Source organism: Bubalus kerabau, chromosome 6 (genome assembly GCF_029407905.1).
Source record: "Bubalus kerabau isolate K-KA32 ecotype Philippines breed swamp buffalo chromosome 6, PCC_UOA_SB_1v2, whole genome shotgun sequence".
In the NCBI taxonomy this organism is placed as follows: domain Eukaryota; kingdom Metazoa; phylum Chordata; class Mammalia; order Artiodactyla; family Bovidae; genus Bubalus; species Bubalus kerabau.
Window position 1 is genome coordinate 105,413,216 of NC_073629.1, and position 71,316 is coordinate 105,484,531.

Consider the following 71,316-nt stretch of genomic DNA (forward strand, 5'->3'; position numbering starts at 1 on the left):
GCAGGAGGGCTTCTCAGCTGTCTCTTGGCTCCAGGCCCCCTTCCTACCTCTGGGGGCCAGCTGGCCCAGCTGGGCAGGGTGGAGGTCACCTGCCTGGAGGTGGCCAGAGCCTCTATCTGTTTCTCTCTCCCCCTCCCTGCTGCCTTTCATTCAGCAACAATGCCTGGGACCCCGCCCACCTTCTGTGCTATCTCCCCCCTCCCTTCCCACTCTCTGTCTCTCTGTCTCTGACTCCCTCTGTCTCTCCCTGGGTCCCTGGATCTTGTCTCTCTGGGCCTGGGTCTCCCCGCCCCGGTGCTGGGCTATGTAAATGTGGTATTTCCCGTGTCTCATCAGCAGGACTGCCTGCTTGGCTCACATTTAATTTGATCCGTGGCGGCGCCTCTGCGGAGCCACTCATCAAAGCGGGAAGACAATTAGGTGAATGTCAGGGTGGCCTAGGCCCCAGGGGGTGACCAGGGCCTGGGGCTGGGGCCATGAAGGGTGAGGGGCAGGGGCCTGGCTGCCACCCTCATCTCCCTCGGGGCCTGTCCAGACTTGGCCCAACGTCTGCGGGCTGGCCAGCCGCCTGGATGGCCCTTGTGAAGACCAAGCTCCTCTCTGCCCAGGACCTGCAGCACTGAGGAACTGAGGGGCATGGCTTGTGCTCCTGGACTTGGCAGAACCCCCTCCCCACCCCCAAGGGGAGGCAGCTGTGTGGCCACAGTCAGGTGGACTCCTGGGCTGGGCCCTCGTCAGGCCTGGTAGAGGGTCCGAGCTCTGAGCTAGCTCAGGGTCCCCTGAGAAGGGAATGCATTCTTTCCGCCGGCCCCACCCGGCGCGCCCTTGCTGGCGCCAAGCCAGCGGTCCTCTCCTGAGCCTCAGCCTGGCCTTTTCTCCTCCCTCCTCTGTGTTGCTTCCTCTCCTTCTGTCTTTCCTTCTCTGGCTGTTATTGTGTCTCTTCCCCCTCTCTACCTCTTTCCTCAGTCTCATTCCTTTATTCCCAACCTCTCCTTTTCTGTATCTTATACCACCCCCAACCACCCCCATCATGTCCTTGGCCTCCTGGGACCCTCTAGCCTCAGCTGCTCATCTGTAATTCCCCATCCCTATCCCTGGCTGATCCTGCCCCACCTGAGGCTGACCTGCTGGGTAAATCCGAACTCCCTGCCCCAGCCTGACTTCCTCCTCACTGCCCCCGACCCTCAGGAATCCCTGAATCTCTGACATCTCCCTCCCTACTGGCTTATTCATGTTAGCTGTCAACACATTCAAGTCTCTCCTGTTTTAAAAACGATAATAATAATAAAATGCCTTTTAAAGAGATACTCTCCTTGATGGCCCCACTGCTTCCTTCACAGCCCCTTTCTCTCCTCTCCCTCTAGGGAAGCTTCTGGGACAGCAATCTACTCTTGCTTCTGACCCCCTTCCAAGCTGGCTTCGGTATCACCCCTCAGGCCCTAGAAACAGTCCTCAGGAAGGTCACCAGCAACCTTCTCATCACTCAGCCCCCTTGATCACACCTCACTTGGATGCCCAGACAGCATCTGAACAATTGACTTCTCCTCTCTTCTTGACTCTCCCTTATTCACACGATGCCTCTGGGTTTTGCCTCCACCCCTTTGGCCTGCCCCTTCCTGGACCCCACCTCTGCCCTGGCCTCACAGTTGCCCTCCAGAGCCATCCCAGCTCCTCTTCTCCGTTCACCCTCTGTACAGCTCCTTAAGTAATTTAACCCATACCCTGCTCCCCCAACCCAGGCTTCAGTCACACTTGTGTCTACACCTTTGGCCTTCTGCTCTAACCCAGCTCTTTCTCCTGCGCTTAGGAGGCAACTATTCACTGCCTCCTGGCCCCTCCCTGCGTGTTCCATGGCCCTCCCAAACCCAGAGCAGCCCAAACCCTGACCTTTCAAGCCTGTTTCTCCTTTTGGGTTCCCCAGTTGGATGACTGGCACTTTAATCTCCCAGTTTCCCAAATCAGAAACCTAGAGGTGAAACCAGAGCCCCTTTCCTCCACCACTTCCACACAGTGGGTGATAACAGATGACAGAGTCTGCCTCCAAAATATTTCTCTTCTATAAAGCCTTGAAAGTCCACCCTCACTTTCCCCATCCTCCCTAGGCAGACCTGCTCAAGCCAAGATGTTCTCATTGTTCCCTTGGAGCCATCTTAATGCTTTTCCACCTGCAAGTGTTTACTACTCTTTATCCCCACATGGAATGCCCACTTTCTCTTCTTTGCCTAACCCATGTCAAATCCATCTTGCCCCTCTTCTTAAAAGCCTAGCTCCAGCCCCCTGCAAGGAACTTCTCTTCCCTCTGCCCTAGCTGGCAGAACCTTTTCCCACCCTAAGCTCATGGACCCTTCTTGTCTGGTGCCTGGACACACAGGATCATCTCCGCTCTTTCTCCTATATACATGGTCTCCTACATTTCCCAGGCTCCTTGGTAAGTGGGCCATGTGACTGCTTCTGGCCAATGAGCTACAGATAAAGGTGAAATGGTCACTTCCCGGCCAAAGCATACAAGAGCTAGTGTGCAATCTTCTAGCTGCCACAGCAACCAACCTCTTTGGAGATGGTAGAGCCTCAAGATCAAAGCAGCATGGAAAGCTGAGTCCCCTCACGAAGGACAAGAGCCCTCAGATGCCTGGTCCTGCAACAGACTTTGTATAAGCAAGAAATAAACTTTTGTTGTGTTCGTCCACTGTGATTGAGGGGTTGTTGGTTACCGCAGCATAGCCTTTCCTATCCTGACTAATACAGCCCTTTTGGAGTGTTATTTTCCCATCTCTCTTCTGAGGATAACATTCTGCTCTCACTGTGGTAGTGAGAATTAAAGTATTAAAACATCCACATTCAGCTTCTGAGTGCCTGCTGCATGTCAGACTCAGTATAAGTACCTGACTATGAGATCTCCTAGCTGGAAAAGTATTATGAACTGAATGCTTGTGTCCTGACCGCCCCCCTCCTCAAGTTCATATGTTGAGACCCACTACTATGGTGTTTGAAGGTGGTGGGCCTTTGGGAGATAATTAGGCTTATATGAGGTCATAAGCGTGGAACCCTCCGTGATGGTATTAGTGTCCTCGTGAGAAAAGGAAACCTTAAGGAAGCCATTGCAAGCCAGGAAGTGTTCGCACCAAAAATCAAATTTGTCAGCACCTTGATCTTGGACTTCCCAGCCTCCAGATGTGGGAGAAATAAATGTTTGTTGTTTGAGACACCCAGTCTATGGTACTTTGTTACAGCAGCCCAAGCAGACTAAGACAGCAGGGCTCCATTTATCAGAGAGAAGAGAAGATAGCTACATTCAGCTGCTCAGGTTGGGTACTGAACAATCCCAGCGGGGAGGGGCACTGGCAGAGATTATAATGTGGAAGTCACTCCCTGGAGCTGTGAACTGTAGAAACCCTGTTGTCCTCCTAGTTACAGTGTTGCTTTAAATCACTGATAAACATTGACACTAGTTTTGTAGTTATAAAGAGGAAGAGTTGGGGTGGGGAGGGGCTTGAAAAAGGCACGGGAGAAACAGGAACAATGTTTGTAATTTCATAGTATTAATAAAAAATAATGATGTCAGGAAAATTTCACATCGTGCTGCTATGTGCCAGGTACTACTCCAAGGCTTTCATTTACATTTATTCATCCATTTCTCACAGCAGCCCTATGAGATAAACATCATCATCCCCCATCTTACAGATGAGGAAACTGAGTCAGAGATAAATTACCCAACATCACGTGGCTTATAAATAGCAAAGCTAGGATTTGAACTGGGGCTTCCGAGGTAAAGAACACGCCTGCCAGTGCATGAGACATAAGAGACGTGGATTCAATCCCTGGGTTGGGAAGATCCCCTGGAGGAGGGCATGGCAACCCACTCCAGTATTCTTGCCTGGAGAATCCCATGGACAGAGGAGCTTGGTGGGCTGCAGTCCACTGGGTCACAGAGTTGGACACGACTGCTAAGTGACTTAGCACACATCCACAGGATTTGAATCCGGGCGTTTTGGTTTCAGAATTGCTCTCAAACCCTCTCCTGTTCGGGTTCCTAAAATGAGGATAATGTGCAATTCCTCCCCCACCTAGGACCTGGCCTGGATTTGAGCTTCCACGGTTAGGATGAGGGCAAATGCTAAAGAAACTGATTTTATGAGGGTGTCTGAGAGGACATGTGCACAGCTCTCTGGGGCCCAGGGCACAAGGCACAGAGCCGAGCAGGAACTCAGCCCCCTTCACCACTTCCATTCCTGTAACCCCCACCTCCTGCTACCTTGGCCTCTGTACAGACCCCAGAAGCACCGTGGCATCCAAAGGGCAGGGCATTTGAAATATTCAGGGGCCACCCCTTTGGCCTGGCATTGATGGGAGGGACAGAAGGGAAGATTCTCCACACATGTTGAAGGGTGGCAGATGGGCATAAACAGGAGTTTGGGCAGGACAAATTCCAAGCCTGAATCCTTTGAGCATAATAATAAATGCAAATGTGACCTCTCACATTCTCAAAGGTTCTTCAGCTTGTGACATATCATGCTACAGACAGGAACTCATTCAGTTCTTATATCAACCCATTTCACAGATGAAGAAACCAAGCATCAGAGAACTTGAATGCCCAGAGTCATTCAGCCATTAGGTAGCAGAGTCTGGCAGATCCAGGGTTCACACAATGTCCACATCTCCAGCTACCCCCAGAAGTGCCAGTCCTCTTGAGAGAATTCCCCATGTCCCCAAGGGTACCTCCTAGTGGGAACCAGGGTATCCAGGTCTCCTGCAACCTGGCAGGGGTCTATCTACTAGGGTGAGCCTCTGCTTCACCCGCCCACCCGTGTGCTAGGGACAGAAGGGGGACTTTATGTGCAATCTGCCTGACTCTCCAGAAAGCACTTAGGTTTACGATGTGCATGAAATTGATCGCCAGTTGGCGCGGCCCCCGCGCGCTCAGTGCCAGCCCAGCGCTGGCAGGAGGCTGCCCCCCCACCCCCCGCTTTCAAGGAGCATCAAAGCCGCCTGCCAAGGCCCCTCGTGAGGGTCCTTCTCCACTAACAAGTGCTGAGTGGCGGGGGGAGCTGTGCCCAAAGACCTTTCCACAGCACACATACCCCCGCCCCACAGTAGTTAAATAGCTCCATGTTTTATGCCAATTCCTGCCTCTTCTGCTTCCTCTCTAACAAGTTGATGCTTTCAAAGGCCCCACTAATTGGTGTTTGCACCTCACACACCACGACACTTTGATAGTCACTTAGGACATGGGTCCATCCATCACACCCTTGGTACAGAGGGTGGCTCACCTCCCTGCAGCAAGGTGCCCAGCCTGGGTGCTCCTGCTCCTGTGCGCACACGGGAGAGGGCCCGCGTGCCTTATGTTATATGTGGAGGACACGTCTGCACATATATGTGCGCGTGGGTATAAAAACTCCTTCGGAATATTTCTTGTGTATCTTCTTGCTTGTATATGTCAATGCATGTGCATGGGTGAACACTACCATCTGTGCATGTGGGAGTATGCACTGTGTGCCTGTACATTTCCCTGGGCGTGTTTGTGTACCCACGTGATAGAGCTTGTATGTGTTTATGCATGCACTCGTATGCTTTGCATGTTTGTGTGTGGATATCTGCTTGCAGGCAGGCCAGTACGTGTGAATTTTTGCAAGTTGACTAACAAGGTACATGTTCATGTATCCATGGGTGCATGGGTTTGCATGCCTAAGTACAGGGGAGGGTAGACACGTCCATCTGTGTGCATGGAGGTAGGGTGCAGGGATGAGGGAATCTCTGGTTGGGCGATCTACATGGCATGCATGTACTTGGGCATATGCTGTGTGACTGAAAGGTGTAATACAATAGTCAAGGGCCCACAGGCTTTAGGTTCGAGACCCGGCTCTGCCACTTTCTAACTGTGTGACTTTGCGATGACCACTGAACCTTTCTAATCACATCTGCTCATCTGTAAAATGGGGATGATAAAAGCATCTGTCTCATATTGCTGTTCTGAGAATCAAATGAGATAATACACGTAGAGGGCTAGTCCGATCTTCTCTCATTGCTGGGAACACCCACAGTGAATAGACATACACACAACCCCATCTGGCCTCAACACGGAGTTGACTGCCCAGGAGAGACCCTGGGCACTTGGGGAGAGAAATGGCCAGCCCCAGACCACACGGTAACAGCTACAACCTCTGAGATCTTCAACACATCCAAAGTGATTTCACACTTTTATTACCTACCTTTGAATAGGTGGGAAACTGAGGTGCAGAAGTAGGTGGGAGTTGGTGGCAGAGCAGGAACTTGCTGTCAGAAGACAGCCTACAGCTGAGCTGCAGGAAGCTGGGACATCCCTCATTTCCAAGGGAGAGGGGGCGGCTTCAGAAGGATGGAGTAACGCACACATCCGTGCACCCTATGCACCAACACACGACTCAGAACAAAGGGGTTTCCTTACCTGTCCCAGCCTGGGGTGCCTGCCTCGGGGGAGCATCCCTGCTGGGGACTCAGGCTGAGTACTGCCACCCCAAGGGTACTCAGCCATGTCCCTTCTGTAAACCCAGCTTTAGTTGCGTCTCATCTGTGTTATCTTCTCACCCAAGACACTGAGGCACAGAGAGGGGAAGAAGCTTGTTCAAGGACATGCGAAGAAAAGAGCAGAAGCCCCCAGCAGGCAGGCCAGGATTCTCATCTCTTGCTCTCCTCCTTCACTACACGGCCTTCACTGCACCAACCAGGCTGGCGAATCAGGGGTCGGGGCAAAGTCCTCCCCATGGGCAGGTCATAGGGCCTTCAAACCCACCCAGAGGTCATATTTTGCAGGGTGATTTTTTTATGCTACTTTTTAATAAAATTTTAAAAACATGAAAACTTAAAATCACAACCAGTAGCAGCAGCAGCCCTGCTCCCTTGCCAGTCAACATTGCCTCTGTCATTAACACTGCCTTCCCCCACAGCCATCACCGTCTCCAGCATCAGTCTGACTGTGCCCCCACCTCCAACTCCCACCCCTTAAACTGTGGTTACCCCCAGCCCTTCATTAGTGTCTCGGACGTGGCCCCAAAACCAAGCAGAAATGGTCTTCTGCCACCCTTTGCATTTCATTTCTCCTCCCACCCTCGGGGCTTATTCCAGGATCATCTGACCTGAAGCCCTTCCCAGATCTGTAACCCTCCCTGCTCCCCTGAGCCCCTGGCCTCGCCTGTCCTGCAGAAACTGCGGGCTGGGCTTTGGCCCTGAAGGCCTCACTGGGGGCTGGCAGCCAACAAGGGAGCCAGGAGGGGCAGGAGGGCCAAGCGGCCCCCTCCCCAGGCCTGGCGCCCCACCCACCCAGCCGGCGGCCTGTCTGCCTTCCTGAGCTCATTAACTGCAGGTCACCGTTCAGCAGGAAAGACAAGGCGTGGGTTCTGCGGGCGTTCATTAGCCGTGAGAGGAACAGTGTGTGTGAAATTAGCAGTCACCTGAGGACCTCGATAATTTCATAATTAGGAGGCCTAATGGCTCCAGCTCTGGATGCCAAATGACTTAACCCCTTGCCTGCTGGGCTCCTAACCCCCAGTCCAAGGCTGCAGTCCCCTCCCCCTGTGCCTCAATCCTGTTCATTTCCACCACCACGGTGCCCAGCACCAAAGGGGCTGTGAGAGCAAAGTTGATGGAGCAAATGAATGAATGAATGAATGAATGAATGAAGAAGTATCTGAATGGGAAAAGAGCTTCAGCCCCCACTGCAGGTGATCAGGGGAGGAATGACTCTCCATCTGTAGGCATAGATGTGTGGTTGTGTATGTGACTGTGTGTTTGTGTGCACGCACACATGCATGTGTGGGCATAAGGGCATACACACATGTGGATCTGTGCTGTCTGCTTCTAAGAGCCTTGTGTGTGTCTGGGTGCACACTCACATCTATGATACTCATTCTGCTGCCTCCTGTGCTCTGCAGGTGCTCTGCGATGAGGCCCCACGTGCCTCCTTGAAGTCAGCCTCCCTTGGCACCGCCTAAATACTGGTGACTCCATAATTTCTATATGGGGCATTTGGTAGGAAAAGCAGGCCTCGGGAGCTTAACCCGAACCTGCATTTGCATAGCCAATACACCATTTTTATTTAGACTAAATGTTCATTTGGGGGGCTGGTGTTAATAAAGACAGGGGGCTAAAGCCATATCGTTTAGTATGGGGAGCTATCCTGACAGCCTCCAAACCCCCCCAGCCTCTCTCAGCCTGCTCTTCTTCCTCCCAACCTTTCCGTGGCCCTGAAGAGGTGGGGGCTGAGGTGGAAGGCAGGTCACACGGGGGTCCAAAGGCTGGATCAGGCTCTGCCTAATCTGGGAACCACCGATTCTGAGGCTCTGGTGACCCTGCCTCCCTCCACAAATGGTGGAGTGGTGGTTGGAGAAGAGGTGAGTGTGGTGAAAGAGGAGGGGAATGAGAAGAGGGACAGGAAGAGGTTGGGGGAGAACAAGAAAGGGATGGAAGAACAGAAGGGGAAGAGGGCAGAAAGGATGGGAAGTCCCAAGGAGGTGAGAGGGAAAAAGAGAGGAGAGAAGAGAGGAGGGGAGGGGTGAGGAGGAGAGGCAAGGAGGCTGAGAGCATTATCAGCACTTAAAAAGCGAGCAGCTCAGTTCTTCTTTGGCACAAATAATGGCTTTTTATGAATAAATCATGTGTCAGACGCCTCCCAGGGAGTGGGCATGGAGGGGGGCGCGTCTGCTGGGCTCCGAGGCTGGCGGGGAAGGGCCGGTTGCAGACCCCCGGCTACAGGGGTACTGCCCGCTTTCTCCTCATGCGGCCCAGCAGGACAGTGCTGTCTCTGGAATTACCACTGGCCTGAGCCAGGAGATCAGCCCTTCCTCTGAGGTGGTCCCGCTGCTCCCTGCACAGGAGTCCAGCCCATCCCAGGGCTGGGAGTGTCCCTCCGCTCTGCTCCCCTCCCATCGTAGAGCCGCCCAGAAGACGCTCCTGGCAGGGGGACACCAGCTCTCATCCACCCGGAGAGAGGGGGTGCGCCAAGACAGGAAGACACACCCAGAGAGGGAGGCGGGCAGCGCACACAACTCACACAGGCATGGTCTCTACCACCCGGGGCGCACATGTGGGCACACTCGGAGATGGAAACACTGTCATTCCTACCACACACACACACATGCATGTGCACACACATACAAATGCTCAGACGTGTGCACACTCAGGGAGACCCCAACCAACACTCAGCCCACCCCCTCTCCCAGCACACTTATACACACACACACACACACACACAGGCCCACACAGACAGATGCATATGGTGCTTCATGGACACACACAGACCTGCACACGCACAGCAGCTGCCCACACTCCATCAGCCTAGGGTGGGGGCAGTTTTGCAACCCATCTGGAGCCCAGACCCAGCTGGGCTGTCCCTGAGTCTGGGTGTGGGGTGGGGCTGGGGCATCAGTCCCTGGAGAGAGCTCATCTCTGTGGTCCTCACCCAGCAAGGATGACACCTGCCACACCCCACAGGGAGGTCCTGCCATCCTGAACCAAGACCAGAACCAGTACAGGCTCTGCTGGCTCCGATCTCCTTGACTGTCTGCTCAGCCACCTCCACAGTCAGTGGGTGCCACAGGACAGCCTGGGCAGCTCTGCCCCTTACCAGGAGTTTGACCTCGGGGAATAATTCCAATTTCATATGCCCCTGAAAACAAATCTAAGATAGGTGCTACTGCCCCATCTTCCAGACCTAGAAACTGAGGCTCCAAGAGTAAAAGCATTGGGCATTTCTTTCAAAGACCACGCCCTTTCACAAACTCTAGGAGCCCACAGTGTCCTGGTCTTCCTTCTCTCCCTGTGCCAAGGTGTTCTGAGGTGTTCACCTGAGCAGACCTGGGTGGCCTGCTCCTCCCACTCTGCACCGTCCCCCAGGCCACTCCCAGCACCTCCATGACAACCTCCACACTTGCTTCTCTGACCTCCCTGTCCAGCCCACACCTTCCTGGGCTTCTGACCTTATTATCCAGCTGGACATCACTGGGTCACCACGTTGCCCAATGCCAGGGAATGCCATTCACACAATACATACGTTCCCAAACATTCCCCCCAAATCTCAAGGGGTCCCATAAGACACACTGAAAAGTCAGCCCATGAGGCTGAGCGCACTGTCTTCCCCAGGACTCTCCCTGCATCAGAGTTCTCAGGGGAAGAGCCCTGTCTGCCCAAGTGCCCAACCAGAATCAGACATCATTTGATCCTCATTCCTTATGTCCAACCTACAACCAAGTCTCAATGACTCTAGAGCCAAAATATATGTGTGAAATTATCCTTTCCCCTCCAGCCCCACTGCCCTCCCTTGTCCCTTCTCGTGTGAGTCACCACCAGCACCTCTGGCCTGGCCACTGGCCCTCTCCCATTGTTGTCCCTTCTGGTCTACTTGTCTCCCTATCACTGGTCATCCTTCTATCTCTGAGCTCTGGCCATGCTAAATTGCTTTTTGTTTTGGAACCCAAATGATCTCTTGACTCTGGATCTCTGATCAAGCCATTCCCTCTGTCTGAATTCTTTCCTTTCCCAGTGACAACTCACCCTTTAATGCTTGGCTGAGACAGCACCCCCACTCCCACCCCAGGCACCTTCCCTGAGTCCTCAAGCCCAAGATGTGTGCAGCTGTGTCATTCGATTCTCCTCCATTCATTATATCTCTGATCTAAAATTGCCCATTAACTCATCTCTGTCCCCCTCAAACCTCTAAGTTTCTTCAGAGCAGAGACTGTGCCTGTGCTGCTCTCCGGCAGCCCCAGTGATTGGTATGAGACCTGGCACATAGCAGGTGCTCACGAAATCTTCCATGGATGAACGGATGGATGAGTGGGCACAGGACCTGTGCTGCCGCTTTGCATATCTCTTCTCATTTACTGCTCACGAGGTGTGCCAGCCAGGAAAGCAAGGTTACAGAGGTTGAAAACTTGCCCAAGGTCACACGACTGGAAAATAGTGGAAGATAAATTCAAACAGAAGTCTGTGTGCCTTCCAGGGCCTCCTTTCCACCATCCCAGCCTGCCTTGCCAGGCCATTTTCCCGCTCCGACTCTATTTTCTCATCTGTACAATGGGAACAAAAATTACACCTAATCCAGGATCTGACACAGACATGCTCTCAGTTAATATCTGTGCCTTCTCTTCCAACCCTAGCTTTTTGCGGACAGAATATCCCCAGACGAGAAACTTCCCGCAAGGCACATGTTCACAGAAACAGGTGGAGAGTCCACCCAGGCACATCTCCAGCATCCAGAACTCAGTAGGCGCTTAACCAATGTGTGTTGAGCAGATAGGCGTCCGTGAATGCTGACACAGATGCAGACACAAAGTCACAATGGGCTCAGGCACAGGGACCCCCGCCTCCGCGATCCTTGCCAATTATCTGCCTCCGCCGCCGCTCTCCTGCTAGCCCAAGGCGCGGGAAATATTTAAAACAAGTTTATTCATGAAAATATGCTGTACAATGCACTCTACACGGCCTCGACACGGCACACACGCACACGCTGACGGCACGGCCACGGTACACTGCCTACGATATGCGCCGGGGACACCGCGCCCACAGCCCGCCCCGACCGGACACTTATAAATATGGGAGAGAGGAGCCAGGACTGGCACGGAGAAAGGGGTGGTGGGTTGGGGGGTAGATCCAGAGCTGAGGCTAGCTGGAGAGGCTGAAACCAGTACTGGGGGACGGGCAGGGGTGGAAGGGGAGAGGGACTTCGACTGGGAGGGGAGAAACAAGGGCAGGCAAGGATGGGTGGGAAGGGCTGAACCGTGGGGGTGGAGGTCGGAGCGTGGTTCAGGACTTGAAGGACAGCTCAAGGTGAACAGCCAATAGGTGGGTGTGGGTGTGTTTTCAGGAGAGGGGTTCCTGGCTTGGGGTGGGTGACGCAAAGACCGGTGGGAAAGTGTCAATAGGGAATCAGCCCCGACTCTGGGTGGGCGATTAGTCACGCGAGAGCCCTACCAATGATACTGAGGATTCGGAGACGACCCCCTGTCGCATCTCCCAGTCTGCTTCCCAGACCAGCGCGTCCCACCTCATTCCTCCCCATTCCCACCCAGCCGGGAACCCAGCATCCACCCCGCAGGCTTCCCGTCTTTGGGAGGAGGCAGAGCGGGCCTCTGGGGTTTGGGCAGGAACAGCAGGGTGCTCCAGCGCCTGCCTACCACTTCCCTCAGCGGTCAGCTTCTGCGGGCTGTCTCTAGCTGGGTTGGGGCTGCCTCCTGGATCCCCCCGTGGAACGGAAATGGGAATGGGGACCCGGGGATCAGGATGGGAAGACAGAGGCCCCTGGGGTGGGGGGTGCGGGGCAGGGCACCTGGGGCGCGGCAGGCGGCCCTCAGCCTGGCACCCAGCTCTGGTTGGGGGGCGGGGCTCCGGCCAGGCCGGGCGGCGGCGGCGGCAGGGCCGAGTCGAAGTTGAAGTCCATTTCGTCGCTGTCCATGAAGTCGTTGAGGATGATGGACTCGACGTCGCACTCGAGGCTCCCGCTGAACATGTCGAGGTCCAGGTCGGCCGGGAAGCGGTCGGGCGCGGCACCCAGCGGCCCGGCGGCGGCGGCCGCGTACGGCCCGGGCAGCGCGTCTAGCAGGAGGCCGCCGGGGGGTCCCCCGAAGACGGCCGCGTGTCCCGGCGGCGCCAGACCCGTCGCGCCCGCCTCGCCGGGCAGCGTCATAAGGCTGATGGGGTGGGCTAAGGCACTGCGCGAGGGCGCCGGCGGCGCGTACGGGGCCACCCCTTTGCCAGGGTAGGTGCCGGCAGCGCCCGCCAGCGCCAGCTCCCCGGGTGCACCAAGCACGGGGCCGGGCCTGGGCGCGGGTGGCGGCGGCGGCAACAGCGCGGGCAGCGCCCCGGGGCGGTAGGGCGCGGCGGCCGGCGGGAAGCTGGCCTGCTTGTTCTCCTGGATGGTCTGCATGGGCAGGCGGCGCAGAGCGCCCAGCGCCGGCGGCCCGAAGCCCCCGCCCCCGCCGTAGGCACCGCCCTTGCAGCCGCCGAAGTAGGCGGGCGTCCCGGCGCGGGCCCGCGGCCCGTACGCGTCCTGTGAGCCGTCCAGCAGCCCCTCGGGCAGCCCTGCGCTGCCGCCGCCGCCGCCGTGCAGGCCCAGCGGGCCCCCCAACTCAGCCAGGCGGGGCAGCTCCCCCGGGCAGCGCGCACCCAGCGCGGGCGATAGCGCGCTCGCCGGGCTCGGGTACATAAGCGGCGACGACGGCGCTAGGGCCTCCAGGGCCTCGTCGTCTTCCAGTTCAGCTGCCTCCCCGAGCAGGGGTCTCCCACCGCCGCGGAAGTCGGCCCACGCCTCGTAGTCGTCGCTGGCGTGCGAGGCTGGGCTCGTGGCCCACTTGGCCGCGGCAGGCATGGGCCCTGGGGCTGGCGCGCCCGGGGGGCTGTCGTCTGGGCTTCGCTCTGGTGCCTGCAGCTGCTTCTTCTTGCTCGCTTTGCCCTTGATGCGCAGGAATTTGGCCCCGTTGTCCATGGACACGGCCCTGCGCCGCGGGGTCTTGCCCGTCTTTCCGCCCTCGGGGTTCAGCATCCACCAGGAGCTCTTGCCTGTGCCCTCGTTCTGCACGCGGATAAACCGGGTGTGCAGAGACAGGTTGTGCCGGATGGAGTTCTGTGGCCAGAGACAAGGACAGGGGTGGGGGAGTGGGCAGTGAGGGGATAAATGATGGGAAGAGGAGTGGGAGAAAATCGAGGAGAGGAGGAGAGAAGGCGAAAAGAAACGCCAAAAAGCAGAAGGGGAGGAAAGAGGGAAGATGAAAGGGTAGAGCGGGGAAGAAGGGGGAACAGGTGTAAGTATCAGGTAGGACAAACTCAGAATATCCATTCCCCACTCCAGAACCACCCCACCCTCCCTGTTCCCAGCCCGCACAGGCACTTTCTGTAGGATGGGGCCGGAGCTTTGGGTCTGGTCTTGCCAGGGAGGCTACTCTTGAGGAGCCGCCTGCAGCAGGGGAGCAAGACCCCCTTCCCCAACTCAGCCAAGCTCTGCCCGGGGCTAGCCAGGCTGCTAGGGCCCCCCAACAGATTATGTAAGGGCTCATGCCGCTGCGGCTCATTTGTCCGCCCCCCCACCCCACCCCAGCCTGGCGTGGCGCCAGGAGCCCGAAAACCCAGGGCTCCAGAAATCAATCTCGCGGTGACTGATTAAGCCCTGTTTAGAACTAATTGCTCTTTCGTGTGTGGGGAGAATAAATTACCTGCTTTAATTTCGTGTCTTTAAAATGCAACTGCAGGTAGAGAAGACTGTTAACCCTTTGCTGGGAGGGCCTGGCCAGGATAAGCAGAATCGGCTGGGTGTCCCCAAGGTGGGCAGAGGCCCACATTTTCTCCCCAATTCTCGGAGCTTCTGCGAACTCCATTCCGATCCCAGTAAATCCCTCAAAGCACATCCATCAGCGGTGGAGACCTCAAACCCCACAGCTGCTCAGTACCCACCTTCAGGTCAGCCCAGTTCCTTTCCCTCTCCACCCACCTGATGCAAAGTAGCTTTGCCCTCAAGCCCCTTCCTGCACAAAATCCCCACAAAGCAGGTGACGTCATGCCCATTTACAGACAAGAAGACTGAGGCTCAGAGAGATGAAGTGGCTTGCCTGAGGCCACAAAGCTCTCCTGCTGTCTCTGGTCCTTCCTCGGGCTTCACCTTAGCCACACCGACACATATCCTCTTGTAAATTTCTGTTGGGCTCCATATCACTGCCTGCTTTTGCCAGGCCTGGCCTGGGGACAGAGGGAGGCAGGGGAGTCCACAGCTCCACTGACTTGGCTCCTCGCAGAGAACATGGAGGACTAGAACTACTGCAGAGCCTACCACGCCGCACCTCTGGGGCCTCCCTGCTGGAGGCCTGGACTTCCTGGCCCTGGCACTGTTGTGGAAATAGCAGGGGTTTGGGTATCTGAAGGGCTGGGCAGGATGCCTGGCTCTTTTCAGCCACCTAGCTATGTGACCATGGCTGTTGACTCAATCTCTAGGAGCGCATGCCTCGGTGAGCTGCTCTGAAAAAAATGGGCAACATACAGTAACCACCTCGGAAAGCTGTTAGATCATTACCTGAGATAATGTGCATGCTAAGTGTTTGGTGTTCATAAATGTTGGTCAAATCCCTCACTCTGGCCAGAAGACCTCACTTCTTAGATCACTCCACAGACTTACTCCTTCTCTACAATCCTTAATATCAGGCCCTGAGTGTACCTGCGCTGGGCACAAACAACTCTGGGGAGCTGGCATTACTCCATCTCCTGTACCAGGGAATGGAGGCCCAGAGGCATGATGTAACTTGCCCACGGTCCCACAGGCACCACTCCAGGTCTGCCCAGCATACGGACCTGCTCTCATCCCCCCAGCCCCAGAACCTCTGATCCGTCCGGGCTCTCCCTGCTGCCTCCTTCCCACCTGACTGCAGAAGGAGGGGTCCTCTCTGCTGCCCAAGGCGCCCACTCGCCCCTCACCCCCAGCACCAGGCACGCGCCTGACTTCTTCAGGGCCCCAGGCTCCTTATCTCTGGCACTTTCTGGTCTTGGGAGACAACAGCTGGGGCCCCAAGGCCCCTCCCAGCATTACCCTGCCTGGCTCCTCCTGAAGCCCTGAGAGGAGGGGAGCCGGACCCCCAGGGAGTGGTGCTCCCTGGAGTAGAAACCCCCCTTTCCCGTTCCCGCCCCTGCACCTGGCTCCCCAGCCCCTCCCCAACACCTGTGTTCAGGGGCCTCTGAGGCCTCAGTTCTCAACCCCTGTGGGACTAACTGCCTAGCCAGAGGCTCTACCTCGCAGCCCCTCCAGCTGGAGGTCAGTCAGGCCACACCTCTTTATCCATGTCACTATGTGCCAGCCCGGTTCTGAGTGCTGGAGGGTCGGAGGAGAAGGAAGGATGTCACCAAGTAGGGCACCTCCTGAGTACCTGCCGGGTCAGCCCTGGTATTGGGAGTATTTTATCCCATTCTCAGTACTTTATGATCATTCTGTCAGTGTTCATACAGCTCAGGGACTGTGACCCCTATCTCAAGATGTTCTAGGGACATGGCAACCCACTCCAGTATTCCTGCCTGGAGAATCCCACACACAGAGGAGCCTGGCAGGCTACAGTCCATGGGGTCGCAAAGAGTCGGACATGACTTGACGACTAAACCACCAACCATCTCAAGGTGAGGTGACTGAGAGAGGTTACGTAAGTTGTCAAGATCATACAGTTTTAAGTGGCAGAGCCAGGCACTGATTTCAGGTTAGACTCACTCTGAGTCTAAAGGACCTCACATTCCACCATGGGAGAGAGAACAAGTCAGAGAATTTCCAAAGAATCTTAGGAAACCAGTCCTCCATTTCTTCTCAAACTTTCCATGACGTAATCAACCCTAGAAGCTGGTAGCATGGGAAGCTGGGGGCATGTTAAAAGGTCAAAATTCTCTAAGAGTCTTGCATTTCCTTTTTAGAATTTAAGGGAATCTTGGCTTGTACTCCACGAGACTTCCAAATTTTCTGAATATCAATACAAATGTTTTAGATCACCGTCAAGAACACACGTTCCAGGCCTATGAAGGTCTCTATCCTTCCCCACTCTGTTCCTTGCCCAGCCAGGTACCCCTAAGCCCCAGCCTGAAACCACAGCTGGTTGGACCCAGAGAGAAAAAAGGACTTGCCCTGCATCACCCAGGACCTGGTGGCAGAGCTGGGATTCGAGCCCAGGCCTCCTGACCTGCAGCTTGGTGCTCCTCCCTGTCCTCCAGCAAGCCTGATCTGGGGCCACTCCCTCTTCCTCTCTGGGCCTGTTTCCCTCCCCAGAAATTGATGAGATGGGCCACTGCACTCTAGGCACCTTTGCGGTTGACAACGAAAAGTTCTTGGAATTGTTCAGTCCAGGGGTTTTCAAACTTTTTAAGTAGTGGAACTCTTGTAGTAAATGGAATCTAACACAAAACATGAGTGTTCCGCACTCAAGCCACTGGGGCTGGGGTGGGGGTAACCTGGAACCTTTTCTGCTCAGCACCCTCCCTTGGCACTCTCACAGAAAATGGCCCTTGGCGAGGAATTCTGCAGGCCACCTGGATGGGGTTGACGCCTAGTAAGGTGCCATTCTTTGCCCAAGGTCACCCAGGGAGGTGGCCCAGAGCTAGGTGAGGACTTAGGCCTTGGTCTGCTGAGCAGAGCTCTTCACCAGGTGTGCACCAGGGCTGTGCCCCAGGAGGCCAGGCCAGGCCCTGCAGCTCATTCTGGCTCCTCAGGGCCCAGCTACCTGGTACCCATCAGAGCTCCCGGCCAAGATCCTGTGGCAAGCACTGATCACATCTCACCCACAAGGCCTCCTGGGAGGCCAGAGGCCACGGAGGAGGTGAGGGAGGGAGGGCAGAGAGACGCCTCTGCCAGGTAGCAGTAACCAGGGTTCCCTCTCAGAGTTGCCTAGCAACCCGCCACCACAGCCAAGGCCCCGGCATGCCCAGGCTCCCCTGGTGCCCAAGCTGGTCTTCTTGGGCCTCACACCTCCCACACCTCCATGCAGGCCTGGTGCAGTTTCCAGGATGGGACCTCCCCGACTTGGTGCCTCAGCGAGACTATCGGGGGTGGGGGCAGAGGGAAGGGACAGGGGGTTACATCCCAGCCCCTCCTACTGTCCCGCAGAACCTGGGTGAGAGGCCAGCCTGCTGGGGCCTCAGTCACCAGGGCGAGGAGGCTGGTGCAGGACAAAGAGCAGGGCTCTGGTGTTGGATCCAGATTCCAGTCTTGGCTCTGACACCCACAAGCAGTTGAGCTGCACACTTTGAACCTCCACTTCCTCAAACAGGCTACCTGCCTCCACCCTTGTTTCCCTTGAGCCTTCCACCAGGCAGCAGCCGGAGGGATCCTATAAATAACCCGGATCACGGTCCAGTCCTGCCCAGAACACTCAGATGCCCCCATCTCACTCAGAGTAAAGAACAAAGGCCTTACCACAGCCCACCAGCCCCTCTGTGACCTCCTAGGCTCCTCTCCTGACACTGTCCTGCTTGATTCCTCCCATTCTTCAAACCTTCCAGGAACCTGCCAGGTACCATCCCACCTTGCCCAGATACCCATGTCCATCTCTCAGCTCCACAAAGTCTCCGTTCAGATGCCACCTACGCAATGAGACCTATCCTGTCCGCTCTTAACAGACGTTCCTCTGCCTTGCCGTTTCTTGGCTCCCTAACCCTGCTCTGAGTTTTTCTAAAACAATTAGCACTTTCTAAAGTACTGTATAATTTCTTTATATTATGTTCATTAATTTGTTATCTGGGCTCCCTTATATTAGAATCCAAGTTCCATGAAGCATTTCTGTCCCTTTCTTTTTCTTACCAGACCCCACGTGTGTGGTATATGCCAGGCATTTCATAAATGTTTGTTGACTGAATGAATGAGAGACAGCAAAGGAGGGTAACATAGTCTTACAGGGAGAATTAATGAGATTGGCAGAGTGGCTTGCACAGAATAGGAGCTGCTCCAAACTGAGAGAACACAGGGCAGAATGGGAGGCAAGCAGGGGTAGAGAAAGGCAGGAGCATCCTGGGCCACAGATGGAAGCACAGAGAGGAGGAAGGGCTTCAGTGAGAGGGAAAGTAGTGGTCCCAGGGTGAACAAGGCAATTGCCCACCCTGGCCCCCTACCTGCTCGCTCCTGCTGCCTGAACAGATTGGGGTAACCCAGCGCTTGCTGCGGCGAAGGTCTCTCGCAGCCTGGACCATCTGAGCCAGAAGATGCTCCAGGAGCCCCCAAGGAGAACAGAATAACCTCGTCCTTGCTGATGGTGCCTCCCCCGTGAACAGGGTCTGAGCTGTTCGGTGGCGGCAGCTCATCCATCCAACGGGACACCCTCATCTATTCCCAGGACACCCTTCGCCCACGAGCAGTAATGCATTCATCTGACAACACAACCCCATTTATCCAGCACACCAGTCCCATTTATCCAGCAAGTACAACCTCATTTGCTAACAGCACTCCATTCACCTGACGGGCCCCCTCATTTATCCAGCAGGACACCCTCATTTATCCTCCAAGTCGGAGGCTCTCCTTCCTCCTGTGGTGTGGCTGTGTTCTCTGATGGTGCAACCCGCCTGATCCAGCAGGACGTCACCTCTCCTACAAGTACACTTCATCCCCTGATAGTACAACCTCATTTATCTAATAATGCAGCCTCACCTTGCCTCCAAGTACCACCTCATTCCTTGACAGTACAACCTCGTTTATCTTCCAGCTCAACCTCATTTCTCCTCCCAGCACAGCTTCATTCCCTGATAGCTCAACCTCATCCAATATTACTTGTCCAGCCAGAGCCCAGCAGATCTCAGGGCTGGGGAGTGGAGGGAAAAGAGGAGAGATTTGGAGCAAGAAGAAGGGTCCCACCATTTGCTGTCCCTGGCCTATGGAGGGCTGCCTGGCACTATGACTGTATCCAATCTTCCCAGGCCCCTGGACTTTGAGTTCTAGGTTGCATGGTCCAGCCAGTGCTCCACCATTGCCCCCACCTCCTATTTGGTCCCCTTGATGGCTGAAGAGAACCCACAGGGTGGATTTTTTTTTTTCCAGCTCTCCAGCAAGGAAAAAACTCCACCTGATTCGATTTGTAGCATTTGCTGGTTTCTGTGGCATGGATATTCCCATCGTAGCCAATTTTAAGCTGGCAGCATGATGTCACTGAGCGCAGAACTGGGAAGAAGTTCTCCCGGATCAGCTCTCACGAGCCCGTGCAGCCCACTCTCGCACACCACTGGCACACTCACAGACCAAGGCGGGAGAAGGGCACCACCTACCACGTGCCAGACCTAAGCTAGGTTCTTTAGATACATTTCTTCTGTGAATTCTAAAAACCATCCAAACTGTGGATTCAGTTCAGTTCACTCAGTCGTGTCCGACTCTTTGCGACCCCATGAATTGCAGCACGCCAGGCCTCCCTGTCCATCACCAACTCCCGGAATTCACTCATACTCACATCCATCGAGTCGGTGATGCCATCCAGCCATCCCATCTTCTGTCATTCCCTTCTCCTCCTGCCCCCAATCCCTCCCAGCATCAGAGTCCTTTCCAATGAGTCAACTCTTCACATGAAGTGGCCAAAGTATTGGAGTTTCAGCTTTAGCATCATTCCTTCCAAATAACATCCAGGACTGATCTCCTTTAGAATGGACTGGTTGGATCTCCTTGCAGTCCAAGGGACTCTCAAGAGTCTTTCTCCAACACCACTGTGGGTAGGTAATGCTATTTTATGAAGTGGGGGTGGAGAGGGGAACTAAGGCTCAAGTAGGTTAAATGACTCCTGAGACCACAAAGCTGGGAAGTGATGGAGCTAGGTCTGGGTCTCAGGGCTTTTGTATTCCAAAGCCAAGGTTCTTCTCACTCACATCCCTAATGAGGTGGGGAACGCTGCCCTGCTGCCCACCTCAGTGGCCATCCTTGCCTTGATTCTCAAGCCCAAGCTTCCTGGCTTTCATCAGAGACAGGAGACCCAAGTGTTATGCTGCCTACCCATAACAAGCCCTGTGCTACCCCCTGGCCTCTAGTACCGAGGGGATCCCAGGACTCTCCCAGTTCAGTCCTGGATCTTGTGTCCATCCATCCAACCTAAAACCAGGTATGGTTGCCTCTCCAGGTTCCATTGCTGTCCAAGATTCTGCCTGGCCCTGCCCTCAGGAAGCTGGCCCCACCTACCCAATGCGGATGTGACCCAGCTTCTCCCTTTGGTGCCTCCCAGAGCAGAGATGGGGCTGCATGAGTGCTCTGATTCCCTCTGTGACTCCTGTTTCCTCTCTCCTTCCTTCCCTCCCTTCCTGCATGAAGAAGTACTGAGGGCTAGAATTGGAATCCCAGCGTCATCCATGTGACCTTGAGCATCTCCTGTAAAAGACAGTAACTATCCCAACATCCATGGGAAAGGGAGTGGGGCCGGGAAGGGCATGACATCCCACATCTTATGGAGTCCCTGTCTCAGGCCCAGGAGCAACCCTTGTACCACCCTAAATCCCCCACCCACCTCTGACCCAGGAACACACCTGACTCAGAGAGAGCCACAAAACTGGGGGTGGGGGGGTGGGGAATCTAGGTAAGGAGGAGGGTCACTTGCTCTGCTGCCTGGAGTACTCAGTCCAGACAGACTTCCTGGGAGAAGGAGTGACCTAGATGACCTCAGGGCCCTGAGACCACATGCAAACCCTTGGTATTAGGGTCTGCAAGGAAGGAGGGGTGGAAGGGCAGGCAGGAGCATCAGAGCCAAAGGTGTTGACAGGTGAATGGCTTGGAGTCATTAGTGGAACAGAAGTGGGCAGCCAGGGGCCAGGAGGAACCAAATAGCCAAAGCAAGGCAGGAGGTCAAGAGACAGGCCCTGGCATCCCCCACCCCTGCCACCCCAGAGACAACAGAGCCCACACACTCAGCCTGGACAGCAAATAAGCCAACAGCAGAAGTCCCAGCCCACCCCTACTCAAAGACCCAGGGCTCCTCATCCTCCAGACTGACAATCAAGGGCCTCTGATGCTCTCTAGCCTCGTCACCTCCATTGCTTACACCCACCTGGAACTCCAGCCACCTTGGATATCTCACATTTCCTGCCTTCGCACACTGTTCCCTGTGCCCTTCTCTCTTTCTCTGTGCAACTGGGTCCTGCTCTATTAAGGCGAGCTTTGTGATGTCTTTCCCCTCTGCGAGCCCCAAAGATAACTATTCCCTCCCCATTTCTACTGAAAAAATCTACCTGTGCACTAGAGTGTAATTGTGAATGAGTCTGCCTCCCAACTTGAACTTTGTGGGCAATCCTTGGCTCACGGTAAGTCAATACATAAGTTGGAACTTTCAGCAGCCATGAACCACTCAGGCCTGGCAACTTTGCCATTTCTGTTTGACCAAACCTCAGGCTGAAGTTCCAGGTATTGGCTCCTCCTCCTCCTGGTTTTTCCTCCAGTTCCTGGTGCCTCTGCCACCTCCCTACTCTCTGCTGACTCCTCCGGAGACTTCAACAAGTGGAGAAGGAAAGACACTACGATTTGCTGAGCATTCACGCACACGCTGGCACTCAACAGTTTAAGTCTTACTGAGTATCTGTAACAAAACTCTAAGTTAGTTTATTATTCTGATTTTACAGAGGAGAAACTGAGGCTTCAGGGAACAATTGACCTGCTCCAGGGGTAAGTGTTGCGGCAGGAATTCACACCAGGGTCTGTGCTCTTCCACCTACCCTGAGACACCTCTAGGCGAGCCTAGGCCAGACAGAAACTCTCCTGGCGAAAGGGTGCCAGGAACTGCCACGCTGGCTCAGCAACCCCTGCACAGATCTCCTCTCTCTTCCAGGATTAAAGGAGATCCCCAATTGCCAAGCCATTCAGGCCCCTCCGAGCCCCTCCTCATTCTGATCCCCTCCCTCGCTCTGCTGGCAGCACCTTCCACACCCCTGCCCCAGGCCCTGGGAGCAGCTGCAGTGACCTCAGCCAGCCCTGCCCTGGGCCCAGCTCTGGGGAGGGCTCAGCAGCTGTGCCCCAGCCCTGCAGGCTGGCTGGGGGGCAGGGGGTGGAAAGGAAGAGTGGGCATGGTGCCAAGAGAACCATCTGCTCTCCCAGGGGCATGGCCACCCGCACAGACACTGGCCTCACCCCCAGGGGCTGCCCTTGGCCCTCTGTCCCCATGCCAAGGGGCTCCAGGAGGCCCGAGCAGCCCACCCAGACTGGGGCACCAGCCCTCATCTGCCATCTGTCTTCTCCCGGAGCCTGAGAGGTCCTTGCAGGGCACATTGGAGCACGAATGTCCGCTGAAAAATGAACAAGTGCTTGGGGTAAGTTCTAGGGGGCAGAGGCCAGAGGCCAGGGCCGGGTGTGCTGAGCGCTGCCCGCCCAGCCCCAGTCTTGTCAAGCCAAGAGCAGGCAATCCTCTGGGGGATGAGGGCCTCCATCCCCTCACATCTGCTCAGCTGGCAGGTGCCGCTGGCAGAGGGCAAGCCCCTTCCCCCACAGCCCCAGCTCAGGTTACAAAAGGAGGCAAGGCCAGCTGAGGACAGGGGGAGGGGACAGGAGGGGTGGAGGAGGCCTCAAGCTTCCCAGAGTATTGGGGGAGGGGAGCTTGGATCCCTAGATGGGACTTAGAGCCAGAGAGGGAAGGACCATGCCCAAGGTCACACAGCCTGCCAGTGGGCAAAGAGGAGCCAGCATCTAGGGGCAGGCAGTGCTGAGTTCAAGGGTAACCTTGGGTAAATCACTGCCCTCATTTGTAAAAGCACAGGGCCTGAAACCTGCCTGCTTGCCCTCAAGGCCTCAGGGAAAGCTCTGTAGGCTAGAGAGCAGCATAGGAACCTCCTGATTCCCTCACACCCCAGGGACAGAAAGGGAGGGACTAGAAGAAGTCGTCTTGCCCTCACCCCCAACACATACACAAGTCAGTGTCTCTCAGGGATCAGGGCCCAGGACCCCCACCCTACCCAGGGCATGGACAGTTATCTCCTTTCCTTTGCCAGAGCGATGAACAACAATAACAGTATTTGCTCAGATTTCACTGGGGACTTTACATGTAACTCTCCTCAGATGTAATTCTCACAGCAAAGTTTGGACATGTCTTATTATCTCATTTTGCAGAAGGGGAAACTGAGGCTTGGATGCTCAAGGCTACACAGGGTGAGTGGCCAAACTAGGACTGCTCCTCCCTGCTTGCCTCGAGACTCTTACCCCCACTCTGTCTTACCTCTGAGATCCTCGAGGCACCAAAGGGTGCTGCCTGGCACTTCAGGCCTGGGATCTTGGGGCCTCTACTCTTTCTCAGATTCATCTTCTATCCTGGATCCCAGTATGAAGTCCACAGTGGCCCCTGAGCCAGTCTCTTCCCCTGCCCCTACCCTCCATACCATCCTTTCTGCCCATGTCATCCCTCATCCCCCACAGCTTGGAGTGCCAACTTCTTGGTGTGGCATTCAAGGCCACTCACCAGCCAGCACCTGCTTGCTTCTCCAGCCTCAAGTGCTGCTGGGCTCTGGCTAACATAGCCAGACCCTGTGAGGCTCCCAAAGAATCCTGACTGAGGGTTTTAACTTTTTTGCCTCATTCTCTTCCCTCACCTCCAAATACCCACAGCGAATTATCTGTCCCTCCATCATGACCCTGGGTCATTTTTATCCTCATCTTATTTCCCCAGCTGGACCTGCAGGCATTTTGAGGACAGAGAGCCAGTCCAGTTCCTCTGAGCAGCGCTGCACAGTGGGTGCCCAGTGGGTGTAGGCCTGGATTAAAGTGAGTGGAGGAAGCAGCCATCAGCCCCGGGGCCTGCAGATGGAGAGGGGGCCGATGTCAGCTCCCTCCCTCTGGGAGCTCTGGGTTGCAGAAAGGGAGTCAGGATCCCAGAGCCAACCCCCAGGCTGGAAGCCTCAGGGCCAAACTCCAAGGGAAATCAGAGAGACAAGGTTGCGGGTGGAAGCCAGCCTGCACTAGCCTGGACAGAGCACTGGGTTAGGGAGGAATGGCCCAGGGGAGTTTCATTTCTGTCACTGCCAGTGGGATACTATGAGAGCCTACTTTGTGTCTCTCAGCCTCACTTTCCTCATTTGCAAACTGGGGACAGTAGCGGTACCAGCTTCACAGTTTGCTGTGAAAATTAAATGGGAGCACACCTGTCATGGCCCATGGTGGCTGCATCTCCAGCTGGAAGAGTTGTGTGTGTGGCTGAAGCAAAGGTCAGAAGACAGGGCTGAGTGATGTGGCTGGAGAGGTTGACTGGAGCCAGGAGGCCAAGACCTGGAGTGGCTAAGACCCCAGGACTGGTCCCTGTAAGAACAGCACACGTGGTCTCACCTCCCCCACCAGACAGAGAGCTAGCAGAGAGCAGGGACTGCGACTTTCCGGTTCCTCACGGGCCAGCGCCAAAGAGGCCTGCTGAGGATTCACGCCATGACCGTTCCCCTCCCTCCTGCAGCCAAACGCTCTGTGGCAGAGCACAGGAGACATGGAGGGCAGAGGGCGGGTGAATGGATTCTGGGGGGTGGGGGTGTGGTGGGAGTGGTTTCAGTCCCTTGAAGCTGACTGCATGGGGCTCAACTCCCTGGAGGACCCAGAAAGAGTGAGGAAGAGAGGTGTGGGCTCAATCTGGGCAGCCTGCTTGGAGGAGAAGGTGGTCCACCCTGGGAACAGAAGACAGGAGGGACAAGCAGGAGTCAAGGAAGATACCATCTAAGGCATCAGTTCAGAATCTGACCTGTCACCAGACCGACCTGTTAAAATACAGATTTCAAAGCTCACCCACTGACAGTCTGATAAGAGGGTCTGAGACGGGGCTGCAGACTGTACTATAAAAGCTTGGAGGTGACTCAGATCACCAGCCAGCTCCGCCAACACCTAAGGTCTTAAGGCAGGATTCTCAGAAAGACACATTGGGTTTCAGAATCACCTAGTAGGTAGGTTTTTGTTCAAACTACCCAAGCACCTGCCTAGTTTCTGAAGAGTGTCCCAAGGGATCAGCCCCTGAGAGTCGACAGCAGTCTTGGCGAGCAGTTGGCAACGGCAGTGGTCTGGGTTGACAACTCCAGTGTCAGGTATAAAGTTGGCAGTTTGAGGGCAGTGTGGGATCGATCAGAGACGGGCAAACAGGAGAGAGGGCAGGGCCTGGACAAGGCCAGCAGAGGGCCCAGGGGCAGATCAGAGCAGTCTGGGCTTGGTTGGCTCCCTAGGGAACTGAGTAGCCCTGGAGGGTTCTGGAGGGAGCATGAGCGAGCCCTGGGGCAGGAGGACTCGCTGGGATGTGGGCTGACACTGCAGTGGCATTGGGAGAAGGTGACACATGGTAGAAACAGACAGGTCTGCATCTGAACCCAGGCTCAGCCTCGTTTCAGCTGTGCTGCCTTGGCAAGAGACTTGCCTTAGAAGAGACTTCGTCTTTTCCTCAATTTCCTCAGCTGCAAAATGGGGCTATTATCACATACCTGGCAGGACCCCAGGAGGATGAAATGGGAAGGTTTATGTGATGTGCCCAACTGACTGCCTAGCACCCGGGAGTTAATTCTCTTAATTCTTGTTCCCCTTCCCACAAGAGGCACCCCTCTTAGAGATCAGAAAGGTTTCTCTGCAAAGCCGGAGGCCCTGGGTGGGGGAGGGTGTGGGAGGCCCCTCCCCCACAAGCCACCTGGCCCCCTCCCACCTCCACATATGGGTTGGGGGGTGGGGAGAGGCAGCAAACAGCCAAGCCCTCCCAAACAGGAGTTGGTTTCCATGGTAACGAGGGTGCCAGGAGGAAGGGGAGCGCTCCAGATCCAGCTGTCCCCCCTGAGCGCCCTACCCGGGCCCCAGAGCCTCTGCTGATGCCCACCTAACACCCTGGACCCCCATCTGCCTGCTCTGGTGGGACAGCTGGGACCGCCACGAGCACTCCCTTCACTGTGCTCAGAGTACGTCTGCCACCTGGGTACCGCTAGGGCAGGGTAGGCAGCCCCAAGCAGGAGTCCCCAGTTCAAGTCCATCCATACTGCTACTCACCTGCTTCCACCCATGAGAAGCCCCATCAGTACTCTGCGCCCCCAGGCCCAACTAACCTATCACGGCTCTTAGAACGAGAGGGTTTATCCAGTTACAGCTCCCCAAAGGGCCAGAGACTGGGTGAGTTAAGGCCCTTTGGCTATGGATGAGAACACAGAGGACCAGAACAGGAGAGAGCTTTGCTCCAGTTCAACACACTCGAGATGAGGGTCCCCTACAGGGGCTGTCCCCACCCCTCACCCACTCCCAACTCCACAGCTCCAACAGACCCTGAAGGGCTGAGCTAGGGCACCTGGCACAATGCTCCAGAGAGATGGGCCATGGCCAGAGAGAAGGAAGAAAGGCCTAACCACCCAAAGGCCTGTCTAGCGACAGAATGGGCAGTGCTGGAGGCTGCAAGCTCCCAGCACCTCGGAGTGTGTGAGAAATGGAGTAATCTAGGAAGGAGCCTTGACAGCAGGTGATGGGCTCCATGACTCCCCAACTCTCCTGGAGACGGAAGTCAGACTTGGACGTGATAGGAGTAGGCACCAATGTGAACCTGTGTGAACCTGTTTCTTAGGGACACATCCACAAGATGGTAGGCAGGCCACAGGCTCAGATAGGGAAGGGGTGCTGAGGAGTCAGCTGCGAGGTAAGGGAGACAGTGGCCGGAGGGGGGTGGGGGGGTGGCTCTCCCTGCTACAGCCATACCCTAGAAGCCCTCACCCACACACGAAGCCCGCGACCACACCTGCACTCCTCACAAGACACAGAGGGGCTTCCAAAGCTCTTTGGACCCCATTTAGCGGCCACCGCCAGCCGCCACTCAAAGATAAGAGAAGGTGCGCTGCTAGAAACAAGCTTGCTCCCTTTCCAAATCCCTCCCCACCCCAGCCCTAATGGCACAGGAGGAAACACGTGAGTTTGGGGTGTATAAGGGGGTTCAGTTCTCAGGTCTGCCAGTTCTTAGGGAGGTGATCCTAAGACAAGTTTTCTCCACCTGGGAAAGTGGGATGCTAATATGGCCTGGACCGGTGGGCGCTTGCTCCCCAGCCCTCTGAGCCCTTCCCCTTCTCTGGCAGAGCCCCTCCACTCCACTCAGTTCTGAAGCTGGATCCTTAGGGCCTGCAGACAGGGGAGACCCAACCCGCAGAAAGTGGGGGCTGGGGGGGGGCGCTGAACTTTCGAACCTGCACACCCCCCTCCCCGCGCCGTTCATTACCTTAACAGGAGTTAAAAATAACCGTCTCATCTCTTTAAATTAGTCTGTCTGCAATTACCGCCTGGCACGGCGCTGCCCGCCATCGTCCCGCTGGAGCGGCGCCAGGTGGCAGGCGGGGGCCCTCACCCTGTCTGTCGGTCTGTCTGTCTGCCTCCGGGTCCGCCCCTCCTTCTCCCCGCAGAGGTGCAGCTACCCCAGGGGCCTCCTGGCGGCCCTGCCTCTCGAGCTCCCCAAGTTGCTGGGGAGGGGCGGCCCGGGGGGCCACGCACACGGCTGGCAGAAGTGAGGGGGCCTTCGTTGAGCAGAGGACTGGGAGGGGATGGTGGGGAGGGGGGGACGCGGTAGCGGGGGAGGGGCGCCGGGAGGCCCGGGAAGCCGGAAGGGCCCGCGCGCCAGCGCTCGTGGGTGGGTGTGAGCAGGTGGCCGTGGGAGTCTGCCGGGCGTGCCAGCAACTGTGCCAGGAGCGGCTGGCACGGGCTTGTGCCCAGGAGGCGGGCAGCTGCCAGCCCCCCGCTCGTGCAGCGCGGGGGGTGAGGACACCCCCCAACCCGGGCTCACACCGCCTCCTCCCACACCCCCACCAGCCCTCGGGGCTGGGGATCCCCGGAGGACAAAGGAGGAGGAGGGAGCCCTGCTGGAACGGGCTGCGGGGAGGAGAGAAGGGGGAGCCCTGCAAGCAAACCACTGCTCAGCCGGGCTGTCGCAGGACCCTCCTCCTGGCCTCAGGGAGCAGCCCCTCCCTTCTAGACCCCACCCCACCTAGGACCTACTGGCCAGCCTGGGCAGGATGGAGGGTGGGGCACCACCCCTCCTGATCCCACCCCACAACAGCCAAGCTGCTCCAGGCACTGAGGGAGAAGGGAAGTCCCCCTCCATGGGGCTCCTCCCTACCCATCCTGGGGACAGGAATGGGAGGCACCCAGGCCTGGCCTGAAAGCTCCCAGGGGAGCTGGCAGCCAGGAAACACAAAAGCAGGCAGAACAACTCCAGGGGTGCTAAGTGGAAGGAGCACCAGGATCCAGAGTAGCCTGGAAGGCTTCCTGGAGGAGTCCAGCACTAGGGAAGGAGGGGCTAGAGTGTCAGAGGAAGTGGGAGACCCTACTTAGTGGTAAGGGACAGGGAGGCCTGGCAGGCTACAGTCCATGGGGGTAGCAAAGAGTCGACATGACTTAGCGACTGAACAACAATAACAACCTGGATATGGGACAACCACACTTTCGGACCCTGTAGAGGGAGGGAGACTTCCTGTCCAAGCCCTCCTCCCGGGTCTGGAGATCCTATGCCCTGATGGCAACTCTTCCAGCCTCTCCGGCACCAAGCCCGGTCTCTCTTCGGGCTTCAGCCTGCTGGGTGCCTTGCGCCTGCTGATGATCTTGCCTCCTCCAATCCCTCTCTGCAACACCTCTGAACTGTCATCCCACATCCCTGGTTGGGCCACAGGGCAAAGGTCAAGCCCTTCCTGATCTGGCCCACTCGGCCTTTCCCATGACACAGCCCTGCACCTCCAAGAGCCCTTAGTTCCAGCCTGGCATGCCCAACAGTCTCCCAAACCCAGCGTATGAATTCCACCTCCCTGTCTTTGCATACGCAGTCAATATCCCTTGGAAGTCTTTCCCCCAATTCTACCCACCCTCCCCACCCAGTGAAGACAGACCAGACTGCCACCCAGTGAAGACAGATCAGATCGAGTGCCATCTTCTCTGGGAGGGCTCGCCTGGCTCCCCAGGGGATCTCCCTGCTTTGACCACATCCCTGTCCCCCAGCCCTGTCCCCCCCAGTCCCCACCCCTCAGCCCTTCCTGCCTGTAAAACACAGGGCTTGGGTAGCCCTGATGCATCCTGAAGGTAGGTCCAATGCCTCCCCCACTGGTCCCCCCACTCCATCTATCACAGGGTTCAGTACACCACAGGGGCTGAAGGGCAACACTTATGTGGGGGAGGGGAGGGAGGAAGGAACAATGGGTCCCTGGCCCCAACCCTGGCACCTGAGGTGTCCCATAGGCTCTGTAACCAGAGGGTGGCTGGGAGTTGGGAATGGCCCCTCCACCCAGCCCCTGGAAGGACTGACTGGGAATGGGGGAACAGGTGGTGGGAGGGGCGGGAATGAGAGGGGAAAGAGGCTCCCTGGGGAGCTGGATGCGGGTGGGATAGGAGGAGGACAGCCATTGAGGGGATGAGACGGGAAAGGCCAGAGGTCTCTCTGAACAGCCCTCCTCCGCTGCTGTGGGGGTCTCTGCCAGGGTCTAGGCGAGGAGCCCATGCCTGAGGACCCCTCACTGATGCCCCAGCCCAGGGCAAGCCTTCCTGAGCCCAGGCACAGGGAGAAGCAGTGTGCCCCCGGCAGTATGGTGCAGAGGAACCCGAATCCAACGGCAGGCAGGAGGCCTGGGCCATCGTCCAGGGCCTGCCGCCCACTGATGACCTAAGAAGAGTCCCATTCCCTGCCAGGGCCTCAGTCTCACAGTCTGCAAAATGAACTCATGGGACTTTATTATCTCCAAGTACCTTCCCAATCCCGTTCTCAGATTTAGATCCATCCCTGTTTGAAAGTTGCCAGGGTCCCCCTCCCACACCCAGGGCAAGCAGGACACTATTCCAGAGGCTCTGGGTCCCTGGAGGGAGACACACAGAGATTGGAATCCAGCTTTCCCATCCACTGACTGTGACCTTGGGCAGTTTGCTTCTCTGCTCTGTGCCTCAGGGCCCAGTTCTGTAAGTAGTGACAGTAAAACCCACCTCAGGCAGTGCAGAGGGCATTAAAGGTGACACCTGGCACAGATGCCTAAAGCTGCCTGGCAGAGGGCTTGGCCCTGAGACCCTCAGTGCACTGTAGTTTTTTCCCAGGTTCAAGCCTCATGTTCCCTCTTGCCATCTTCCCCATCATCCCTAACCCTTCAACTCCAATTGGAGCTCCGCCTCCTGCAGGAAGCCCTCCTGGCTTGCTCTGACTCACAGTATCCTCCCTGGTCTCAGCACCCTCTGCACCATCCACTCACTCCTTTACTCTTTTACCAGACATGCACTGGTAGCTCCTGGTGCCAGGCTCTATGCTTGGTGCCATGGGCACAGAGATTGATCTAACCACTGCCACTGTTTTCCAAAGAGGGTGGGGAAGGGAAATGAGACAGGACACAAAAGACTAAGACTTATGACAGGTAGGGAGAGGACCTGAGCTAGCGAAAAGGGGTTAGGAAAGGCTTCCTGGAAGAGGTGTCTGAACTCTGCCCTTGATGACAGGAACTATCCACAAGGAGAAGCGAAGGGTGGGACAGTGCAGAGGAGGGAGGTGGGAGCAAAGCACAGGACCCACTTAGGAGGAACAAGCGTTCTGCTGGGGGCTGAGCCCAGGGGGACCAGCTAGAGGATGGAGAGAAAGACTCAGGCCTGCTACTCCAGCCTGCGTCCCCACCCCGTAGTGGCCAGAGAGACAGAGAAGCTGCCAGCATAGAGGCTGAGAGCCATGGGCTCCCAGGTCAACTCCCAGGTCAACACAGCCGCTGGGCATCTCGTGCTGTTCATGTCCACAAGCCTCCCCTCCTCCACTGGCACACCTCCTTCCCCTGACCCTGCCTACCACCACCAGCCACAGCCCTTGCCCTCCATTTAGGCACGTCTCCCTCATAGAGACCTCCTCTTCCACAGGGAGCCTGACAGCTTACAGGCCCTAGGCATGGCCCGACCACCCCCACCCCCCAGCCTCCTCTCCTCCAAAGGCATCGACTATCCCCATTCCCCAACAAGTTAGCCAGGGGAGGGTCTGGAGGCCACAATCCAGTCAAGACCCCGTCCTCTCCCAAGATGGCTCCCCCCTTTCCAGTGGTTGGTACTGAGGCCTCCCTGGGGTGCCCCTCCCCCTTCCCCCACCCCTAAATGCATCTGGACTCAGAAAATCAGGGAAGTGGGAGACAGACAGCCTGGGGTGGGCACAGACAGATCCCCAGGTCTCAACACCCTGCCCTCACACCAGCAGGGGTCATCACCAGCTCACCATGCTGATCCAGGCAAGGGGGGGACAGCAGCTGCCCCATGGAGAACTCAGATCACCTGACCAGTTCCCCACCTCAGACTGGCTGGTGCCCTAGGGTGAACTCCTGGCACTACAGAAAGAACTGTGGGCCTAGGGTCGCATTCCTCACCCTGAGGCCAGCTTCAGTGAGGGCAGTGGGAAAGATTTGGGAGGAAAGCAGCCACCGGCCCGTCATTATTTCAGCTCTTTAAGGAGGGTGCCCTGGTGGACAGGGGAAAACAAGAGTAACACAAAGCAAACTCGGGCGGGTAACAGAGGGGTCCCCAATGTCTGAGGCCTGAGAATAGGTTCTTCTGCTATGCGCCCAAGGATGGGGTAAGGGTATCCCTCAGGGGTGCCTCAAAGTGGCAGTCCCTTGTCACCCTACCAGACCTCCCACCCTGCATCCAGAGCATGCACACAGCTGCTCCCAGCACGCCCCCGCCTGTCTGCCGGCCGGCCCCACGCCCTGGGCACACACTCTGTGACCCCTGGGGGTGCCCCAGGGTTTCCCTCCAGACCAACTACCGGGTGCCCAGGGACATCTAGCACCCCTTGGAAGCCCCAGCCAACGGCTCTAGCACCCCTCCCCAGCCGGACGCCCCCACCTTCCAGCCGGCCGAGCTGTTGCTGTCGCCTTTATCCTTGAAGTAGGGCACGTAACGGACCATCCAGTCGTAGATCTGCGAGAGCGTGAGCCGCTTGTCCGGGGCGCTCTCGATGGCTTTGGTGATGAGGTCGGCGTAGGACAGGTTCCCCCACGCGTTCCGCCGGGAGCTCTTCGCTTTCCGCAGCGGTCCGACCTCCGCGCCCAGCGGCGGCGCTGGGGCCATCGGCGGGGCCGTGGCCCGGCGCTCCGGCCCGCAGTCCTCGGCGCCCTCGGCCACCCCCGAACCCAGCGCTCCGTCCTCGTCGCCGACCAAGTCGGGCTGCGGCAGGGGCCAGGTACACGAGCGCGGCCGGCTCTGCGGCGCGAAGTCCGGGTCCACGTCCACCTGATGCGCTCGCAGCTTCGCAGCCATGGTCCCGCCCGGCTTGGGCGAGGAGGGGAGGGGGGCTCCGCGGAGGGTGGGCGGGCGGCTCCGGGATCTGCGCGCCCCGGGGAGGCCCGCGGGAGGGGTCCCTGGCGGCGCCGGCTCAACCGCGGGGCGCCATGGGCCAGGTCGCGGAGACAGGGGGCTGGACGCGCTGAAAAGCCCGAAGGGAGGAAAAGAGGGGGGCAGTGAGAGAGCGGCGGCCCCGGAGCCCAACGGGCACACACCTCGCCCAGCCCCGCTTCTAGCACCTGCCGCCTGCTTGTGCCTGCAGCCACCACCGCCACCGTCGCTGCCGCCGCTCCCCCGGCGCCGACCCCGCACGCTGGCCCCGCTCTCCCGGGACGAAGCCGGACTGCACCATGCCGGAGCCCGAGCCCGTGCCGGAGCCCGCGCCGCCGCCGCCGCCGCCGCCCCGTGAATGCCGCCGCCGCCGCCGCCGCCGCTCCGGCTCCAGCGCCAGCTCCCGCGCCTGCCGCGCTCAGCGCCGGCTGCACCTCGGCTGGGCGGGGGACGGGGAGGGGGGCGGGCCCGGCGCGGGAGAGGGCGGGGCGTGCCCGCCCGCGGCCGCGGAATCCTCTGGCGGGCCGGGTGCCCCGCCTGCGGGCTGGAGGCGGAGGCGCGGGGCTCCCGGCCGCGGGCGACCCCGCCGCAGCCCCTGCATGCAACAGCGCCGCCTACGGAGCAGGGAAGACAAGGCAGGCGCGACCCCGCCCCCTGCTTTGCTCTAGGGGAGGGGGCGCGGGGGCGGGGCCCGGGCACTCTCATTGGTCCGAAGCAGGGATGTCCCGCCCACGGACTCGGCTGGATCCCTCCCCTTGAGCGCGTCAGCGGGTTATTGTTACAACCCGGGGTTTCCCGGGGCAACAGGGATGAGGCGGGGCTCAGAGCACATGGCCCCGCCTTCTATTCCCGGGAGGAATGCCCCGCCCTCTGTTTCTAGACCCTTGGTATTTCCAAATCTTCGTTCCAGAAACCTGGTGGGGTGGATGATGGAGTTCTTCTCTTCTTTGTGCCCCGGGCTGGGGAAAAGGAGAGGGTCAAGAACACCTGGGTTCTGGGTCAGGCTTGGCCACAATTTTGGCTTCTCCATCTGCAAGTTGTTTTTCGTAGGCATTCAGAGTGCCTGGTTTAACGTGTAGCAGAATCAACCTGGAGAGCTTGTTGAAACGTTTTACTGGGCCCCAGCCAGATTAGTCTGGGTTGCGGCTTGAGACTTTGCATTTCTGACAAGGTCCCAGGTGATGCACCCTGGACCACACTTTGCAAACCACTATTTTAGAGTCTGTTGGAGGCTGTTGCCAGGGTTGTTGGAACAAACACTTGCCTCAAATTTCATCCTGTTTGGGGAGAAGTTTCTCGTTCACTTAACATATTTATTGAGCACCTTTGATGCATGTGCACTGTTCCAGCTACTAAGGCGAGAGCAGCAATGGAGACAGATGAGGTCCCTACAGCATAGGCTGTGAAGAAGTCAGGTGTTGTCAGATCACTGTATGGCCTCAGTAGTAGAGAGGCCAGCTGAGCAGTTGGGCAGCCCATGATCTCATCCCACAGGGCCCTAGGCTAGGTTTCCAGCCAACACTCCACCTGCCAGCCTTTGCTTTGTGTATCCCCTCTGCTTAAAACACTCTTTCCCCCACTCAGAGGCTGTCATTAGAGATTCTCCCATCCCTCAAAACTCAGCTTAACTCATCCCTGATCCCTTCTTTAACCCAACTCCCAGCACCGTCCTTGTCCATTGCTTGCGCAGATCACTGTCTTCTCTGCCAGTAATTTCTATGTCCCTCTGGGACAATATTTCTCTTTGCCAATCAGGAAACTGAGGTTCAGAGTGGGCAAGTGAATTGCCCAGATGGAATGGCCAGGATTAGACTCAGGCTCACCAGCCAGTACCACATTCCTGGAGAGGCTGGACACTGCAACTTGCAGAAAGTTCTCTGTGCAGGACTGGGCGCAGGCCACAGGAGACAGCCCTCTCCAAAATTCCTTCCTTTCAGCCTAGGTCCCAAGGAGTAGGGCCAAGGGTGAGGATGGGGGTGGGGGTGGAGAGGCCCCTCCTTGCCAACCCCCCCCCCCCAGGGTGGGAGCAGGTCCAGCTTGCAAATGCCTGGCGTGGCATCTGCCTGAGTCACATTCCGAAGGCAAGGGTGGGCATGGGAACCATTGGCTGCCCCCCTTCTGCTTACGTATACACACTCTCCAGGTGGTTCAGTTTAGAGACACAAGGTCCCTGAAATCATTGCTGGACTCCCTCCCACAGTTCTCATATGCCCTCCGTGCCTGGTGAGCCCATGCTGGAGGCTGCCCCCTCAAGTTCCCTGGAAGCCAGGCAGGCCTCCTGCTAGTCTTCAGCTCTGGCTTAGCCTGCTCTGTGAGACGGGGCCTGCTGGGGGCCATACCAGAGCAGGGAGGATCCTTAGCTGGGGGCCCTGGCACAGGCTGCTGCGGGACTGGGAAGCCAGGTTGGCAGAGATGCCCTAGAGGCTGACTCAGGCTCTGCTCTGGTCCCTGCCCTGCCCATTGTCTACAGCTTCTGCCTGGACTCTAGTCTGGGTCTCACACTGGGCACACTCAGCCCCCACTCTACATAGACACACACACATCCCCACCCTGTACACAGACACTCATTTTTCTCTACTCACAACTTGGTTCCTGCTCACATGTTCATTGTGAGGCAGTCTAACATTACTGATTAAAGTATGTACAAGTTCCTTAACTGCCCAAATCCATTATTTTCTAATCTATAAATGAATAACATAGCACAAGTTTCAGAGGCTATTTGGAGAATTCAGTAAAATCATGAATGTCAGCATCAGGCTCATAGTAAGTGCTCAATAATCCTAGCACTTTTTATTACTGTAGGTGTTAGCTTCCCTCCCTGTTTGTCCCAGGTCACATTGTCCCACCTGCTGTCGCCACACACATGATGGTGTCCATTCACACACTCGGGCTTGCTCGAAGGCACACCTGTCTATGTCCTCACACATGTGTCCCAATTACATAGACCCTCAAGTTCCTGTGGTCCCAACCCCAGGGCTCTCTTCCTCTCCCTTCCCCTCCCCCACAACTGCCCTCAAGCTCCCAATTACCCTCCCTACTACTCCCACATTCATTTCTGCTCACAGTCAAGCCCCCACTTGCTCATCCTCACTCTCCTCCCCCTTCCACACACAGGCACGTTTGTTTCTGCTCACACCTTCCCTTGGACTTAACGCACTTGCATTCCAGTGCACACACTCAGGCACACTCAGACGCCTGCTTTACCGGGTCAGCTCATACTTGGATCACGAAACTTGTGTACATACATACACCAAACAATCCCAGGGCATGTCTCGTACCTCAGCGGGTCCATCCCTCCCAGCGATGAGCACGTACTACCCAGCTCTCCTAAGGCACACTGCCCTTGGCAGATCCCTTCTCAGGCCACACAGTGACACTCCTGTCACCCCCACAGGACTGTGTCTTCCCAGCTGCTTCCCCTCCTCCAGTCTTAGCTCCCCATGCCCTCCCAGCTCTCAGAATAGCCCCTGCGTCTGTGGCCACCGCCACCTTCACCGCTGCCACTGCTGAGCTGTCAGGGCCCGCCGGAGCCTGCTTCCCCAGCGCAGTGCCAGCTGTCCCGGCTCACTCAGGGCAAGTGAGGACAGAAGGGCAGGCTTCGCTGAGGTCTGACGGGCATAGCTGCTCTGCACCCCTGGAAACCCCCTTCCAGAACCCACCTAGAAGACAGTCAGCTCTCTGGAACCCACTGCCACTCGCCCAGCACATTCCCAGTCCCTGAAGGATTTTGCCTGTGTCCCTTTTTATCCTCAAGAGCCTAGAGAGGACTGCCTCCCCTTCGTGGCTCAGAGAAGCTGAGGTCTGGGGAGGAAGGAGTTTGGTCAAGGCAGAGCAGAGAGTTGGGAGCAGAGCCAGACCAGGACCAGCCCTTCCTAGCCTTTCCTGGGGGACCCCCTCCTAAACCACACAGTCATCAAGAACTGCCCCCTGTCCCCGCCTGCTGGTGCTGAGCAGAGCCTGGTTGACATCTGATGCCGCAGTTGTCAGGAAAAGAGAATTGCGCAGGGGTGATGTCTGGGGGCGCCTCTGGAGGGGAGGGGCTGGTGCCCAGCTGAGGCCTCCAGGGGTGGAAGGGGGAGAGTCTGCAGGAGCCAGAGGGGACATCAGGACAGCTGGGAGAGCCTCCAGGGCAGGCCCGGGCCTGGCCCAGGACCACGTCAGAGAGTGGGTGGGGCTGAGCTGAGGCTGTGTGGCTGAGGGGGGCAGCGCAGCAGGGCAGGGCTTTGTGACAAGACCAAGGCTCCTGCAGTTGCCTCCACAGTGCTGGCCTGGGACAGAGAGTCCTGCTGGCTTTAGGGAGGTGACTTAGACCAGCTCAATGCCCCCAAACATGAGCCTCCAACCAAGAGGACCTTGTGTCCTCCTGGGCCAGGGAGCTGGACCACCACCGACAGTGGCAGAGAAATAGTGCTGAAGTGAACTACTCGTATAGGTCAAACCTGTCCCACCCACTATCCCCCTTCAATCCTGTATCCTTATCCCCATCAATTTTTTTAATTTATTTTTTATTGAAGGATAATTGCTTTATAGAATTTTGTTGTTTTCTGTCAAACCTCAACATGAATCATCCATAGGTGTGTGTGTGTGTGTGTGTATATATATATATATAGGCATCTGTTCAGTGCCAGCCCCTGCAGAGACCCTGCCAAGCATGATAATCCTTGGGGGCAAGAACTCTGTCTATCTTGTTCGCAGCTGTACCCCCAGGACCCAGAGCAGGGGCTGGCACAGAGACATTCAATAAGCATTTGTTGGATGACAGGATAAACTCATTTTGTTCTCACAAGCACCTGAGAGGCAGACACTGTTACTCCCATTCTCTAGATGAAGAAAATGAAGCTCAGAGAAGGGAAGTGAGTAGCCTGCTTTCCTGGAACTCAAACTGGAGCCTGGGTTTGCTCCTCACCAAGCACTAGAGACAAGGGAAAACTGAGCTTTGAGGCCAATCGTTTCCCTTCTCTGAGCCTCACTTTCCTCATCTGTGAAATGGGACTATATTTACATGATGGGGATGATTAAGTCCATCTGTGTAAAGTCAAATGTCAGACAAATGTATGCTCCTTTCATCCTTCTCCTCCTTGAGTTAGCCCTGATAGTCTAAACTTCCACACAGCCACACCTGGGACACATGATGATTGCAAGTCTCCCTTCTTTCTGTACAACAGGAAGGAGGTGTATTTCTTTGCTGGGGCTGCTGCAACAAAGTGCCGAAGTGGCTTAAAAGAACAGGAATTTATTGTCTCACAGCTCTGGAGACTAGCAGTCTGAAATCAAGATGCTGGCAGGGCCACACTCTCTCTGAAGGCTCTGGGGGTGAGTCCTTCTTCGCCTCTTCCTGCTTCTGGGGCTTGCTGGTGATCCTGGCAGTCCTTGTCATATAGACACATCACTCCAGTCTCTCCCTCTGTCTTCACACAGCAGTCTTTCCCATCCCTTCTCCCCGTCTTCACATGGCGTTGTCCTGTCTGGGTCTGTCTCCTCCTTATGATGACACCAGCCACACTGGATTTAGGGTCCACCCTACTCCACTATGACCTAATCTTAACTAATTGCATCTGCAAAGACTTTGTTTCAAAAAAAAAAAAAATCCAAAGCTAAGGTTTCATGAAGAGCGTAAACGTTGGGGGTGGGGAACAGTATTCACCCACTACAAGAAGTGTACTAGAAAAGGTGGGGGGTTTGGAGACCTGCAGAAATGGCTTCAAATTCTGCCTCTTTCACCAGGAGGCTGGACTGTAGACTGCGCCAAGTCTTGTTTCTTACCATGTAGAGTGAGGACAGCAACTCTGACCTCCCAGGGATGTTGAAAGGAAAAGATGAAGTGGGGATTTGACCGCAGTGCCCGGCAGAAGACCCCAGCATCTCACTGTGGCCTCGCTGCACGGGCTGGCCCTCCTGCCCCCGTGGCCTTCCTCGGGATTGTCCTGGCTTGGCCTGTCATCTTCCTGACCCAGTGATCCAAGCAGATCACTGGGCGACAATGTTCTGCTCCTCACTGCTCTGTTCCTCAGAGCCTCTGTTATCTGATCAAACAGGTGAGAGGCCTGCATCAGATGATCTCGAAGGTTCCATTGGAAGCCAACGTTCACAGTGCCTTGATATCTCCTCACAAAATGCTAAAGTCGTCTGGAATTCTGTAGAGCCATGGCTGGTCAGAGAAGGAGTCCTAGAGAAAGGAATGAGGTTTCTAGGACCTTCCAACTGCCCCCCTCTCACCAGGTCCCCCGAGGCCCATCAGGCCATGGAGGCAGCAGACTTCCCAAGCCAGTGAGCCTCTGCCTGTGAGGAGCCCCCAGACATTCACCCAGAGCCCTCTAGGTTGGCTGCTTCTGACCTCGGCTGCAGCCCCAGCCCCAGCCCTGGAGGACAGGGAGCTGTGGACACAGGCAGTGAATGCCAGCTCCATCATGGACTCCCTATGGGACCTGGGCCTGGTCCCGTACCTCAGTTTCCCCACCTGCAAAATGGAGATGCACCTACCACCAGAGTGGGCAGGAGAATGAAAGATGACATGGAGAAGGAGCTGCATAACCTCCGGGGCATTGTAAGGAAGTCTCTCTCTGTGGCCTCCAGCATGGCCTTGCCCTCTGTCTCCTGGGCCCATCACTGCCTCCCCAGCGGTACTCTCAGACTGAGGCCCCTCTGGAATGAAGCATGCTGGGAAGAAAGGCCATGGACTCCCAGCAAGTTAGAATAGTGACAGCAACCAGCCCCACTGATGTGCCAGCTAATAGGAGGAGGGGGGAGGCTAAGTATCAGAAGGCCTCCTGTGTGCCAGGCACTGGGCCATATGCACCTGCTCATTTCATCCTGATGGCCTCACTCTGGAGCCTTTGGTGCTATTCCCATTTTACAGATGGGGACACTGAGGGCATCTGCTGAGGAAATTGAGGCAGTATCTGCTGGAGAAAACTTACTGGTTGTGAGTATGATAACAATAATAATATTTAATAAACATCACCCTCATCATCACCATCATTATTATCAAGTGCTTCCTTATCTTACTTATTTATCAAGTATAGCCTCTATGCTAATTGATTCCATGGTTCTCTCTTGATCCTTAATTAATCCTAAGAGGTTGGCATTATTTTAGCGGGGGCAGCGGAGGCTCAGAGAAGTCAAGTAACTTCCTCCAGGTCACAGAGCAAAGAGCCAAGCCAGAGTTTTCCAGCCCCAAAGCTGATGCTTTCCCCACTGCAACTGTTTTCTCTCACCTGGTTGCTGCCTGCATAGGTGAGTGATGTCACATGGGTGGTACAGACTGCCCAAGCCAAGTGTGGCCACCACGGCAGCAGATGGGATAGGCCATCACCTGCAGCCATGTTTTGTGAAACGTGTTCAGTCCACACTCTTAATTTCTACTTATTTTTTGGCCATACTCCATGTAGCATGTGGGATCTTATTTCCCTGATGAAGGATCAAATCCTATGCCCCATGTAACAGAAGTCTTAACCACTGGATCACCAGGGAAATTCTTTAATTTTTACTTTTTAATCATTGTAATGTGATACTTAGATAAGAGTAAGTGAGAACAAGTCAAAAATGTGGTCCATGCAAATGATAAAGCTTTCCTAAGCTCTCATCACCCAGCTTCCACGAGATGGCCCCTTCAGGCGGCCTGGCCGTCCCATGCCCAGCACCCTGAGACCTGGGTTCAGCCCCAGTCTGCCTTGCAACTTTGTCTCTACTGGTCCTCTGGGCGCTCTGCAGGGCCTGAGCACGGCCTACATGATGTGGCTGTAGGCACAGGCCAGCTGACTGTATCCATGTTCTCCGCACCTGTCTTTCAGAGGCCTCCTCGCCCAGTAGAGGAACCTAATGCCGTACACACTTGACCCAGGCCTGGCTGCCTTCTGCTTCTTCTGAGCCTTCATTTTATCTCCTGGCCTCTCCTTTATAGCTCAGCATGAAAAGAGCACAAGAGCTGAGCCCAACAGCCCTGGGTTAGTGTCCCGGTGGTGACCTCGGGTGCTTCTCCCTGAGCCTCAGTTCCTCAGGCATAAGGCAAATTTGGCAACATCTACTTCACAGAACTACTGTGAGAATGGTGATAATAACGACAAAGATAATAATATTTATCAAGGGTCTGACAAGGGCTAGCTCCATGCTAAGTGATTCCATGGCTCTCTTTGATTATTCATCAACTGGAGAGGTTGCTTTCATTGTCATCCTCATCTCACAGGTGAAGACGTAGTAACAAGTTTCTGGCACATAGGAGGCACTTGACAAGTACTAGCTCTGTCTCACAGCGTTGTTTTTTTTTAAAACGGGTGAAATTCATAAACTAAAGCAGCTACACTCAAGTCGTACCAGGGTACACAACCATTGTTCCCACTTGGGATATCTATATGTGTCCAGCTTGCTGTGCAACTCCTGCTTGGCAAACGTCACGTCCAGGCTGCTTCCTTGTTCTGAAATACACCATCCCAGGCCAGCTTAGCTGAACCTGTGAAGAGGGTGCGCTGGGATCAGGAGCCGTGGTCCCAGGGCCAGCCCTGCCAGCGTTTCTTTGAACTTGTCTGCACCGCAGTTGCTTTGCTTGTGTCTCAGAGCGGGGTAGCTGGAAAGGAGTGGCGGACAGTAGATGCTCCGAAACTGTTGGTCCACAGCCTCTCCATCCAGCTTAGTCATGTGAATGAGTCAGAGTTAAAGATCAAGCCCAAATCCCGACCAGCCCAATATACAGGAGAACCATAAACCCGGGAACCAACCAAGGGTCAGGTGTGGAGAGGAGGCAACATGGGCGTCACTGATGGGGCTGAGCAGGCCCCCTGTCCCCACAGCGCAGCAGGTACGACCCTCTTTGCCTGCCAGGAAGCACAGTCACCCCTTGTGTTCTATTGCAGTAACTGTCCTTAGTCTAGGTTTATGGTTCATCTCTTCACCCATTTTGTAACAAAACCCTTACTCCTTTTCTTCAATTAATCATGCTGTTGTTGGCATATGAGCCATTTTATAAATATGGGGATATCCCCCAAGTCCCTTTTTTTGGAATCGAGGTGATATGAATGGTGAATGAAAGAAGAACAGATGCAGGAAGTAAGTCACATGAAGGGTAAAGACAGACCGAAGCATCATCCACACACACCTGACTAACTTCCAGCGTCCCTTCCCAGAGAAGTCTCCCAGGCCCCCGAGGCCGTATCAGTCCTTTCTCCTCTGTTGCTGGTACCTGCTTCTTGTTCCATTCACCCTGGCCTGTCATTACGAACATTTGTTCCCACATCTGTTTACTGGTCTGTGAGGTCCTCTCGCACTGGGTTTTATCCCACTCATGTCTCTGATCCTGCGCAGGACCTGAATGGCGGGCTGGAGGGGGTGGGGGAAGAGGGCAAGAGAGGCTTCACGCAGGTGAAATGCTTGAGCTGGGTCTCCTGATAATTTCCTGAGCATTTATTAGATGCCAAGCGAGGTTTCCAAGAATGACATATTCAGAAAACATGTACCTAAAGGGCCTCCTACAGAGACAGGCACGTGATAGTCACTAAATTGACAGCCATGGTTATAATAGGGAAACACTGGAGGCCGCCTGCAGGAGATTACATTCTGCCTCAGCCATGCAGAGGAAAACGACGCAGCTCTTAAAAAGAATAAACAGACCTCCGTGTGCTAACACAGAAAGGTGTCTATGATGTCACATTAAGTGAAAAAAGAAGTGACAGAAATGTAGTAGTGCCTGCAGCATGCTGGGCACTGTGTATAATATGTGATCTGTTTCTGTCAATACTACACATGTGCATGTTGCATGTACGGATCCATGTATATAGAAGTTCTATACATATATATGTGTGTGTGTGTGTGTGTGTGTGTATGAAGGATTTCCCCAAACTGTTAAGATTAATTAGCTCCAATCAAGAGCTAATAATGAAGATTAGGGAGAGCCTCCCCTTTTACTTTATATAGTTTTGTATTGTTGAATAGCTTTACAACAAATGAGGGGCTTCACTTGTAGCTCAGTCGGTAAAGGATCTGCCTGCAGTGCAGGAGACCCGGGTTCAATCCCTGGGTTGGGGAGATCCCCTGGAGAAGGAAATGACAACCCACTCCAGTATCCTTGCCTGGAAAATCTCATGGACAGAGGAGCCTGGTGGGCTGCAGTCCATGGGGTGGCAAAGAGTCGGACAGGACTGAGCGACTAACACACACAACAAATGAACAACAATAAAGGAAAAAAGAGGTAAGTGCTGTCATGAGTAATGAGTGCCCTGGGAAGAGTTCAGCTGACAAGCACAGTGACTCAGTAAAGTGGTCCAGCAATCTGGTCTCTTTGCCTCCATTGCCCCAGGACGGGCCTGATGAGTGTACAGCCTAGGTAGACAGAGTCTAATGAGGAGACCTTTGGCAAAGGCTCCAGAAACCAGGAAAACCAGGTGACTTAGCCTCCACTGAGGAGGGGTGTGACTGGTGACCCCTCTGGAGACATAGGGGCCATCTCAGATCCCTGAGTATTTGGAGGCTGAGCCTGTGCTGGAGCTGAGCCCTGTTCTCCCTGTGGGCCTTGAGATGGAGTCATGTGGACAAGACCCCAAGCTCTCAGACCAGGAAGAGCCTTAGAAATCATCAAGCCCATTGCCACCTCGTCCTATTGGTCTGGGACTGGACGGGAACCAAGTCCCTGAGACATTGTGAGATATCTGGGTAGGGGCAGAGCTGGCCAGAATGCAGACATCATGATGCTAAGTGGAGATTTCCCAGGCTCCCTCAGAGCCTCCCGGGCGGGAGGGGCATGGTGAGTAGAAACAGCATGGGTCTGAAAGACACACAGACCTGGTTCTAGACCTAGATGCCCACCCTCGAGGCCCTAGAGCCTCAACAACCTCCTCAGGAAAATGGAGCCAATACTACCAAGCTGAGAGTGAGTGTGAGAATTAAAGACTTGGGACAAACAAGCCCCCAAGTTTAGTAGGACTTTATTTGTGGCATTCAGAGTGAGTGGTGTCTTTAAGAAGAGATGGGGATTTGTGGATAGGGACAAGGGTAGTTGGAGATATGGACTCTGGTCTTTAGGGCTTGTGGCTTTATATATCTCAGAGAGTGAAATTGACACCAGTCCAGGGGAAAATAAGGTGTAGGGAGGTAGCAGTTAAGAACTCAGGTCTGGAGTAAGTCACTGATACAAATTCCAGTTTTCCTTATTTCTAATCATATACCCTCTCTAGGCCTCACATTCTTCATCACAAAAATGAGGATAATAGTAATTCTAACCTTTCAGGATTATCATGAGGTTTCAATGAAATAATACAGGTAAATTACCTAGGACAATGCCTGGCATTCTTTGGAGTTATAAGATAGAGGCACTCAAGGCCTTTCTACCTGAGAGGAAAGGATCCAGAGTTCCTAATGGACCTCAGGGCTATCGCTGGGAGAAGAGACCATCAGAAAGAGGAGGTATGTGGCTTTGGCAACCACAATGTGGAGTGGTGCAGAGGGCCAAGCCGTAAGAGTCAGACAGATCTGAGTTGAATACCAGCATCACTACCTTAGCTCTGTAGCTTTAAACAGGTTATTGCACTTCTCCAAGCCTCAGTTTCCTTATCCCCTCAAATGGATTGGTATACCTGTTCCTGCTCTACCAGAACATAGTAAAGTAAAGCTCCAGACTACTTTGCCTAAGGCTCCCTCTCTCCATCTGCTTCCTCCCCAGCACATCACTCCTGACCACCATCTCACAGTCTCCAGAACTGAGCACTGGACTTGGAATCTCAAAGACTTTCCTTCCAGACCCAGGGCATCACCTGTCTGGGTCATCCCACATGTGGGACTTTGAGCAAATCACTGTGCTTGGCAGAATCTCAGTTTCCATGTTTGGGTTGGGGAGATTCCTGCATCCTCACAAGATTGAGGCAATTTTGTGACAACTTAGTAACAACTAAGGCAATAAATGTGAACATATGTGAATGTGCTTTATCCACTACTTTCAGTAAATTTCACTGACTGAATCCTAAGTCTTTTTTTTTTATACCTACATTTAAGTCATTTTAAGAACAACTCAATCTTACTCTCCTTAACCAACTAATCACCTTGAAATTGAACATAGGAAGAGCACATACGTTGAATCAGGACCTGGTTTAGATTTTGGCTCTAACCCTGTAGCCTTGGGCAGGTCACTCCATCTCCCTGAGTCCCAGTTCTCTTAGCTATAAAGAGGCATTGAATTTATCTGAGGGAAACCAAAGCACTGTTTTGAAAAGACATCTGCTCTCCTGGGGCTTCCCTTGTGGCTCAGCTAGTAAAGAATCCACCTACAGCATAGGAGACCTGGGTTCGATCCCTGGGTTGAGAAGAAAGGAAAAGCTACACACTCCAGTATTCTGGCCTGGAGAATTCCATGGACTGTATAGTCCATGGGGTCACAAAGAGTCAGACAAGACTGAGCGACTTTCACTTCACTTCACTTCTGCTCCCCCATGTCCACTGCAGTGTTATTTAGACATAGAAACAGCCTTAGTGTCCATAGATTGATGAATGGATGAAGAAAAAACAAGACATACACATATATAGTAGAATATTGTCCATAAAAAGAAGGAAATCCTACCATTTGTGACTACATGGATGGATCTTGAGGGCATGATGCTAAATGAAATAAATCTGATAAAGACAAATACTGTGTGATCTCATTTATGTGTGGAATCTAAAAAACCTTATCACAGATACAGAGAACAAACTGGTGGTTGCTAGAGGAGGTGAAGGTAGGCAAAATGGATAAAGGTGTTCAAAAGGTACAAACTTCCAGTTATAAGATAAATAAGTCCTGCACATGTGATATACAGTGTGGTGACTATAGCTAATACTACTGTTGTATATTTTTAAAGTTGCCAGGAGTAGATCTTAGCAAGTTGCTAAGAGTATATCTGTCAGCAAAGAGACATCACTTTGCCGACAAAGGTCCATAGAGTCAAAGCTATGATTTTTCCAGTAGTCATGTACAGGTGTGAGAGTTGGACCATAAAGAAGGCTGAGTGCCAAAGAACTGATGCTTTCAAACTATAGTGCTGGAGAAGACTCTTGAGAGTCCCTAGGACAGCAGGGTGATCAAATCAGTCAACCCTAAAGGAAGTCAACCATGAATATTCATTGGAAGGATTTATGCTGAAGCTGAAGCTCCAATACTTTAGCCTCCTGATGTGAAGAGACGACTCATTGGAAAAGATCTTGATGCTGGGAAAGATTGAGGGCAGGAGGAAAAGAGGGTGACAGAGGATTAGATGGTTGCATGGTATCACTGATTCAATGGACATGAGTCTGAGCAAAATCCAGGAGATAGTGAAGGATAGCAAAGCCTGGCAATGCTGCAGTCCAGGAGGTTACAGAGTTCAAAATGACTGAGCAACTGAACAACAACAGGGAGTAGATCTTAAAATTTCTAATCACAAGAAAAAAATTGTAACTAGAGTGGTGTGGACAGTAACTAAACTTATTGCAGTAACCATTTTGCAATACATACAGATATCAAATCATTATATTGTACACCTAAAACTAATATGTCAATTAGAGACTGTTTTTTTTTTTTTTCAAAAGAGACATTAATAATACCTACTTCACAGGGTTATTGTGTGAGTGATAATGACAACAATAGTAACAGCAGACGTAGGGGAGGCAGGGACCTGGCCCCATGATCACCCACCAGATAGACCCGCTCTGGAGAGGTAGACCAGATACCCAGGCAGAAGACGGCATTTCCATCAAGCAGACTATTGTCTGCAAACACACCTGAAAACATTGCCATCACCTGTGCCTTAGCTGTAATTTGAGGTGAGAAAGGGAGCAGGCTTGGGGTCTGCCTGGCTAAAAGTGGGTTCCTGGGTAACCTTCTGCACAGTCTCTTCACAGACCAAAGCTTCCTCTTGAAGAAAGGTCTGCGGCTTTGCTGGGAGCATCTGTGGATGAGATATTTCAGGACAAGGAAGCAGCCAGGCCTGTGGTTTGCCAAGCTGGACTCACAGTACAAGCTGGACATGTGAAGATATCCCAGGTGGGAACAATGGCTGTGTACCCCAGCATGGCTTGAGCATAGCTGATTTAGTTTATGAACTTAGATGGTTGAAAAAACAAAAGCCATAAAAAGGAACTGGCACTTGTCAAGTGCTTACTTTGTGCCAGAAACTCCTATTACTACATCTTCACCTGTGAAATGGGGATGACGATAAAACAATGGCAACCTCTCTCGGTTGATGAAGGATCAAGAAGAGCCATGGAATCACTTAGCTTGGAGCCTACACTCTGTAAGCCCCTGATAAACAGAAGCCCATATTTTCATAAAGCATAGCACAGCAGGGAGGGCTTTCACTGAGCCAGGGATCACAAGAGGGTGTGGGCACTTGAGAGCAAGGGATGGATTTTGGTTTGGAAGTGCTAAGTTGGAGGTATCTGTAGGACAGCCAGGGAGGACATCTACTTGGCAGACATTGATATGAAGTCCAAGGCTCTGAGAAGAGGTGTGGACAGGAAATGTGGTCTTAAATCCTTGGCACCAAGATGGAGAAACTATGGGAGGGGCTAAGACACTGAGGTGATGGGTCATGTGGAGCAAGATGTGAAGAGAGCAGAGAATCCAAGTGGGTGATGGAGCACATTATGGGGAGCAGAGCATGGGCAGACTGCAAAGGATTCTGGGAACTTCAAAGGAGTCTGGGAAGGAGAAGCCAGGGAGTTAAGAAATGGTGGACTCTGGAAAACCAATAGAAAAGAGAGGTTAAAGAAGAAGGAACTGGTAAACAGTGCAGATATAGCACACAGGTCAAGAAAGCCAAGCTTAAAGCATGTGCTGCAGTATCTACTTTCTCAGACCAGGGCAAGCCAGAAAGTGAGGCAGCAGCTACTCCCAGCATTCACCACCAGCCCCCAGCGAGAGCAAGGCTAACCTCTAAAGCTCACATAAGAAATCCTAGGCATTAAAGGACCTCAAAGTGGAGCCCAAAGGCCCTCCAGAGGCAGTGTAGACATAGGAGGGCTGAATCCCTCTGCATGAGGCCCCGCCACATCTCTAAACAGCCGTGAGCCTCCATTTTCTCATATGTGTAAAGGGGATAATATGCAAACTTTACATCAGGGTTGTAAGAATTGGATGACATCATTTTACAAGAGACTTGGTAGAGCATGACCACTCAACATAAGTTCATACCCTCACTCTTTATTTTAATATAAAAATGTCTATCCCTGATGATGACCCCAAATCAGTAAAAAGTTAAGTTCAAGTCAAATCTCCTCTTTTAGAAACACAGGGAATACTTGAGAAAGATTCACACTGTCACACCTGTCTTACTTTTGAAGACTTGGTGATGGCTACCCCAGGCATGACCTCCAAGCTCCCCTTCAGCCCCCTCATCCTGTGCTCTCCTGAGAGAAGTGGCCACCTGTGAACGACCTCTCCATTCAGAGAACAGTGGGGAGCCTGCCTGGCCAGGCCAAAAGGCCCAATGGCTTGAGGGAGAGGGAAGAAAGCCATACAGAGCCTAACAGAGGCACTTGGGTGAGGACAAGTTTATGAAAGTAAGTTAAGTCATTCCTAAAATGACCTGTAAAGATTTGGTTACAATGAACATTCACACCTACTACTGAGAAAGACACATTACATAGGTTATCTCAGCCATTACTCCCACCAACTTGTGAAGAAGGGACATGGGAACCAAAATTCTGTCCAAAAAAAGTGATTTACTCAAAGTCCCACAGATGACAGATGATGGCTCTGGGATTGGAAGGTGAGTCTGTGGACAGGAAGGAGGGCCCAGCTGGATTTGAGAAGCTAGGAAGGCAGTGGATGAAGGGAGGGAGCCATGGGCAATCTGATGTCTGGGTTTTACCCTAATAAATCCTGGTGGAGCAGGAATAAGCACAGGGAGTGGCTGGGACCTGACCACACAGCCACCTACTGTTGGTGGGACAGCTTTGCAGAGACAGACCAGACATCAGAGCAGATGGAGGTTTTCCATCTAGCAGACCGCCACCTGCAAACACACCTCCAAACACTGCCATCACCTGTCCTGTCTGTTCCTTAGGGAGAGAGTCATGACGAGGAAGGAGGCAGGGTTGGGAGCTGCCTGCCTGAGACTGAGCCCTACTGGATCTATGGTGGCTAGGAAGCCAGGAGCAACCTGCCCACCAATCAGGTGAATAGATAAGCTCTCCAGAGCAGGGAAGAGGTCAGAGCTCTCTGAGCTTCAGTTTCCTCACTAGGGAAACAGAGATAAGAAAACTTACATTGAGACTTCCCAGGAGCTCCAGGGGTTAAGACTTCTTCTTCCAGTGCAGAGGGTGCAGGTTTGATCCCTGGTCAGAGAGTTAAGATCCCACATGCCTCGCAGCCAAAAAAATTAGAACACAAAACAAAAACAATATTGTATAAAATTCAATAAAGACTTTAAAAATGGTCCACATCAAAAATATCTTTTATTTTTTTTTTTTAAGTTTGTATTGTCATTACTTTTCTTTTCTTTTTTTTTTTTTTAATTTTATTTTATTTTTAAACTTTACATAACTGTATTAGATTTGCCAAATATCAAAATGAATCCGCCACAGGTATACATGTGTTCCCCATCCTGAACCCTCCTCCCTCCTCCCTCCCCATTCCATCCCTCTGGGTCGTCCCAGTGCACCAGCCCCAAGCATCCAGTATCGTGCATCGAACCTGGACTGGCAACTCATTTCATACATGATGTTACACATGTTTCAATGCCATTCTCCCAAATCTTCCCACCCTCTCCCTCTCCCACAGAGTCCATAAGACTGTTCTATACATCAGTGTCTCTTTTGCTGTCTCGTACACAGGGTTATTGTTACCATCTTTCTAAATTCCATATATAAAAATAATAATAATAAAAGTAAGAAAATTCACAAGGTTTTCCCAAGAAATATGTAAGAGAACACATAAAGGGCACCTGGAGACTTCCTGGTGTAGAGCACGTGACTGGACTAGACTAAGTCGCCTCAGCCGTGTCCAACCCTGTGCGACCCCATAGACGGCAGCCCACCAGGCTCCCCCGTCCCTGGGATTCTCCAGGCAAGAACACTGGAGTGGGTTGCCATTTCCTTCTCCAGTGCGTGAAAGTGAAGTCTCTCAGTCGTGTCCGACTCTTCGAGACCCCATGGACTGCAGCCCACCAGGCTCCTCCGTCCATGGGGTTTTCCAGGCAGGAGTACTGGAATGGGGTGCCGTCGCCTTCTCCGTAGAGCGCGTGACTCTTCCTCTTACCTCAAACTTGTCGGATGAGGAAACTGAGGCTCAGAGAGGGGCAGTGACTTGTCCACGGTCATATATCAAGTGAGCTTGTGATACAACCAAGACTGGAACCCAGATCTCCTGGCAGCCAGAGGCCCTGGCCCTTGACATTCTTCCCTCCTGGGTGGGGGTGATGCGTTAGATACAACACCCAACCCATTCAGAGCACATTAGGAGAGCTGAAGTCTAGGCCTGCCTCACACTTGTCTACCTCTACAGCCACAGTCACTGGTGGTTCCTGAGTATTTGAAACATGGCTTTTCCCAAATGGGATGTGCTCTAAGTGTGAAAACACCAGATTTTGAAGATTTCTTTAATTTTAAGATATCTCATTAATGATTTTTATGCTGAACGGTTTATGTTGAAATAATACTTTGACTATATTAGGTTAAATAAAATATAGTTTTAAGTTCATGTTACCTACACATATTATTACTTTTTATTTGGTCCTGTGGACTCTTAGTTCCCCAACCAGGGATTGAGCACTTTAGCAGTGGAAGTGCAGAAATGCAGAGTCCTAACAACCGGGGGACCTCCGGAGAATTCCCACCCTCTACCTTTTTTAAGGTGGCTACTAGAAAATTTGCCCACCTTATACTGCTGTTGGACCACACAAGTCTCAAATGTAGGAGGAGATGGGGTTGCCCCTCTCTGTCCAGCATTCTAGACTGCACATCTCAAGAGGCACGAAGGCAGGGAGGGGCATATCCAGACACAGCAGGGGCCACAGGAGGAGGCCACAGCTTTGCACAACCCCAGGAGCATCTCTGATGTCACAGTCCAGTGGGGCTGTATTCAGTGACCCCACAAAGTATGTCACAGAAGGGACATTTGAAGGACCTGGACTGGTTCCACCTGGAGAGAAGACTTAGAGAGGGGGCCTGATCCCTGTCTCCAAATAGCAAAGGACAGTCACGGGGCCAAGGGAGCAGATGTGTTCCGTGTGGCCTGAAAGAGGAGAGCTGAGGTCTCAGGAAGAGCTCCAGGAACACAGACTTCTCCTCCCAGGCGGGCCAGGACTGTCCTCAACTTTTCCAGGGATGCAGAGGGTGAAGAGAGCCTGGTGGACTTTTCTCAGAAGCTATTTAGCATGCAAGAAAGAAATGTTCGATGACCTACAAAGAAATGTGTCATTATACCTGGAGGCTCTGAGGCCCCTCTGGGCTGGGTGGCTGCGCCAGGGAAGTCAGGACAGAGGGGTTCCTGGGCTTCCAGCCTAATAAACATAACACTACAATAATGGCTTATTGAGCACCTACTATGTACCAGCATCTACTATGTACACACATTATTACTTTCCCTCTCACCCACCCTGATGAGGTGGCTACTACTTGCCCCGTTAGGAGAGTAGGGAAGCCGAGGCTCAGAGAGGAGGAGTGGACAAGAACCTTGTCCAAAGTTACACTGCCAGGGCGAGCTGGGATTTGAACTTGGTCTGGCTGACAGAAGTGCCCACAGTCATCGGGTGGCCTCCTTGGGGAGCCCGAGGGGCAAGGGCCAGCGGAGCCAGGGGACTGGCTCCTTGTTCACGGGAAGCCAGGGCCCCACTGGGCTCTCCAATTAGTGAGAGCAGAGAAATCAGAGGCAGCAACAAGCTCTGCTAATGAGCTGCCACATTAAACAATGAGTCACACTTCCATACGGTGCCGCTCCAGCCCTAACCCGGAACAAACAAGCTGTGAGAAACAGTTTACAAAACAGCGAGGTGTGACTGTCTCCCTGCTGCCGCCCGCCGCTGCCACCAGCACCGGCACTGCAGCCACCGCCGAGCCCGCCGCCCACGGGCAGGCGCAGGCGCAGAGACGGGCCGGGGAGCTCCCAGCCCGCCCTGGCTTCTGAGCTCAGAGGAATCCCCATCTCCGAATGGTCCCAGGGCACACCCAAGGCACAGCTTCCCCTACCATTCTAGCCACCTCCAGTAACACCAGGGGCTCTGTCATTGGCCCACTCTGTGGCCTAAGGCAGATGACTTAATCTCTCTGGGTCTCAGTTCCTTTGTCTGTATTTTGGGGGTAATAATAACATCCAGCTCATTTTCCAATTGTGGTGCTTCAATGTGATCATCACATGGACTGCCTGGCACCCAGTAGGTATGCAGTGAATCCTGGATCCTTCCTCTTTCTTCTCTGTGTAGGGAATCCAGCTCAGAGTCAACCTCACAGAAGTTAAGATGTTAAGTTGCTTGGTCGTGTCCGACTCTGTGACCCCATGGACTGTAGCCTGCCAGGCTCCTCAGTCCATGGAATTTTCCAGGCAAGGATACTGGAGTGGGTTGCCATTTCCTTCTCCAGGGGATCTTCCCGACCAAGGGATTGAACCCCGGGTCTCCCTCTTTACCATCTGAACCACAAGCACTTATATAACCTCACAGAAGGTTCCCAATAATAGTGACTGCTTTCCTTGTCCTACTCCATACTATACTTCTTTCTGTCTCTGGCCTACTCCCTCCTGAACTGTAGGGCGGAACTGCTCTGCTCATTTCCACACCCGCAGGTCCAGCACAGGTGAAGTTGAAGAGCAACAGGCTTTAGGGATAGATTATGCCTCTGGCAGTTAATAGCTGTGGGGTCCTGAGCAGCTATGATAAGAACCATTCCTTGAACCCTACCCTGTGAAAGACAATGTGCCCAGTGCTGCGTGTGTATTTCCTCATTTCAGGCAATGATGAGGATTATCCCATCTCACAGGTGAGGAACTTGATTCTCAGAGCAGTAAGTAAATACTTGAGGTGGTGGCTTTGCAATGCATCAACTTGGCTCAGCTGGACTACATTTCCCAGAATTCCCTTTCCTCTACAGTCCTGGTTAGAATCTTTTAATGGTTCTGCTTCTTTAATTGAACCCTGACTGATACACACGGCAAGGGTTCCATAGTACATAGCGATGGAGCTGGAATTCAAAATGTTTGTCTGTCACTCAGCTCTAGATTTTTAACTATTCTACTTGGTAACAATAGCTTCAATACTTATATAGTAGCTATAAGCCAGTTTTATCTCATTTAATTCTCATAACAATGCTATAAGGTAGCTTTTATTATTATCCTTTCATTGTTATAGGTGAGGAAACTGAGGCACAGAGAGGTTAAATAATTTGTCCAATATCACACAACTAATAACTGGGTAATCTGAGAGTCAAAGCCAGAAGTTTGGTTACATAATCCATCTTTTTATCTATTATATTATTCTATCTCTCAGCTCTACTATAACTCATTCTTTAAGTCCCAATTCTCCTCAATCTGTAAAATGGGGATAATCTTACTTAATATATAAGATTATAGTGATAATTAAATGTGAAAATATAATTATAGGGCTTCTGGGAAGATCAGACAACAGGGAGTGGATTTACCCTCTGTCTCGAGCAACTGAAAAGATAGATAAAGTAAATAAAACCACAGTTTTCAGACACTGAACATCAGGCAGCACAAAATAGCAATCCCTGAGAGAGGAGAAACTAATGAGGTGAGCCCTACGATTGCCAGCTTCTGCCTGGGGAGTGTTTCCAGGCTGCAGCACAGGGAGCAGGGTCCCAGCTGTCTCCTTGCTTTGAGGAGACAGAGCAAGGAGTCTGGGGAGGCCAAAGCAACTAGAGTTCACAGGGCAGAGAACTGCAGAAAGAGAGCTTCAACAATCTGAAGAGAGTTCCCCTCAAGCCTTCAACTGAATACTTAATAGCACTTGTATGTGAAGAAACTACCCAAGTTTGAGGAAAGAGCATCTCAAAGAAGCAAGGGAAACAATTTCCAAAGTACACACAAGACCTGGAATGGTTTGTATTCCTACCAACCAGAGTGGAAAGCCTCATAAATTGTGGGGCATCAAGTTGATTCTGCAGAAGAATATTGCTTCAGTAGTGGAAAAAAAGGTAATTGTCTTGCCTGATAAAGTTGAAAAGCAAGTCTCAGCAGAATTGAACTCTTTTTTAGTAACGTGACTGCATCCTAGAACAAAGCTCAAGAACACTGAATATACAATGCTCAAATGGCCAGCACACAACAAGGTGAAATTCACATCTGGCATCCAGCAGAAAACTACCATGCATGCCAAAAGCAGGAAAATGCAACCTACAGTGAGGAGAAAAGTTACTCAATAGAAACAGACCCCCACACAACAGGAGGTAGAATTAGTATACAAGGACATTAAAACAATATAACTATATCCCACATGCTCAAGAAGCTAGAGATTGATCATGTTAAATAGACACTAGGAAAAACAGCCCCAATCAAATTTCTAGAGATTAAAAAATGCCATGTTTGAAAAATATATATACACAGGATGGGATTAACAGCAAATTTGATCACACAGGAGAAAAAGATTAGTAAATTCATAGACATAGCAATAGAAAGTATCTAAAATGAAACATAGAGAGGAAAAAAACTTTTTAATGGACAGATTATCAATGAACTGTGGAACAACTCCAAGAGGAGTTATATCACATGTAATTGGAGTCCCCAGTAGGGCTTCCCTGATAGCTCAGTTGGTGAAGAATCTGCCTGCAATGCAGGATTTGATCCCTGGGTCGGGAAGATCCCCTGGGGAAGAGAGAGGCTACCACTCCAGTATTCTTGGGCTTCCCTGTGGCTCAGCTGGTAAAGAATCTGCCTGCAATGCAGGAGACCTGGGTTCTATCTCTGGGTTGGGAAGATCCCCTTGAGAAGGGAAAGGCTATTCACCCCAGTATTCTGGTCTGGAGAATTCCATGGACTGTATAGTCCACGGGGTCACAAAGAGTCGGACACAACTGAGTGACTTTCACTTTCATTTTTCAAAGGAAGAGGGGAGCAGGAGAACACCCAAGTAAATAATTTAAATTTTTCCAAATTTGATAAACGCCATAAACCATGGATTCAAAAATCTCAATGAAAATCAAGCACAAGAAACATGAATAAAACTTTACCAATGAAAGTTTATTATTATAACTTTATAATAATAGAGTTGCTTAAAATGAGTGACAAAGAGAAAATCTGAAAAGCAGTCGAAGAAAAAGACACATGATATACCAGGGAATAAAGATAAGAATGACAGCAGACTTCCCACTGGAAAGAATTCAAGTCAGAAGACAGTGGTACAACTATCTTTATAGTACAGAATGTAACGACAATAATCAAACCAAATCCATTAATCTAGAATTCCATATCCAGTGAAAATTTATCTAAAAACAATGGTAAAATACTGTTTACAAAATGAAAAAAATTAATCACCAGCAGACCTGCACCATAAGAAATATTCTAGGAAGCCCTTGAAACAGAAGGGAAAATGATACCAGATGGAAATATGCATCTACACAAAAAAAATGAAGACCTCTGTAAATGGTGAGCATGTGGGAAAATATCAAATGCTTTTCGTGTGTAAAATAAGAAAACATAATTTATTGGTTTAAATTTAAACCAATACATAAACATAATTTATGGTTAAAACAAAGATATTTTTATATTATAAACCCAAAATACATAGAAATAAAATGTGTGACAAAAATAGTATAAAAGCTGGGAGATGGGAGATCTCATACTGTCATAAGATCCCTTTTCCAAACAGGAAGTGGTATAATATTAACTGAAGGTAGAGTAGGATAAGTTAAAGATGTATACTATAAACCCCAAAGTAACCACTTTAAAAATACAGCTAATTAAGCCAGTAAGGGAAATGAAATTTTTTAAAAAAATACCCAATCGGAAAAAGAAGGAAAAGGGATTGAAGAACACTGAGACAAACAGAAACCAAATACCAGAAGACAGATTTAAATTCATCATGTCAATAGTCACACTAAATGTAAATGGTCTAAAAACCACAATTAAAAGATTATCAGACTGCTTATCTAAAGCAAGATCCAACCATGTATTGCCTGCAGAAACCCATTTATAAATTTAAATAAAGTATAAACTTAAATTCTGTAAAAGCTGGTAGAATTGCAAGGGAAATTGGGAAAATACACAATTATATTTGGAAATATTTCAATATCCCTTTCTCAATAAACAATAGATCAAGAAGGCAGAAAATCAGTAAGGATACAGTAAACTAGAACAACCAATTTAGCCTAATTGACATTTATAAAAACTTCACCCAACAATAGTAGAATACATATTTTTAAAGTGCATATAAAACATTTACCAAGATAGGTCATATTCTGACCATAAAAATAGTTTCAATAAATTTACTTTTAGTCAAAGTATGTTTTCTGACCACAGTGGAATTAATTCAAAGATCAGGCTTCCCTGGTGGCTCAGTGGTGAAGAGTCCACCTGACAATGCAGGAGATACAGGTTCAATCCCTGAGTCAGAAAGATTCCCTGGAGCAGGAAATGGCAACACACTGCAGTATTTTTGCCTAGGAAAATCCCATGGACAGAGGAGCCTGGGGGGGGGGCTATGGTCCAGGAGCTCGCCAAAGAATTGGACCCAACTTAGCGACTAAACAACAGCAAAAAGCACTTAAGCACATGCCTTCTGAAGTGCCTTCCATACAATACCTCATGTCTCTCATCAACCATTTAACAAGTGGAAATTAAAAGGGGCTTCCTAGGTGTTGCAGTGGTAACGAATCTGCCTGCTAATACAGGAGAGGCAGGAGACACAGGTTCAATCCCTGGGTGAGGAAGATCCCCTGGAGTAGGAAATGGCAACCTGCTCCAGTATTCTTGCCTGGAAAATGCCATGGACAGAGAAGTCTGGTGGGCTACAGGCTGTGGGGTGTCAAAGAGTCGAACACAATTGAGTACACGCATATGATATGTGATATCTGGAAAATATGATATCACAATATCATACAACAATATGATATCTGGAAAATCCCCCCAATATTTAGAAACTTCATAAGATACAGCTAAATAACCCATGGGTCAAAGAAGAAATTAGATGGGACATTCATATCATAAACTGAATGAAAATGAAAATACAATATATTAGAATTTGTGAAATCACAGTTAAACAGAAGTTAGGGGGAAATTTATAGGACTAAATACCTATAATGAGAAAAAGAGAAAGATTTTAAATCAGTGTCATTAGCTTTGACCTTAAGAACTATAAAGACAAGGGTCAATTAAACCCAAATCAACAGAAGAAAAGAATAACAAAGAATAGAGCATAAATCAATGAAATAGAAAACAGAAAAATAATAGAGAAAATCTATACAGCAAAAGCTGTTGTTTTTAGATCATTTTTTGAAATGATTGTTGGAAAAATATCAATGAATACGGTGCAACAGAGCACAAGCTTTGGAGTCTGATAATCCAGATTTCACCTACAGTTAGGATATTATTAGTTATGTGGTCTGGGATTGTCCATATCACAGTTTCCTCAAGTATATAATACTTGAGGAGTAAAATAAAAGAGATAATAGTACTTGCCTTGCATTTTCATGTCTAGGTACACCTTGATTTGCTGTGCTTTACATTATTGCACTTATCTTTACAATTTGAGGTTTGTGGCAACGCTGTATCAAGCAAGTCCATAGCCACTATTTTTCCACCAGCATTTGTTCATTTCATGTCTCTGTCATATTTTGGTAATTTTCACAGTACTTCAAAGCCTCCACCAACAAAAAGGTTATAATTATCTGAAGGCTCAGATAATGGTGCAAACAGTCAATTCATTGGAAAATACCCAATGCTGGGAAAGACTAAAGTCAAAAGGAGAAGGGGACAGCAGAGAATGAGATGGTTAGATAGCATCACCTACTCAATGGGCATGAATTCAAGCAAACTCCAGGAGAGAATGGAGGTCAACTGAACAGCAATAACAACAGATAATGGTTAGCATTTCTGAGCAATATTTTTAAATTAAGGCATGTACATTATTGTTTTGACATACTAATAAACTACATACTTAATAAACTACAGTAAAATGTAAAAATAACTCTTATATGCACTGGGAAACCCAAAAAAATTCATATGATCTACTTTATTTCAATATTCACTTTATTGTGGTGATCTGGAACCAACCCGCGATATCTCCAAGGTGCACCTGTATTGCTGCTGCAGCTGCTGCTGCTAAGTCGCTTCAGTCGTGTCCGACTCTGTGCGACCCCATAGACAGCAGCCCACCAGGCTCCCCTGTCCCTGGGATTCTCCAGGCAAGAACACTGGAGTGGGTTGCCATTTCCTTCTCCAATGCATGAAAGTGAAAAGTGAAGTCGTTCAGTCGTGTCTGACCCTTAGCATGGACTGCAGCCCACCAGGCTCCTCCGTCCATGGGATTTTCCAGGCAAGAGTACTGGAGTGGGGTGCCATCGCCTTCTCCGACCTGTATTGCTAGTGGTAGTCAAAAATGTAATATGGTTGGATCTTCACAGCTTCCAATCCATAGATGAAACCAACTGCAGAGCCTGTTTATGTTTATGGTCTGTGATTGGTTGAATACATAGATGTGGAACCAGCAGATAGGAGGGCCAACTATAGGACTCGAGCATCCTCAGATTTCCAGGTGGGTCCTAGAATCAATTCCCTGCTGATACTGAGGGACAACTGTAACCTCATAGAGCCAAATTTGTCAGTATTTATAAAAAACTTAAATGTATTTATCCTTTCACCCAGCAATCCCAGTTCTGGAACTCTGTTTTTCAATGGGTGTTTTGAGATGCAATTCCTGTATCCCACAAATCACCATTTAACATGTAAAATTCAATGATTATTCACAGAGTTGTGCAACCATTACCACAATTAATTTTGAAAGACTTCTACCTCCCTCCCAAAGAAACTCTATGCTTATTAGGGTGCTCAGTGCTCAGTTATGTCCAACTCTTTGTGACCCCATGGACTGTGGCCTGCCAGGTTCCTCTGTCTATGGGATTTTCCAGGCAAGAATACTGGACTGGGTTCCCTGCCCTCCACCAGGGGATCCTTCTGATCCAGGGATTGAACCTGCGTCTCTTGCGTCTCCTGCACTGGCAGGCAGATTTTTACCACTAGCACCACCTGGGAAGCCCATGCCTATTAGTAGACACTCCCATTTCCTACCAATTCCCTTGGCCCTAGATAACCGCTAGTCTAATTTCTCTCTATATAGATTTTGCTATTCTGGACGTTCCACATAGGTAAAATCATGTAATAGGTGAGCCTCTGTGACTGGCTTCTTTCACTTACTGTGACACTTCCATGTTTCTTCTATGTTGTAGCAAGTATCCGAACTTTATTGCTGTTTATTGCTGAATAATATTCCATTGTGTGGCTATATGACATGTTTACCCATTATCACTTGATGGACATTTGGATTCTTCCTCTTTTGGGGTTCTTAAGAACAATGTTTACTCTGTAATGTCCTATATGGGGAAAAAAAATCTTTTAAAAAAAGAATTATTATTCAGTTGCTAAGTTGCATCTGCCTCTTTGAGACCCCATGGTCTGCAGCATGCCAGGCTTCCCTGTCCATCACCAACTCCCACAGCCTACTCAAACTCATGTCCATTGAGTTGGTGATGCCATTCAACCGTTTCATACTCTGTCATCCCCTTCTCCTCCTGCCTTCAATCTTTCTCAGCATTAGGGTCTTTTCCAATGAGTTGGCTCTTCGTATCAGGTGGCCAAAGTATTGGAGATTCAGCTTTAGCATTAGTCCTTCCAATGAACATTCAGGATTGATTTCCTTTAGGATCGACTGGTTTGATCTCCTTGGAGTCCAAGGGACTCTCAAGAGTCTTCTCCAGCACCACAGTTCAAAAGCATCAATTCTTTGGTGCTCAGCCTTCTTTATGGCCCAACACTCCATCTGTACATGACTACTGGAAAAACCATAGCTTTGACTAATATGAACCTTTGTTAGCAAAGTGATGTCTCTGCTTTTTAGTGTAATGTCTAGGTTTGTCATAACTTTTCTTCCAAGGAGCAAGCGTCTTTTAATTTCATGGCTGCGGTCACTGTCCGAGGTGCTTTTAGAGACCAAGAAAGTAAAATCTGTCACTGCTTCCATTGTTCCTCCTTCTATTTGCCATGAAGTGATGGGAATGGATGCCATGATCTTAGTTTTCTGAATGATGAATTTCAAGTCAGTTTTTCACTCTCCTCTTTCACCTTCATCAAGAGGCTCTTTAGTTCCTCTTCACTTTCTGCCATTAGTGTGGTATAATCTGAATATCTGAGGTTGTTGATGTTTCTCCCTGCAATCTTGATTCCAGCTTGTGCTTCATCCAGCCTGGCATTTTGCATGATGTATTCTGCATATAAGTTAAATAAGCAGGGTGACAATATATAGCCTTGTCATACTCCTTTCCAAGTTTGAACCAGTCAGTTGTTATATGTCCAGTTCTAAATGTTGCTTCTTGATCCTCATACAGGTTTCTCAGGAGACAGGCAAGGTGGTCTGGTACTACCACCTGTTCAAGAGTTTTCAACATTTGTTGTGATCCACACAGCCAAAGGTTTTAGCATAGTCACTGGAGCAGAAGTAGATGTTTTTCTGGTATTTCCTTGCTTCTTCATGATCCAATGAATGTTGGCAATTTGACATCTGGTTCCTCTGCCTCTTTGAGACCTGGCTTATAAGTCTGGAAGTTCTTGGTTAACATACTGCTGAAGCCTAACTTGAAGGATTTTGAACAAAACCTTGCTAGTATGTGAAATGAATACAATTGTATGGTAGTTTGAACATCCTTTGCCATCGCGCTTCTTTGGGATTGGAATGGAAACTGACTTTGCCAGTCTTGTGGCCACTTCGGAGTTTTCCAAATTTGTTGACATACTGAGTGCAGCACTTTAACAGCAGCATCTTTTAGGATTTGAAACAGCTCAGCTGGAATTCCATCACCTCCACTAGCTTTGTTTGCAGTAATGCTTCCTAAGGCCCACTTGACTTCACACTCCAGGACATATGGCTCTAGCGGAGTGATCATACCATCATGGTTATCTGGGTTATTAAAACCTTTTTTGTATAGTTTTGTGTATTCTTGCCACTTCTTAATTTCTTCTGCCTCTGTTAGGGCCTTACAATTTTGATCCTTTATTGTGCCCATCTTGGCATGAAATCCCCCCTTGGTATCTCCAATTTTCTTGAAGAGATCTCTAGTCTTTCCCATTCTATTGTTTTCCTCTATTTCTTTGCATTGATCACGGAGGAAGGCTTTCTTATCTCTCCTTACTATTCTCTGGAACTCTGCATTCAGTTGGGTATATTTTGCTTTTCTCTTCTCTCCTTTTCTCAACTACTTGCAAGGCCTCCTCAGACAACCACTTTGCCTTCTTGCATTTCTTTTTCTTGGGGATGGTTTTGGTCACCACCTCCTGTACAATGTTACAAACCTCCATCCATAGTTCTCAGGCACTCTGTCTATCAGATCTAATCCCTTGAATCTATTCACCACCTCCACTGTAAAATCATTAGGGATTTGATTTAGGTCATACCTGAATGGCCTAGTGGTTTTCCTTATTTTCTTTAACTTAAGCCTAAATTTTGCATTTAGAATCTGATGATCTGAGCCACAGTCAGCTCCAGGTCTTGTTTTTGCTGACTGTATAGAGCTTCTCCATCTTCAGCTCCAAAGAATATAATTCATCTGATTTCAGTAGAGACCATCTGGTGATGTCCATGTGTAAAGTCATCTCTTGTGTTGGAAGAGGATGTTTGCTATGACCAGTGCATTTTCTTGGCAAAACTCCCTTAGCCTTTGCCCTGCTTAATTTTGTACTTCAAGGCCAAACTTGCCTGTTACTCCAAATATCTCTTGACTTCCTACTTTTGCATTCCAATCCCCTATGATGAAAAGGACATCTTTTTTGGTGTTAGTTCTAGATCCTGTAGGTCTTCATAGAATGGTTCAATTTAAGCTTCTTCAGCATTAGTGGTTGGAGCATTGACTTGGGTTACTGTGATGTTGAATAGATTGCCTTTGAAATGAACTGATATCATTCTGTCATCTTTGAGACTGCACCCAAGTACTGCTTTTGGACTCTTTTGCTGACTGTAAAGGCTACTCCATTTCTTCTAAGGGATTCTTACTCACAGTAGTAGATAGAATGGTCATCTGAATTAAATTCACCCATTCCCATCCATTTTAATTCACTGGTTCCTAAAATATCAATGTTCACTCTTGCCATCTCCTGCCTGATGCTTAAAAAAAGAGTAAATATATGTATATGTATAACTGATTCACTTTGCTGTATACCTGAAACTAACACAGCACTATAAATCAACTATACTCCAATAACTATTTCAAAATAAAGTAAGTAAAAGCCAAAAAAAGAACAATTCTACTGTAAGTATCCATGTAACAAGCTTTTGTGTGGACATAATGTTTTTATTTCTCCTGAGTATATATAGCAGCAGAATTTCTGAGTCAAATGATAATTCCATGTCTAGCACTTTGAAGACCTTCCAAACTGTTTTCCAAAGTGGTTGCACCATTTTACCTTCCCACCAGCAATGTATGAGAGGTCCAATTTCTCTACATTTTCACCAACTGTTGGGGATTGAATATTTGTCTCCTGCCCCCGCCCAGCCCCACCAACTCCCAAGTTCATATGTTGAAGCCCTAATCCTTAGTACAGCTATATTTGGAGATAGTCCTGTGAGGAGGTGAAAGATTAAATGAGGTCATAGTGAAAAAGTGAAAGCACTTAGTTATGTCCAATTCTTTGCAACCCCATGGACTACACAGTCCATGAAATTCTCTAAGTCAGAATATTGGAGTGGGTAGCTGTTCCTTTCTCCAGGGGATCTTCTCAACCCAGGGATTGAACCCAGGTCTTCCACATTGCAGGCAGATTCTTTACCAGCTGGGCCACAAGGGAAGCCCGAGGGTAGGAGACTAATTATTTAAGACTAGTAAGTACTCTTAGAAGAAGAAGAGACAGCAGCGTTCTCTCTGTGCATATGCCTGTGCGTATGCATAGAGTCCATGGGAGCACACATCAAAGACAGCAGCTATCTACAAGCCAGCAAGAGAGGCTCCCCAGAAATCAAATTGCCCAACACCTTGATCTTGGACTTCACAGCCTCTAGAACCCTGAGAAATAATGTCTATTGTTAAACCAACCAGTCTGTGGTATTTTGTTAAGATAGCCAGAACAGACTAAATCACCAATGCTTGCTATTGGCTGTCTTTTTTTAAATTATACTATCCTAGTCACTTTCACTTTTCACTTTCGTGCGTTGGAGAAGGAAATGGCAACCCACTCCAGTGTTCTTGCCTGGAGAATCCCAGGGACAGGGGAGCCTGGTGGGCTGCCGTCTATGGGGTCGCACAGAGTCGGACACGACTGAAGTGACTTAGCAGCAGCAGCAGTGAATGTGAAGTGATAGCTCATTGTAGTTTTGCTTTGATTTCTCTTACGGCTAGTGATGGTAACCATCTTTTCATGTGCTTATCTGCCATTTGTATATCTTCTTTAGAAAAATGTCTATTCAAATACTTTGCCCTTTTTTAAAATTTGGTTATCATTTTATTGTTAAGCCTACAGATACTCTTATATGAAATGATGCATACAAAACCTGTTGTAACAGTTTGGAAATAATCTTCAGTGTTGATCATTGGGAATAGTGTAGTTCATCCACATTATGGAATATTATGCAGCTATGAAAAAGAGAGGGTCACAGAGTAATTCATGAAAGGTGCCCTAGGATATATTGTTAAATGAAAATAAACAAGATATATATATATATATATATTCTTTTTTAAAAGAAAAAGGAAGAAATAAGAATATATATATTCTTAGCTTATACTGAAATAAAGAACCATTGGAAAGATCAATTAGGAATTTTTAAAGTGATTAATAATAGGGTGGAAGGTGGGTAATGCTGTTGACAGGAACAGGAATAAAACTGATACTTATTGTATAGTTTCTATATTATTTTGATTTTTGAAGTGTTTAAATGTGCTGCTTACCCAAAACACTAAAGATTGACATTCAAAAAGTTAAAAATTTCAGTATTGTATCTGGCCCTTAGCAGGTGTTTTCTTGTGACATAGGACTCATTCTGTTCCCTACAGATGGATGTCCTTTATAAATGGGAGGAGGGTGAGGCCCGGCCACACAAAGTTCCTGGCTTATATTATTCTGGATTCCAGAAAAAAGAGAAGCATTTTCTCACCTAGCATTTTTAGATAAAAAGCCAAAAACCTCAAAGAACGCTATTTGATTCGGCTTCAGTCACATGCTCATCCTGGTGGCAAGAAGCAGGAACTGCAATTTGATGTCCCATCAGAAAAACAAGTGGAGTCACAGTGGGAATGTCATTTTTTCAAAGATGCTTTTATCAAATGGGGCAAGGGACACTGTACAGATCAAAGCAACAGGCATCCACCTGAGCAGGGGAGACAAGCAATATAAACAGACAATTCTTAGAGTATGATCCATGCCACGCTATAGGCGGGCACGGTGTGTTATGGGAGCCCAGAGGAGGCAGCCGTCTGGCCAGGAAGCCTTCCTGCAGGTGGTTATCCTCTGGTCGAGTTTCAGATGATGCATAGTATGTCTTCAGTGGGGAGAAGAAAGAGTGTGAACAGCGTTCCAGGCAGAGGGAAAGGCAATATGAGCAAAGACCAGAGAAGGAGGAGAGCATTATGAGCTGAATTGTGTTTCCCCCCAATTTACATGTTGAAGCCTTAAAACTTAATACCTCAGAATGTGGCTGTACTTTGGAGACAAGGGTTTTCATGAGGTAATTAAGTTAAAATGAACCCATCAGGATGGGCCCCAATCCGACCTGACTGGTTTCTTATAAGAAGAGAAATTTGGATGCCCAAAAAAGCAGTAGGGTGGGTGTACACACAGAGGAAAGACCATTTGAGGACACAGAAAGAAGGCAACCGCCTGCAAGCCAGGGGAGAGGCCTCAGGAGAAATCAAATCTGCTGACACCTAGTGCTTATCTTGGACTTCAAGCCTCTGGGACTGTGAGAAAATTAGTTTCCAGTGTGAAGTTAGAAGCACAGTTTTCATCTGGGAAGCATATAGTTTAGTGGAAACAAAAAGGGCTCATGTTTCCTGTCTATTCAGCCAGACTTTGTGCTTAGTTCTTCACATGCATTCACTAGTTGAATTCTCCCTATAATCCTTTAAGAGCTATTATCAGTCCCTCCGTACAGTACAGAAAACTAAGGCACAGAGAGGTTAAGTGACTTGCCCAAGATCACACAGCTAACAAGTGATGAAGCTGTAATTGGGACCCAGGTTGATCTGATTCCATCCCTAAGGAGCAAAGATATTTAGAATCTGGTGCCTGCCTGAAGTGGTGAATGGTAGAGGAGGATGGGGACCATAGCAGATTTTGAGCCCTTCAGTTCAGTTCAGTTGCTCAGTCATGTCCAGCTCTTTGTGACCCCATGAACCACAGCACACCAGGCCTCCCTATCCATCACCAACTCCCAGAGTCCACCCAAACCCATGTCCATTGAGTCGGTGATGCCATCCAACCATCTCATCCTCTGTCATCTCTTTCTCCTCCTGCCCTCAATCTTTCCTAGCATCAGAGTCTTCAAATGAGTCAGCTCTTCGCATCAGGTGGCCAAAGTATTGGAGTTTCAGCTTCAACATCAGTCCTTCCAGTGAACACCTAGGACTGATATCCTTTAGGATGGACTGGTTGGATTTCCTTGCAGTCCAAGGGACTCTCAAGAGTCTTCTCCAACATCGCAGTTCAAAAGCATCAATTCTTCTGTGCTCAGCTTTCTTTATAGTCCAACTTTCACATCCATACATGACCACTGGAAAAGCATATGGTAGTGTCCAGGCTTCCAAGACCTGGGAGGGAGTGGGCTTGAGATTTGGGAAGTAGTATAATACCAATAGGTCAGTATATCAAACTTGAAGCCAAAACCCTGGGTTCAAATCCCAGCACTGCTTCTATATGGGGCTTTGGGCAAATGCCGTAGTCTTTCCTCACATGGGAATCATCTGGCGTGTGCACGCTCAGTCATATCTGACTCTTTGTGACCCCATGGACTGTAGCCCTCAGGCTCCTCTATCCATGGAACTTTCCAGCCAAGACATACTGGAATGGGTTGCCATTTCCTTCTCCAGGGATCTTCCTGACCCAGGGATCGAACCTGAGTCTCTTGCATCTCCTGCTTTGGCAAGTGGATGCTTTACCACTTGTGCCATCTGGGAAGTATTGGAATCACAGTGACATTTATCTCAAAATACTCTATAAATGATATCTAACATTAGTATTTTCTGAAAATTCTCAATAATTGTAGCTACTGTTGCCATTACAACCACAGAGAGCATGTAGGAAGTAATGTGCTCTCTTGGATGTGCATTTGACCTTCAGGAAGACTTGTTGCTTTTTGGAGCTCTCCCCTCCCCTCACTGGGGCAATCCTGTGCCTCAGGGCCCAGGCCTGCCTCTTCCAGGAAGCCCTCCCCACTGCTGCTGCTCAGGGCCCTCTGACATTTCAATAACTTGTCTCCAAGTAACTGTTCTGCCCCAGTTGGTTACTGACACAAGCAACAGGAGAGTCTCCATTCGTGTCCATGGTCTCCCTCTGGCTCTTCCTTCCCTCCTTCTTGGTCACTCTTCCTCTAGAAATCCAAGGCATCCTTGCAATCAGGTCCTGCAAAGTGATCACTTGGGTAACAAGAAACCCCAGTCCTCACTTCTAAGCACTGCTGCTTTCCTGAAACCCATGACAAGTTGCAGTGATGGAGAGCAGTGAGTGTCGGAGGTGGGCCACCAAGACTTGGTTGGGGCACAGAAGTCCCACTCCCTCACATGTACTGGCCCAATTAGCTGTCTTAGCCTTAGCTCGGTCCCCTTCAGACATTGCATCCTTCATTTCTGGGGCCTGGCTTCTGCCCCATAGGGGCTCTCATTTCCTCCACGGGAGCTTTACAAAATAAGGACCAGACTGAGCCAATGCAGAGATGGCTCCTAGGGTCTGCCTTGTCCTCTGCTAAGAACAGGGACTGATCAAACACCTGTAGAATGCCCAGCCCTGTACTAAGCAAGCCAAGAGGAAAGAGAAAGTCTGGGGAGAGAGCTCATTCCTGGGGGATGAGGGTAGGGCAGGGCGGTGGGCTGAGAACCTGGAGAATAGCTCCCGACCTTCACACCCCTTACCTCCAACAGTTTCCAGAGGGTGAGAAGCTGGGGGGGCCCTCTGCTGGGGTCGGGGGAGGGGATATTCCACCAGAGTTTCCAGGCACCAGCCTCCCGACCACCTGCCCTTCTGCGCCTGCCTCCCTCACCCTCTCACATGCTGTCACACTTATTAAATGAGATAATCTGAGCAAAGCACTTAGCATCCTGCCTGGTTAACACTGCGCCCTTGATAAATGCCTGTAGTCACACCCCCTCCCCCACAGCCTTTCACACGCAGTCTGTCCTGCACACACTTCGTCCGTCAGCACTTTCAGGGGCTCTGACACCGGTATGCCATTTACTCTTTGATACACCTCGCATCCTCCAACTACACACACACACACAAGCACACGCTCACATCCATACACACCCTCCTGCCTCACCCCACCTGGAATTTCTTTTTGTCCTGAGCCCAGCAGGCTGCTGGGTGTGAGCCAAGAGGCCAAGTGGCCATTGCAGGGCAGTGGGGAGAAGCCTGTTCCCCTGGCCCAGTCCCATCACAGAGGCCTGAGGCTGGAGAAGCCTGGAGAAGGGGCCCTGAAGCTGGCAGGAAGAGAGGGAGAGGAGGCAGGTGATGGGAAGACTGGGCCAGGCTCACCTCAGTCCTTTTAGGTGAGACGTCTGGAGCCCCAGACCAGCCTCTGACAGCAACCCAGGGGGTGGGAGCTGTAGGAAATGGCATGAGGCACAATGAGCCTCCATGGGACCAAGCCCAGCTGGGAGCACAGGTTTGGAAGGGCCATTCCTGATCCACAAGGCCCCTCCCATCTCAGGCCAGAACCAACACCCTGCGCCTGAGCAGTCTCAAGGCTGACAATGGCCTGGGAGGGTGAGAGGGGAGGGGATCAAGGATTATGCCCTCCTCCCATCTCTACCTCCAAGTGTCACGTGCAAGAATTGTGACCCTTGGGCCAAGTGATCCCAAGGCCTGGGACGGACAGACAGCCTATGGAAATAAACAGGAATGGGACTTCTCCAGCAGTCCAGTGGTTAAGACTCCGCATTCCCAATGCAGGGGGCCCTGGTCCTGTCCCTGGTCAGGGAAATAGATCCTGCATGTCACAATTAGGAGTTCACATGCCACAACCAAATGCTCCATGTGCTGCAACTACAAGATCTCACAGAAGATCCTGTATGCCATACTGGAGATCGAAGATACTATGTGTGGCAACTAGCCAAATAAATAAATAAAAATAAATATGTTTTAAAAGGAAATAAATAACTAGCAGAATCATTTATGCTGGGCTTATAAATGAATAAAAGTGTGTTCCCCACTATTTTCTGAGTTTGTGTGCCATTGATATCCCTTAGTCCTTAAATATTTGATTGAATTTACCAGTGAAACCATCTAGGTGGAAATTTTTTATATTATGAATTCAATTTCTTTAATAGATTTAGAGGTATCCAGATTTTCTAATTTTTCTTTAAAAAGAATGATAATTTTAAATGTCAATAAATAATTTCACTTCCCTTATGGAAACCTCCAATGACTTCTTGTGCTAAGAAGAAAATCCAAAGTCACTTTCATAATCTGTAAGGCTCTTTAGGATCTGGTTCCTGCCTGATTTACAGATCTCACCTGGATCGACATTTCTGATATTCACTAGGATGATTCCTTAATATCATTTAGATTTCAGCCCCAGTGTCACCTCCTTGTAGTGGTCGTTCAGTCCCTCGGTCGTGTCCGACTCTTTGCAACCTCATGGACTGCAGCATGCCAGTCCTCCCTGTCCATCACCAATTTCCAGAGCTTGCTCAACCTCATGTCCATCAAGTTGGTGATACCATCCAACCATCTCACCCTCTGTCATCCCCTTCTCCTGCCTTCAATCTTCCCAGCATCAGTTCAGTTCAGTTCCGTTCAGTCGCTCAACTCACAACTCACAACTCAAAGAGTCGTGTCCAACTCTTTGCGGGGTCTTTTCAAATGAGTTAACTCTTCACATCAGGTGGCCAAAGTATTGGAGTTTCAGCTACAGCATCAGTTCTTCCAATGAATATTCAGGACTAATTTCCTTTAGGATTGACTGGTTTGATCTCCTTGAAGTCCAAGGGACTCTCAAGGGTCTTCTCCAGCACCACAGTTTGAAAGTGTCAATTCTTTGGTGTTCAGCCTTCTTTATAGTCCAATTCTCACATCCATACATGACTACTGAAAAAACCATAGCTTTGACTAGACAGCTATGTCAGCAAAGTAATGTCTCTGCTTTTTAATATGCTGTCTAGGTTGGCCATAGCTTTTCTTCCAAGGAGAAAGCGTCTTTTAATTTCATGGCTGCAGTCACCTCTGCAGTGATTTTGGAGCCCAAGAAAATAAGGTCTGTCACCGTTCTATTGTTCCCCCATCTATTTGCCATGCAGTGACGGAACCCAGACACCATGATCTTAGTTTTCTGAATGTTGAGTTTTAAGCCAGCTTTTTCACTCTACTCTTTCACTTTCATCAAGAGGCTCTTTAGTTCCTCTTCGCTTTCTGCCATAAGGGTGGTGTACCTAGAACTTCCAGATGTTCAAGCTGGATTTTGAAAAGACAGAGGAACCAGAAATCAAGTCACCAACATCCGTTGTCGTAGAAAAAGCAAGAGAATTCCAGAAAAACATCTACTTCTGCTTTATTGACTACACTAAAGCCTTTGAGTGTGTGAATCACAACAAACTGTGGAAAATTCTTCAAGAGATGGGAATACCAGACCACCTGATCTGCCTCCTGAGAAATTTGTATGCAGGTCAAGAACTGGACATGAAACAACAGACTGGTTCCAAATTGGGAAAGGAGTATGTCAAGGATGTATATTGTCACCATGCTTATTTAACTTATATGCAGAGTACATATAAGGCAAAATGCCAGTCTGGATGAAGCACAAGCTGAAATCAAGATTGCTGGGAGAAATATCAACAACCTCAGATATGCAGGTGACACTACCCTTATGGTCATCTCCTTAGGGAGGTCTTTTTGCACAACAAATCAAAATAATCTCAATCATTCTGTATTATTCATTAAAAATGTATAGCATTTATCATGATCTGACATTATCTTTATTATTAGTTAATTCATTATTTCTACCAGATATCTACCACATAGAATTTCAGGTCTTTTGTGGCAGTGCCCTTGTTGGACTTATTCACAGCTGTGTCCTTAGAGAACACCTTGTCATAGATGATACATGTACTAAATGGTTGATTTGCTGTCCTGGAATCCCTAGCCCTGACCTGAGTGCATGTGTTGAGAAATTGTTGGGAAAGGGGGCTTGAAGAATCTTGGCCTCTCCTCTGATTTGTCCCTGGGATTGGCCAGCATCAAGCATAAGAACAGGTAATTTCCAGTGGCTATTCTTGCCCATGGGTTTTTTTCCTCTCCTACCCAGGTCTGACTCCAGCCTAACTCCCTCTTCTATCATCAGCAACTGGAAGGTAGCTGAGGGGTCAATTACCTTAGAAGAAGTGATCCAGATCCAGGCCCTGGTATCAAAGAAGTGTCTACTCATTCTAGTTAAGAAGCCCCTTAGTTTATGTGTCTTTGAAAAATACCACTTCCTCCCTCTAACTTACACCTGACACACTGTAGATGTTTAATCATTCCTGAATATCAACAATCCATTCCATGCTTACATTTCTGTGATTCTATCTTGCCCCATGCCCTTGTTGCAGATGAGAAAACTGAGCCACAGAGAGGCTCTGTGGTCCTACCATACCACAGAGAAAGTTCCTAGAGGTGCTGAAGCTCACAGATTCCTCCCCCCACCGATTTATGATCCTACCAACAAGGGCATCAATTTCAGAGATTAACAGCTGCAAATGATGGCATCAAGTAGGCTGCCCCAGCAGCTCTCCGAAGTGCATCTCCAATTCAGGTTTATCTTCATTAAGCAAGTAATTCATTACCAGGCGGCAAGCATTCACATCAGAGTGAGAATATTAAAAAAGTAATTATATTTTTCACAGTGCAGCTTTCTGGGTAAATTGTATGCAAATTGCTGTCTAAATCAGGCTGGCAGAACCCTGGCAGGTCTCGGCGCTTTTTGAGGGGATATTTTGGAGGCCGGACCAGTCACCTTCTGCTCACCTCAATGAGTGTCCAGTGTGGAATCTTGCATTCAGTCAAAGAAAGCTCAAAAACAGTAGCAATTATTATTTCTTAACTCCACTGGTACTCAGTTTCCTCATCTGTAAAATGGGGCTCCTAGCAGAACAAAATAAAGGAATGGGGAAGACAGTCTCCAGCGTAGCATCTGCCTGGCATGGACATGAGAGGCACACAACCTCAGGAAATGGTAAGACAACTTCAGGGAGGGAAAGCTGTATCCTTGAGACACTAACATCTACAGTCTCAGAAAGTGGGTGGTGCACTCCTGGGGAGGGGCAATGGGTACTGGGTGAGGTCAGGAGGCCCACCT

At 51.1% G+C, this 71,316-nt stretch overlaps 1 protein-coding gene across 1 annotated transcript; it reads right to left on the reverse strand.

The window, feature by feature from the left end:
* Positions 1-10,592: 10,592 nt before the first annotated feature.
* FOXO6 (forkhead box O6) lies at positions 10,593-33,136 on the reverse strand. Its single transcript, XM_055586203.1, has 3 exons — positions 32,899-33,136; positions 32,222-32,801; positions 10,593-13,588 (listed from the first exon to the last, which is right to left on the reverse strand). The coding sequence occupies exons 1-3, from the start codon at positions 33,009-33,011 to the stop codon at positions 12,317-12,319; spliced, it is 1,965 nt and encodes a 654-aa protein (XP_055442178.1). The 5' UTR covers positions 33,012-33,136; the 3' UTR covers positions 10,593-12,316.
* Between the last annotated feature and the right edge of the window lie 38,180 nt (positions 33,137-71,316).

What these genes read in the sequence shown, in the direction of transcription:
- FOXO6 (XM_055586203.1), bottom strand. Translation starts at nt 33,011, where the DNA reads ATGGTGCAGTCCGGCTTCGTCCCGGGAGAGCGGGGCCAGCGTGCGGGG. An exon ending in CAGGCACAAGCAGGCGGCAG is followed by an intron (nt 32,802 to 32,898) that starts GTGCTAGAAGCG and finishes CGGGCTTTTCAG; the next exon opens with CGCGTCCAGCCCCCTGTCTC. An exon ending in ACAGCTCGGCCGGCTGGAAG is followed by an intron (nt 13,589 to 32,221) that starts GTGGGGGCGTCC and finishes CTCTGGCCACAG; the next exon opens with AACTCCATCCGGCACAACCT.